The sequence below is a fragment of the Saimiri boliviensis genome, chromosome 15 (assembly GCF_048565385.1).
Source record: "Saimiri boliviensis isolate mSaiBol1 chromosome 15, mSaiBol1.pri, whole genome shotgun sequence".
NCBI lineage: Eukaryota > Metazoa > Chordata > Mammalia > Primates > Cebidae > Saimiri > Saimiri boliviensis.
This window is the reverse complement of record NC_133463.1, coordinates 31,932,598-31,993,545: the sequence shown is the minus strand read 5'-3', so window position 1 is coordinate 31,993,545 and position 60,948 is coordinate 31,932,598. Positions and strand designations below refer to the sequence as shown.

General features: G+C 43.9%; 1 protein-coding gene and 2 pseudogenes across 4 annotated transcripts; 1 reads left to right on the top strand and 2 right to left on the bottom strand.

Annotated features, from left to right (window-relative positions):
* Window positions 1-1,254: 1,254 nt before the first annotated feature.
* Window positions 1,255-19,426, bottom strand: TP53INP1 (tumor protein p53 inducible nuclear protein 1). Of its 4 annotated transcripts, none has more exons than XM_039464394.2 (4): window positions 19,340-19,426; window positions 11,991-12,252; window positions 11,040-11,403; window positions 1,255-1,604 (listed from the first exon to the last, which is right to left on the bottom strand). In XM_039464394.2, the coding sequence occupies exons 2-4, from the start codon at window positions 12,100-12,102 to the stop codon at window positions 1,355-1,357; spliced, it is 726 nt and encodes a 241-aa protein (XP_039320328.1). In that variant the 5' UTR covers window positions 12,103-12,252; window positions 19,340-19,426; the 3' UTR covers window positions 1,255-1,354. The 4 variants fall into 4 exon arrangements, with proteins under 4 accessions (XP_039320328.1, XP_074242946.1, XP_074242945.1 ...); XM_074386845.1 differs by lacking the exon at window positions 19,340-19,426 and adding an exon at window positions 18,523-18,695; XM_074386846.1 differs by lacking the exon at window positions 19,340-19,426 and adding an exon at window positions 2,880-2,917 and having other exon boundaries at window positions 1,513-1,604; window positions 11,991-18,708.
* A 4,608-nt stretch (window positions 19,427-24,034) lies between these two features.
* LOC101051451 (TP53-regulated inhibitor of apoptosis 1 pseudogene) lies at window positions 24,035-43,975 on the top strand (annotated as a pseudogene).
* A 16,658-nt stretch (window positions 43,976-60,633) lies between these two features.
* The window catches only part of LOC101051139 (biorientation of chromosomes in cell division protein 1 pseudogene), a 4,283-nt pseudogene continuing 3,968 nt past the window's right edge, over window positions 60,634-60,948 (bottom strand).

The window sequence follows — 60,948 nt, the reverse complement described above, 5'->3', positions numbered from 1 at the left end:
TTAGCACCAACACTGTGAAGAACAGCTGTGGCAAAGAAAGTGCCACGGCCCCACCCCATCACCAGATTCAGTAGAAAGGCCCTTGGAATTTCCTACAAGGTTCAGTTCTGAACAGCCCCACTTCCAATCAGTATAAAATTCTCACAGTGACTCTGTGAGGGAGGTAAATGTCACTGCTCCCCCTGTTGGTGGAAGAAACAGAGGCCAGAGTGGTTAAAGATTTTGCCTGAAGTTAAAACAAAAAAAGAAAAGTCATTTGGACTGCAGGGAAGAATACCCACAATACAAGGCAATTTAAAAAAAAAGAAAAAAGTTGAGCCAACCTGTCACTTTTCACTCAGATGCCATGAAAGACATCATCACCAGAAATTCCCTCACATCCTTGTTTGCCACTTGGTAGGACAGGCTTCATGACAGAGGATTTTTCACTCTGTATGGAAATATAAAGCCTATTTCTTTTCCTGCAGGCAGAGAAAAATATGAAGTCACTCAAGTGCCTGGACAAGTACTTCCAAATTTATAGCTGATGTGAGGTGAGGAGTGGGCAGAATTGGCAGGAAGGAATTGGAACAACTTAAATACTAGACTAATGGGTTAGTTAAAGACATGAATTTTTCCAAATATAATTTCACAGGTCGAATTTAATCCCTCTGCATGAGGCAAGTCTACAACACCTGTAATGTCTGTACCACGTCATGCAGTCACATTGGAATTACTGAATGCGCTCTTCACTAAAGCTTAATGTACCTCAATTCCAAATGAACTGCATGACTAATCTGGGGAAAAACCATACACACAGAAATGTATCAAGTTTTCTTTCAAAAGAAAGTCCAGCCATAATTCCATTATGTCCATGGCAAATATCACCTGTTAATGCTCATGTTAGTGTGTAAAAATGTATTCATCATATACAGAGAAATTATCAAGTACTGGTCAATAAAGTGTACAGCTGACCCTGAGAATAAATTTTTGCTTGCTCAAAAGATTAAGTAATACAAAATAAAATGAAAATGAAGATGCCTATTCTTGTACTTGGGAAGAAACGTCTTTAAAATGCTGACTAATGTACACTCTAATAGATTTAAAGACACCCCCAAACACCAAACACTGTAATTATATTGATATGTTTCCAGAAGTAATCTGAAAAAGTGTACAAAAAAGTAAATGTTAAAGGCAAGGCATTATGTGATAAACAGCATATAAATCTGGTTTTCAAGATAGTGTCTAAATACACTGATAAAACTATGTGATTGGTTATCAATTGGTTTTAAAGAGACATTTTCATTGTACATATTCACACATCCATACACATATGCACAAAACAAGAGAAACCAACCAGCAAAACTTGAAATTCTTAGTAATTGTACTGACGCGGGCAGGGCTGGTGAACAACCCAGCCATTGTGCTTGACTTGCCGAGAGTGGCAATCCCTGGTAAGATTTTGGCGACGAAGGCTATTTCTGTTAAGAGACTGTCTTTCACTGTGTTCTTTTATCCACTGGGAAGGACGAAAGCTCTTGGGTTGTTCCAGAAAAGCTGTATGAGCAGCAAGAGCTGCAACATAACAATGAATGTGCTGCCCCATTTCATTTTGAGCTTCCACTCTGAAACAGAAAAAAAGTGGGGAATGTATTAAATAACAGAGTATGTTATTAATGAAACTGGAAAAGTTACTTAGCAATTCAATTTGCCGCACTAATTTGTTTATGGCTGAATGAGGGCTTGTGTCTCATAGCTGACAGACAAGTTTATTATTCTGTAACAACCCCGACTGATAGTAGTGGGAAGCAGAGCCAACTGTTACTAGAAAGATGCCATGTAAGCCCAGATGGCTCACCAAGTAGATTGTATTCTAAAAACACACTTTATGCTTTGAATTTCATTTACAGAGCACACACATTTATATAAGCTTGTCTGGGAGGAGAGCTAACATGTATTGAATATCCGCATTTGCCAATTCTTTTGCAAATACATATTTTAATTCTCACCATAATCTTAAAAGGAAAATAATTTAATTCCCAAATTTTACTGATCAGAAAGCAGTGTGCTCACACCACCTTCACAAGACAGTTCCTATTAGCAAAATGTTCTAGTAAACATGCTTTAAATCTCTTAAGTTTTTATTTACCTCACAACGGGGCACATTTTGAGATGGTATTTACATGGCAATATCATAAGACTCTTGAATAACACAATCTTAAAATATGGCTACACACAGTATGATTATATTTTCCACATAAAAAAGCTAATCAACTAGGATTACTCTAAACTATGTCAATACATGACATGAAGAGCTTTACAATTTTTAAGTATTATTCTACACAGGAAGGGCAGTTATATATTCTGCCTAAAATCACTTGAGGAAAACACTATTATCTTTTACTACATATATATGTACATATGTATTTTTTTAAAGTAGAATTTTAAGAGGCCACATTAAGAAACTAATAGAAACAAAAGTTAATATAAAGAAAGTTATTTTTAGGCTGGGCACTATGGCTCACTCCTATAATCCCAACACTTTGGGAGGCCAAGGCAGGCGGATCACCTGAGGTCAAGAGTTCAAGGCCAGCCCGGCCAACATGGTGAAACTCCATCTCTACTAAAAATACAAAAAATTAGCCAGGTATGGTGGCGCAGGCCTGTAATCCCAGCTACCTGGGAGGCTGAGACAGGAGAATCACTTGAATCCAGGAGGTGGAGGCTGCAGTGAGCTGAGATCATGCCACCAGCACTCCAGCCTGGGTGACAGAGTGAGACTCCATCTCAAAAAAAAAAAAGGAAAAGAAAAGAAAAGTCATTTTTAAAAGGTCAGCATTTGGTTCCTTCGCCTCCCTATGCATACATACATCACACAGTCTCAAAGTGAATATACTTACTCTGCGCCCGTGAGTCTTATAAGCAGCTTTTCCTGGCCCTACAAATGTTAAATGGCGAACTATTAAATCACTAGTAAGATTTAAAATGCTATTGTAACTTTACTATTAGGACGTGGTCAATTTTTATTAAAACTGGTTTACTATGTGCCATTAAAGGCATGTACATGTACTTAAGATTATGACAACATGTAAAACCTTCAAAAACAATTATTTATAAAGACTAAAATGCAATGAAACATATACCCTGAGGCCCACTGTAATTACAAAGCACCTTAATTTTCTGTGCTTTATGGTAATATCCCCAAGGATAGACACAGTGGAAGCAACTTGACTTCTGAAAGACATATGATTTATTTCCTGCTTAAAAAAACAGATATTTACTACAAAACTAGCCTAATTTTGGTAACGCCTAATTTCAATCTTGATTTAGCAAGACTTCCTCATAAGAATTTCAAATCTGAAAATAAGGATATTAAAAAAATTATAGTTACTATTATAAAACTGTAATAATTTACAGGATTTTCCTATGTGCAGAAAGGATTCATATAAAATTTAGTGCATTCTGGCCAGGCACAGTGGCTCATGCCTGTAATCAGAGCACCTCAGGAGACCAAGACGGGTGGATCACTTGAGGTCAGAAGTTTTGAGACCAGCCTGGCCAACCCCATCTCTACTAAAAATACAAAAAATTAGCTGGGCATGGTGGTGTGCACCTGCAATCCCCATTACTCAGCAGGCTGAAGCAGAAGAATTGCTTGAACTTGGGAGGCAGAGGTTGCAGTGAGCTGAGATCATGCCACTGCAATCCAGCCTGGGTAACAGAGTGAGACTCTGACTTAAAATAAGTAAATAAATAAATATTTAGTGCATTATTTTAATCCTTTATATATGGAAAAGTACATATTTAACTATCCTATATGTTATGTCTATCATACATAAATGCAAAAATGAACAAGCTATAAAAACAACATTCTCACTGTACCAAAACTAGAAACATGTAACAGCCTTGAAAAAGAAAGAAGGAAGAAGGAAAAAAGAAGAAAGAAGAAGAAGAAATCTACTGAAAAAAAATGGGAGAGATCACTGCCTAAATTAGTAGTTTATAAAATAGTATATATGGGCCAGGTGCAGTGGCTCATGCCTGTAATCCCAGCACTTTGGGAGGCCAAGGCAGGTGGATCACCTAAGGTCACAGGAGTTCGAGACCAGCCTTGTCAACATGGTAAAACCCTGTCTCTACTAAAAACAAAACAATTAGTCAGGTGTGGTGGTGCGCACCTGCAGCCTCAGCTACTCGGGAGGGTGAGGCAAGAGAATTGCTTGAATCTGGGAGTCAGAGGTTGCAGTGAGCTGAGATCGCGGCACTGCACTCCAGCCTGATGACAGAGCAACACTCTGCCTCAAAAAATAAAAGTATATATGGCATGATGCCATTTAGGTTAAAAGTATATATATGTACAGGCACAGAAAAAAATATCTGGAAGGATATACTCTAGGATGTTAAAAGTATTCATCTCTGGGTCATTAAAAGGTAATTTCTTGAATTTTTGCATATTTTCTAACTTTTTACATTGCACATATACTGTTTCTGTAAATTCTTTTGCAAAGCTGCTGACCCCCCTACACACACACACTTTAAACACTGAAAAGTAAACATACAAATGCCAGTAAGTTTAAAGTTGACTATTAATATAAATTCTTTTTTTTTTTTTTTTTTTGAGATGGAGCCTCGCTCTGTCACCCAGGCTGGAGTGCAATAGCACAATCTCAGTTCATGGCAACCTAAGCCTCCAGGGTTCAAGTGATTCTCCTGCTTCAGCCTCCTCAACCTCCCAAGTAGTTGGGACTACAGGCACCCACTATCATGCCCAGTTTTTTTATTTTTAACAGAGACGGGGTTTTGCCATGTTGGTCAGGCTGGTCTTGAACTACTGACCTCAGGTGATCCGCCTGCCTTGGCCTCCCAAAGTGTTGAGATTACAGGTGTGAGCCATCATGCCCGGCCTAATTATATAAATTCTTGAGTGGAATTCCTCAGAGATCAGAAATCATAATCAGGAGGGAAGAATTTTTAAGAAATGAATCTGGACCAGGCATGGTAGCTCACTCCTGTAATCCTTTGGGAGGCTGAGGTGGGCAGATCACCTGAGGTTGGGAGTTCGAAACCAGTCTGGCCCACATGGCAAAACTCCCTCTCTACTAAAAATACAAAAATTAGCTGGACATGGTGGTGGGCACCTGTAGTCCCAGCTACTCAGAAGGCTGAGGCAGGAGAATCATTTGAACAGAGGAGGTAGAGGTTGCAGTGAGCTGAGATCACGCCATTGCACTCTAGCCTGGGTGACAGAGCAAGACTCCATTTCAAAAAAAAAAAAAAAAAAGAAAAAGAAATGAATCTCAAGCAACTCTGAAGCAGTTAAATAAATACCAACTCCAAGAAGTTATATTTTAAATTTTTGTTGGAATGCCTGAAACACCTCTTAATAAACTTGGAGCATGGAATAAAGTGCCAGTTAAAGTAACATACCCCAGCCAAGATTTTACCTAGGCTATAGCCTGGCATGATATAACATATAAGAAAATTGTTTTCCATTTTGGTACAAAGCAAAATGAAATCTGTTTAGCCTCATAAAAGATCATCTACAATATTGAGACTTGAGAGTACAGCAAGCTCTGGTAAAGTTAACATATTAACGTTCTGCCTAAGGTTTGTTTATATCTGGAAAACAGGAAATAGCAGACAGACAGATAGACAGATATAATAGGTACAATACTCTTCTTAGTAGAGTCAGAACCTGGGCATGACAGCACTAACAATAGGGATATTCTGAACTGGCCCAAAGATCCACATCCACCTGGACCCTTGGCCTAAGAGAGGGAACGCCAACGCTCCCAAAATACTTTAACAGGAAATACTTCACTAAAGTACAGGATAGAACAGTGGGACTTTCAGCTAATTAACAGGGTGATGGGCTTTACTTTAGTGGGTGGAAGCAATCTCAGATAGTTCCTAGATATATTCTCTGGACAAAGACCACATAATGTCTTCAAGTTTGGGAAAACTTAAAAAACCAGAAGGCAGAGATTACAAGAAAGGTGACCAACAATTGCTTGGCACAACAGACAGATTATTAATCAAGATAATGACTGACAAATTGGCAAGGATCTATTTCTCAGTCTCTGCTGGGAACCAAGGGCCTCTCCTACACAAGTGGGTAAAACGCGGATGGTGAAGATAAACTCCTGGGTCTCCTTGGTATGGGAGGCTCCATGTGCTATGGTATCAACATCCACTGGTAAAGCCCTGATTCAAGTTACAATTAGATTAAGAGAACATAAAAATGTAAGGGCTAATAGGATTATGAAAGGTAGGATGTTTAAGTCGGCTTTAAGTAGAGAAGTTATATACCCTTCACCTAATTGTTTTGTGAGAATAAATATGTCTGGCTGGAGACATACTTCCCCTACCTCATACTGTAAAACAAAAGGCATGTAAATCTGCCCTTCAAGACAATATATATTTTTTTTCTTTCCTTTTTTTTTTTTGAGACGGAGTTTTGCTCTTGTTACCCAGGCTGGAGTGCAATGGCACAATCTCGGCTCACCGCAACCTCCACCTCCTGGATTCAGGTAATTCTCCTGCCTCAGCCTCCCGAGTAGCTGGGATTACAGGCACGCGCCACCATGCCCAGCTAATTTTTTGTATTTTTATTAGAGACGGGGTTTCACCATGTTGACCAGGTTGGTCTCGATCTCTTGACCTCGTGATCCACCCACCTCAGCCTCCCAAAGTGCTGGGATTACAGGCTTGAGCCACCGTGCCCGGCTCAAGACAATATTAATTGGCCATGCTAAATGGGAACCATCACATGGCCCAGGCCCACACAGTATACAATAGAAGCTGGAGTGCTGGCAGGGATAAATGATCTGTCTGATAGTCCTATGTGGAATAGAAACTAGTGCTTATGGCAAAAGACTGTGAGCACCTCTCAGTAACAACTACTGAGACTTTGGAGTAAGGAATTTCCACATGAGAGGCATTTACTCCCTTGCTATGGGACACTAATTGAAGCTACCCCTATGATTGAAGGACATAACATGATCTTGAAACCTGAAATACCCATGCTATCTCTGGGGATGTCAGAGAAACACTAATTGGGAGGGCGGTGCCCAGAAGAGTTACATAATAAATGGAAATAGCTTCTACAGGATCCTGTTATGTAGAGAATGTAAGGAGGACACAACCACGAGCAGGGAGCCTCTTTCCACCTTGGACTGACTCTGGAACTCTGTGAGGAGCTGGATTCCACTGTGCCAATAGCTCTCAACTGAATGACAAAGAGCTTCTTGGTTGTGGATGGCAATTCCAAGATGAAGAGATAGCATCCTGTTTCGAAGGATGCCACTTTGAGCAAAGAAGGTAAAAACAAATCAGCTCTGTGGGCTGAACTGCACGCTGTTTTCCTAGTGGTGATGGAAGCCCCTCTGTTTGGGTTTTTACTGACTTGGGCAGTGGCGAATGGCCTGTCCACATGGCCAGGCAGAATCACAATAAAAACCTGAACTTTTAAAGGGTTGGCTTCCATAGGGAGCACAAACCTATGGAAATTTGAGGGGTACATTAGGATATGCTAATGGCTATCACAAGAACTCCCTTCCAGGTTTGGAAGGTGACTGGGAATGGAAGCAGATATATCCCCATGTACTCCCTAGAGGTGCCCTCCTGGGTTCATGAAATGTGTGGTACGGGCAATGCAGAGACAGGCTGCATCTAGACGTTCCTCTTCTACCCTCTCAGGCGCAAATGCCAGTGGGAACCGTTCTGCCAATCAGCAAAAGAGACAGACTACTAATGGCAGATTCCCTGGTGGGAAGACTGGTGCTGGTAGCCCTGGGAGCTACAAATGGGTCTTAAGAGGAACAGACAGTCTCTGGAGTGGGTTTTGCTTACCCAATGGAAGATGCAAATTCTCAGAGTACTATAAAAAGCCCAGAACAGAAGATACTGCATGGATGTGGATAGTTGACTGTCATTTCTTCAGACCAAAGAACACACTATACAGCCCATAATCCCCAACACCACTTTGGGACGCAGAGGTGGGTGGATCACTAGAGGTCATGAGTTCGAGACCAGCCTAGACAATATGGTGAAACCCCCTCTCTACTAAAAGTACAAAAATTAGCCAGGTGTGGTGGCAGGAGCCTGTAATCCCAGCTACTCGGGAGGCTGAGAAAGGAGAATCACTTGAACCCAGGGGGCAGAGGCTGCAATGAGCCAAGATCCTGCCACTGAATTCCAGCCTGGTTGACAGAGTAAGACTCCATCTCAAAACAAAAACAAAAGCAAAAACAAAACGGGGAGATGAAAGTATGAAAGGGTGGCTTACACTCAATATGAGTGCGACTAGAGTGTCCCCACAAGATTTTCCTATTTTTCTGGTGATCTGAGGAAGAAAGAATAGCGAGAATACTGGTATAATTTATGCAGTTCTAGCCAAGAGATCAGTATGCTGGTATAATGACTTTAACTTTTTCTTTCTTTCCCATATCACCTCATTTTCTTCCCCTACCGTATGCAGGGCTGCAACTGCAAGTACTGGAAGTAGGCATGGTTCCTGAGCAAGAAGTTGTAAGTATGTTTTTAAACCTCATGTCAAAATTCCTAAGGGCTTTATGGGGGTTGCCTATACCCCATCTTGTAAAACTGGAGTCAACAACAAATGCAGCTATATTGTCTGGGGGTAAAAACAGCCCACTAATTTTGTACCTACGTTATCTTACCCTATCTGAATGGGAGTGGACTGAGGGAGAAGTACTTGCTAGACTAGTATTGCTGCCTGCAATCTGGACCAGCACAGTGGCTAAACCTAACATCCCTTCCAGAGATCGAAAAATTTGGGAATAAACAAAGAGAAAGAGGATAAAGGAATGAATAAATTGGTTATGAACTGGGAACAATTCATTATATTAACACCTTGAAACAGGCTCAGATAAAAAGATGACACTGTCTCTCACCGGGCGTGGTGGCTCACATCTGTAATCACAGCACTTTGGGAGGCCAAGGCAGGCAGATCACAAGGTCAGTAATTCAAGACCAGCCTAACCAAAATGGTGAAACCCCATCTCTACTAAAAAAGACGAAAATTAGCTGGGCCTGACGGCGTGTGCCTGTAATCCCAGCTACTTCGAAGGCTGAAGCAGGAGAATTGCTTGAACCTGGGAGGTGGAGGTTGCAGTGAGCTGAGAGTGCGCCAGTTCACTCCAGCCTGGCGATAGAGCGAGACTCCGTCTCAGACAAAAAGATGACACTGTCTTTAAGCTCAGGTATACTAGATGCCTGAAAGGACAAAAAAAAAAAAAAAAAAAAATGGCTACATGTTTGCCAAGACCATTTCTGCTTTTGGAAACCAACAAAGATCAATGAAACTGCAAACCTGAGTGGCCTCACCCTGGGAGACATGCTCATAGAATACGATGATGGACTGAATGAATTACTGACTGTATGGAATTCTGGTGTTGTGCTAGTATTTTTTGAGTTTCATATCCTTTTGCTGAAAGGAATCCAAGTTTGAAGACTGAGGCTGGACTGTGATACTGTGAAATATATATTTGGTCTTATGTGTCCTGGGATACCAATCCTAAAATCCTTGGAATCTCCAACATGCGAAGTGTTTGCTAATGAGTTGACTGGTGGTTGGCAGCACCTAGGCAGCTTCAGGATGGGATTTGGTCACTAGAAAGACCAAGGCAGGGTTACAGTTGCGGCTTTTAGCTCCACCCCTCAAACTCTAGAGAGGGAAGAGGGTCTAAAGGTTAAGCCAATCACCAATGGCCAATGATTTAATCAATTATGCCTATGTACTGATGCCTCCATAAGACCCCAAAAGTACTGGGTTCACGGAGCCTCTGGAGAGCTGAATATGTGAAGGTTTGGGGACCTCCACATGGGTGGGGGTGCACAGAGGGCGTGGAAGCCCCATGCCCTTCCCACATGCCTTGCCCTATGCATCCCGTCATCTGTATCCTTTATAATAAACTGGTAAACATGTTCCCCCAAGTTCTATAAGATGCTCTAGCAAATTAATCAAATCCAAGGAGGGGGTCGTGGGAACCCCAGTTTACAGTTGGTTGGTCAGAAGCACAAGTAAACCCTGGGGCTTGAGACTGGCATCAGAAATGGGAAGCAGTCTTATGGGACTAAGCCTTCAACCTGTGGGATCTGATGCTATCTCCAGGTAGATATTGTCAGAATTGAATTGAATCAGAAGACACTAGAGGGTGTCTACTGCTGGAGGACTGCTTGCTTGGTGTGTGGGAAAAACCCATACATCTGTTGTCAGAAGCACTGGGTGACTGTGCAGTGTGAGTATTGCAGGAAGAAACTGAGTTTGTTATTCTTAAATTCTAAAAGTTTTCAAAGTTACATCATTTGATTTTTTGTACAGATGGGGTTACATCATTTGATGTGACCTAGCTAGAAATACTTACAAGAAAATAAATGTTAAGACCTGATATTCTATTTGAATTTGATACTCTAAATAATCCAGTCTACAGAGTCAGAGTTACATTCTAAGACACTTAGCAGAAATGCCAGTCTTATTTCTAATCAGGAGCAGAATTTTGTAAACGAGAATGCTATTATATAACTGGGGCCATGCTACACCTAACTTTCTTAAAAAAATCTAAAAGGAATAAGTTGTTTTTTAAATTTTTATTTATTTATTTTGAGACAGTCTCACTCTGTCACCCAGGCTGGAGCGCAATGGCACAATCTTGGCTCATTGCAACCTCTGTCTCCTGGGTTCAAGCCATCCTCCCACCTCAGCCTCCTGAGAAGCTGGGACTACAGGCAGGTACCACCACATCCCGCTAATTTTTTGTACAGATAGGGTTTCACCATGTGGCCCAGGCTGGTCTTGAACTCCTGAGCTCAAGTGATCTGCCTGCACTGGCCTCCCAAAGTGCTGGGATTACAGGTGTAAGACACCACGCTTGGTCAACAAGTTATTTTATGGCTCACCTTGTGCATTATGCACATGCTTTCATAAATCTCTAGCAAAATTACTTTTGCATCTTCTAATAACTTAGCTTTGAATTATAGCAGAAATAAAACTCATGCTCAGTGGACTACCTACAGAGAGTAAAATACTTCTAACATACCTCGGACTACTTGGGTTATGTAATTCATCAGTCCCACAGGTGGCCTCACTGAGACTGGGGCAGGAGTTATGCACAGCATAGACAGACATGCTGGGATGTTCAATGAGAAGGTTTTCCATAGGACTCGTTTCCACCTTGATAGTGGTTAATCCACCTGCAGTAAAACATGGGGGTGGGGTGATAAACCAGCTCTCCTCCATTGGACATGACTCAAACTGGAGGAAGCAGGAATCACTTGTATCAGCCAAGCACTCAAGAGACGCCGGTAAACAGGAAAAGACTGAAGGGTGCTCAGAAGGTGACTCTTCATTGATGTCCTCCTCTTCTTCTTCTTCCTCTTCTGCTGAGAAACCAGTGCAAGTGTCTAGATCATAGTCCATATTGCAGTCCATGTGTGTTGTTGAAGAGTCCAACAGGAGGATGATTATCACATTGGGCAGTCATAATAAAGTCATCCAACAGATTCACAGCACAGAAAAAGAAGAGATGATACTATTAGCTGATGCTCATATACCTTCTTTTAGTTCAGAAACAAACCCCTTTATATGCATTTATATGATTATAAAATTACTTCTGAGCACAGAAATTGTGTGTATCACTACATGAGATGGATTATGTTAGCTTTCCAGGAGTGATTTTAAGATTGTTTCTATTCTGCTGAATAAATAAGTAACCAGCCATATGGGTTACCACTTGTCTAATATAAGGGTTTTCTATTGAAGTGCACTTGATCTAATAAATCTGTAAGAGTTGCAAAACTAAAAAGTCTGATTTCAGTCAATTTCACTGACATCTAGCACAGGTGGTTTCCTGCAATTTTTTAAAGACAAACTCCTGTTTACTTTTAAGGCTTAAAAACCCTCAGTTATTGGTTTTCATATGAAAAAGCAGAGATGCAAGTTTCCACTTTTACTGTGAAGATGAACCACCAAGTATCCAAGGATATATTACCTATGAAGTCAACAAGAATCCATTCATCATCTTCTTTCTCACTGAATTCTGGTTCTTGGTTGGAGGAAGAACTCACTTCACCCACAAACATTTTATTCAGCCTCTGGAACATTGTTAAGGCAAGACTGAGAGCGTGGCTGGATGTCTTTTACAGCTGGGATTTCAAAACCTTGTCTTCAGTTGGCCTGACAGTACCAACAGGAGATTAAAGTGCACAGGATGCTTATTCAACTTAGATGAAAATCAAGAAAAGTCATTATCCCTAAAATGAAACAGAAAGTTATTTCAAATCAGCATACACATATGTACATAAGTACATACACATATACACATACCCTTAGAAGAAAGCATATGCCTTAGCCTACATTCTACAGCTATTCCCTTTCTGCAGGAGTCAAACACAAGACATGCAACATAATGTTTTGTAAACACCCTTACTTACTCAAATTCAACCTATAAATATCTTAAAATACGAAATAAAAGGAAAGGAGTTGGTTCTTTTTCATATCTATGCTTTTATAATAAGGGATGAATTTGAGTAATACCCTTCAAACTTTTCTGCAAGCAGATGAGCAAATTCTAGATATTAACAGTCTTGCTATGTGATATTCAACTGCCCAGAAGTCCTAGCAACAGTGCCTGGTGACCACCATTATGCCAGGCCCTTACCCTCCTCTGACTCATTTTCTCTTCCACTCTGTACTTCTTGTCTATAACTGAAGCATACCTAATACACTTAAAATCTGTAAGCCCAGCAAAAATACTTTGAACTTCTAAACTATTCCTACAGCTGGCATGGAGAAATTTACACTACAGAAAACTGAGCTTGGCTGCACCTAGCACGGGAAACACCCTTCTGTGTAGCAGCTCAGCAGGTGGGTGCTGGGGTCAGCCACTTTCATTCAAAACCTGGCTGGCTGGTCGGTCACTCGCTGTGTGAGTTAGAAAGTTATATGACTACAGTTGACAACAGCTCCTACCTTAGGGAATACTGGTGTACTGAGATACATATGCCCATCAGGTAGTGAGGCAGAAATGGATAAATAAATCTAGAACTCCTGCCTGCTTCCCTCTACCACTCTTATCCTAGATTAAGCCAACTGTTGTCTCTCTGGGACTTTGCCAAAACTACCTCCTAGACAGTCTCCCTGATCCTACTCTTGTTAAAGGCAATGGACTTAGCAAAACACTTGGAATAAAGTCCTCAGTCCAGGTCAACTGTTACTCTACATGTATTTACTGAGTACCTGTTATGCATCAGGTGCAGTGCTGGGCAGAAGGCTATGAACAAGGCCCTCCCACAATTTAACAACCTAGTGTGTGATGAATGCCATGGAAGAAGTACTTGGTGTTCTCTAGGCTACCTGAGTGGACTCCTGCCATAAATGCCTTTACTCTTAAGTGACTGAGATCAGGAATGGAGGAAGGAGGCAAAGGAACACTATGGAAGTCTGCACATGAGTGAGAATGCGGCACCTTCCGTACTGCTCAAGTTCCAGAGGGAGGGTCACAAGAGCAGGCTGGGGAAGCTGACCAGGAACCAGGTCCTGCAGGGAGGGTCTAGTAAGCCAGGGAAAGGGGGAGGGAAGAGTCAAAGACCTAGGTTTCTGGCTTGGCCAAAAGAGGGGATGGTGGGACCATTTAGGGAAATAGGAATGAATATTGCAGGAAGTATAGGGTAGGTATTTTGAACATGGTAAATTTGGAAAATATGCAAGACAGTGCAATTGGAGATGTCTAGCACGCAGCAGGATATAGAGCTTTGAAGCTCAGGAGTGTGGTCTCAGCTGGGGGCACAGATTTGGGAGCTGTCAACACAAAGACGATGATAAAAAGCATAGGGATGGATGAGGTGGCTGTGGAAGCTCATGTCTGTAATCCTAGCATTTTGGGAGGCCAAGGCCAGAGGACTGCTTGAGCCTAGGAGTTGGAGACCAGCCTGGGCAACAAAGTGAGAAACTGTTTCTACAAAAAATTTTAAAAATTACTCAAGTGCAGTGGTAAGTACCTATAGTCCTAGCTACTTGGGAGGCTAAGGTGGGAGGATCCCCCGAGCCCAGAGTTGGAGGCTGTAGTAAGCTATGACTGTGCCGCTGTACTCCAATGTGAGTGACACAGCGAGACCTTGCCTCAAAAAAATTTTATATATATGGATGAGATCACCCAGGGCTGAAGAAATGCACCTCACTAATCACCACCTCTTTTTATGACAAGCATCAGCCTTAAATTTACAACTTCAGGCTCCTGACAGTTCACTTTCAAAATAATCTTTAGCTGTAAAAGTCATTGGGATCTGTAGCTAATGAGATTACGGGTTCAGTTCCTTATGTATAAACTGGACTGCTACAATTGTTTGGCACACTACTACACAAATAAAACATTTCAAATGAATGACATTAGAACACTTTGTGGTCACAATTCATCTTCTTCAGCCATTAATTATTTAAAATGGGTAAACAGGAAGTATCACTTGCATAACCAGTCTTCCTGAAACCTTCTGGAAAGCAACATGGCCAAATCATGAAGGCTAGAGCTGCAGAAAAATTCAAAGTCAGCTTTATGCTCTATGTAAGAGAAATGAGAAGAAAAGTGGGTTCTGTAGTTTGTTGGACCTGCTGTGGTGTGATAGCTATATCCCAAGATGAGTTATCATAAGGTCTAATGTAATAAAGATTTTTTTGAGGATACATGCTAGGAGGGAAAAGTAAATCTTCAAAATCCTTCCTTCATTTATTTTAAATTGTGAATGCAGACATTGGCCCCACATACAATTCTGTTTGCTGAACCAGTGGAGAGAATAAGCCCGATTCTCCAGAGCATGGTGCTGGACTCTAGCCCTGAATCAGCTATAGCCACTGGGAGGGGAGAACCCAGGGGAACCTTTGCTTGTCCTGAGCAAATGCCTTGTCTCCCAGGTCAGAAAACTGGCAGCTATAAGGCCGAAAACGCATGGCAAATCTGCTGAGATCACGTGGGAAGAACACAGAATGGAGTTCCTGGGGAGGGCGGAAGGGGCTTGGCCATCTGTAGCAGCAGTTCTAACTGTGGCTCTACCACAGATGGCTGGAGCTAAGCTGGCCCTTCTGAGCTTCCTTCTCACTGTTGGAAAAATGGGGAGACTGTGCTGAATCACCTCATCACTCTCTTACCTCCCAAACTTCTGGCACAAAAAAGTGAGGCTGGTTTAACTAGAAAAGCCAAGTTCCTTTGGCCCTGCTTTCCGCAAGTGTCACAAAGGGCAAGGAGCTATTGGAGAGACCCTCCCTCCATTGCGAAAACTGGCCGCTCAGGTAGCCACCAGGCACATTATGCAAATAAACACTTGATATGTGACTAGTATGATAGAGAAACTGCAGTTTTCATTTTACTATTTAATCCATTTACTAAGTTTAATCCAGTTTAACTTAAAAGTTGATAATATAGTTTTTTTTTTTTTTTTTTTTTAACTTTCAAGTATGTTTGGAATAGTTAGGGTATGTTAATCCACTTATTCACCTTTACATTTTATGATATCTAAATACAGATCAAGTACATCATATGAAAACTTTGTATCTGAATTGCGATGTGCTGAATGTGTAAAAAAACACACTAGAGTTTCAAGGACTTAGTAGCCCCCAAAATGCAAAAGTGTTTATGCTGATTGCATGTTGAAAAAATAATTTTAGTATAATAAATACATTAATAAAAATAACCTTTTTCCTTTTTAAATATGACTACTAGAAAATTCAAACATAACGTGGCTCACATTATCTATTTCTGTTGAACAGGGCTATTCTAGAAAAATCTCCCTAAAATCTTAATGGCCTACCCTCCTACTGATGACCCAGAGACTGTCCTTGCCCAGTCACTGCTACTGTTGACCCTGGCTCCTGCCCAGGGATGGAGGCTCTTGATGGGGCTGGTTCTATGTGGAGCTAAATGAAAAAGCAGACCTTTAGACTCCTCTCCTTCCCAGATCACTAATATTCACAACACTAGGGCAATGACATAATGAAAATTAAAATGCCAGAGAAAGCATGTGTCCTAAGAGGACAAATTTACAAATACAGTTCTGGAATTCAGCAAAGAGGTAAAGCAAAGGTTAGGTGGAGTAGCACTGTTGTTCTTTGAGGCACCTGCAAGCTTTCAGCTTTAATCAGCCTCAGCCCAGCAGTTTCCCCAAAAGAGAAAAGAAATCCCCAATAGAGAAAAGAAACAGTGTCTCAGCCCTAGCATTCCAAGAAGGCAGCTTTGTCCCTGTTCTGCTTGGCCCAAAAGACCTTCATCCCTTCCTTTAAAAAATAATGTCTTTTTAAATATAAAATGAACAAAATCACATTATACAAAGTTTAGAAAATAAGAGAAATAAGTATCATTCCATTGCCTTGTTCCCATCACTTAATATATTGGTGTGTCTTTTTCTGGTTTTTTATTCTAAACATAGTGTTTCTTTTTATCATAGTTGTAGTCTTGTGAATGTACTGTTTTGTATCTCATACCTCACATTTAACATTTTATCATCAATGTTTTTCTTATTATTACATGAGCAGAGATGCTTTGTAGGCAGAGAAAGGTGGCTGACTGAGTCTAATGCACATGGGGAAGAGCATTCTAGTTTGACTACTGAGAAAAGGAATTGTTAATTTGGAAGATCTTGTTAGCATTACTTATTTTCTCACTTTTAAGATAGGTAGCCCACCAAGACACAGTTATGTTATGGTACCTAAATAAAGCCTGACTCTGAGGCTGGGCACAGTGGCTCATGTCTATAATCCCAGCGCTTTGGGAGGCCAAGGCAGGAGGATCACTTTAAGCCAAGAGTTCAAAACCAGCCTGTGCAACAAAGAAAGACCCCATCTCTACAAAACATAAATTAGCTGGGTGTGGTGGTGTGTGCATGTAGTTCCAGCTACCTGGTAGGCTGAGGTAGGAAGATCACTTGAGCCCATGAGTTTGAAGTTGCAGTGAGCTGTGATTCCACCACTACACTCTAGCCCGGTTGACAGAGTAAGACTCAGTCTCCCACCTCCCCCCAACACCCCCAAAAAGAGACAGACCCTGGAATTAGCCTGCTCCGTTAGAAATCTTGGCTCTGCTACTTGCAACCTATGTAAATTCAGGATATTTACTAACATCTTGGGGTCTCTCTGTTTTCTCATCCTTAACAGGGGAATGACAGTTATAATACTTCTCAGCACATGTGTAAGGATTAAGTGTATACTACTTAGAATAGCAAACCTGAGTAAATACTAACTATAAGCTCATTCAAAGCAAGTTGTGAGGCTGTGAACAAGTCATTTAGCATCACAGCATTTGAGTTTATCCATAAAACGTCTACTTAATAATTAGAGCTACCATTTACAGAATGCTTGTTGTATGTAACAGGGCCTTATTTGTCCCATTTTACTGATGAGGAAACCAAGGCTCAGAAATTAAGTAACTTGTTCAAAAGTGTCAGAGTTGGTTGGGGTGGAGTCAGCATCAGGACAAAAATCCATCTGATTCCAATTCCTTGTTCTCCCTACACACGGTCTTTTAGGCTCCCAGCCTCAACCCGGTGTCTCCGAACTTCAGAAAACAGCCCTTTTCAGTTAGTTCAGGCCGCCAGTAGGCGGCTCCAAAAAACATTTTTAAAAAAGAAGCCTGCAACTTCGATGATCTAACTTCTAAATTTGTGTACAGTTGTGGCTCATTCACAGTTTCAGGAAATCTGGTGGCTAAATGTACCGTCACTGAAAAGCAGCCTCAGAATTATCCTTCTCTTTTTATCCCACCCTCTTCCATTACTTAAAAAAAAAAAAAAATGTAGATTCTAGTAATTTAAAACGGATTTTGAACTGCAGAAAAAACCAAGCCGAGAAAGCTGTCTTTGCTTGTTCCACTTATATGAAGACTGTTCCAACTAGTATGCAAGGGAGGCTATTCCCCCAGGGACCCACCCCTGCCTGCCCTGAAGGCTGAAAGAGTGGACAAAGACAAGAGTAAGTGGTAATTCACAGCCTGATAATCTTGAATTTTGTAATCAGGGCCATTCCCAAGAGACATAGCAGGAAGCAATGGCAGAAAAGAACAAAAGATAGGATGAGAAAACTAGACCTTGGTCACAGAAATTAGTAAGGTCCTGGTTCCAGGCAGGAGCCTTTTAAAATTATGCTGCCAGTTCATTATTATATTGATTGCGACTTAAAGACTTCCCAGTGCTTTCCACATCTGCAAATGAAAATGTATTTCAATCACCACGCTGGTGATTTCGGTATCTTCAGGGAACTCATTAGGACCTCTGTTCAAGGACCTCAAGGGTCACAGTCTCCCTCCTTTTCCCAAAACTACTGTGCATTGAGAAAAGGTTCTTTTAGCCAGGGGATGCCCCAGTCCTTGGGAGTCACAGATGTAAAGAAGCTCTTCCTTAATCCACTCCGAATTGGAATTAACTACTGAAAAGATATGATCAGGAAATACAAGCAAAACAAAGACTCTCCCGGTAAAATTCGGCTGCCATTAAAATACAAACATCGTTTCCTTTTAATAGGCTGTGTGGCCTTGAGCAACTTACTTAATCTTTCTGTGCCACGGGTTTCCTACGTGTAAGATAACCGGGCCTATTTCATAGGGTTATGAGAATCAGCTGGGGCAATAAAGCCAAAGTCCCCAGCATAGTACATGGCACATCAACTCAGCACTCAGCAAGCGTGAGCGATCCAAAGGATCCCAACGTTAACGGGCAAAGAAAGCGCTCTTTCCACAGGTGCAGCCAGGTAGCCGAGAGTAAGATCAGGCTGGGTCAAGGGGCAGGCCGTGCACAGGCGGGGGCCGGCGGCCGGGCCACCGAGCGGGTTCCCCGTGGCCGCGGGGCCTCCGGAGCCGGAGGGCGGGCTCGGGGGACGGGGTCGCAGGGCCGCAAGCCCACGTGCCGCTGTCTCGGGAGAGGCGTCCCGGCTGTGGCCGCCGGAGCCCCGATGCCGAGTCCGGAGCCGGCGGCCCATCCCACGGCGGAGCGCAGGGGGAGGAGGAGGAGTGGAGGGGAGGGAGGAGGAGGAGTTAGAGGAGGTCCCGCCGCGGCCACGGAAAGGAGGCAGAGACCAAACACTCAACCGCCGCCCAGCGCCGGGGCCCGGCCGGGCCCTTGTCAGGGTCGCCGCCGCCGCCGCCGCCAGCCTCGGTCCGCGTCCTGGGCCCCGGGGGCCGCCGCCGCCGCCGACCGACGGGGTGGGCAGCCGCGCCCGGCGGCGGCGAGGGGCTCGGAGAAGGCGCAGCCGGCGCCCCGAGGGCAGCGCTCCCGGCAGACCCCGTCGGGCTCTGGAGCGGGCAGCGCCGCCGCGCCAGTCGGCAGCGAGGCGGCCCCAGACGCCCGCCCGCCCCCCGGCACTTACAGGGCCCGGGCCGCGCGGGGCTGCGTGGGGAAGGCGGCGGCCGCCGGCTCGGCGGGGAAGGACGCGGGCGGCGCGGGGCTGCTGAGGTAGGTGCGGCGGGGCCGGGCTGCGCGGCGTCTCCCTCAGGTCCCCGGACGGCGGGCGCGGGGCCGGCTCCAGCCCTCGGGTCGCTGCGCCCAGGCCGGCCAGTCCGGGTCCTTTTGTTGTTGTGCAGCGCTCGCAACAGCTGATCGGCCGCTCCGCCCGCCGTCGGGCCCCGCCGCCCCGCCCCGAGCCGTGCCGCGCCAGGCCGGGCCCCACCAATCGGCGGCGCGGGGGCCGCGCGGCCGCCCTGCGAGAGGTTGTCGCCAACGCACGTGACCTGGCGCCCGGCCCGCGACGAGCTCCGCTCCGAAACAAGCCCGGGCAACAAAACCCCGGAGCCCGGCGCGGAGGCCGGGGCGAGCGGAAGGGTGGGAGAGAGGGGCCGGGCCGGGCCGGGGTCGGGGCCGGCTTCCCGGCGGCGGGCGGAGCGGGGCGCGGAGGAGGTTCTGCCCCGCGACGGAAGGACAGAGGGGAGCTCGCCCTCAGCGACCCCTCCGGCCGAGTGAGCGGTCCTTCTGGGGCACGAAGGACGCGGAACGTGTTTTCCTGTGAGAGCGACGTTAAGGACCCTGGGAGGGCTGGGCTAACGCCTGCGAGAGTCCCACCTGGCCAGCTTGTGGGCAGACGTGTAGCCGGTGTGCCAGGGGCTTGGGGGCGCGCCGCTGCGGAGCCCAGTTACAGGAGCGGAGACCACTGAGTCACAGAGCCGGGCACCACCTGCGATAGAAACCGTGTCTGCCAGCCGGCCGGGCCTGCCGTAGGTTCTGGATGCCGCCTGCCTGTGGGCGAGGCAGAAGGGACGGCGAGACCAGGCCTGAAGGCCCAGAAGGCAGCCGGCGTGGGGGCCTCTGCGCCAGCGGACTGCACGAGCGCCCCGTGGGAGCGGCCGCCTCCCCAGGCAGGCGCTGCAGCCCAGCTCTCATAGTAACCCAGGGAACTTCGCGCTCTGTTCTGTTTGCATACCTGCAAAGAAAGTGTGGGCATTCATGCCTGGCCTGCCAACTCGCCAGGTTATTTATAGTGACAAGAGAGTGAGACAGTGGGCTTGAAAGTGTTTTCCAAACGAAGGCTCTGTCCACATATAGGTGGATTAACTGTCTGGCAAAGGCAGGTGAGTCGCGTCGATGCCTGTGAGCTCTCATGTGGATCCTGTTTGGACTGCGATGCAGTTCTCTGAGCCGGGGTGAACTGTATAGCAAGCCTCGAGGGCAGCCTGTCATACATTACAGTACCTGAAAGACACTCACATTCTGACCCTCACAGGAATCCTGTAGTCGGTCCATTTCCAACAATACTGGTTTTAAAGGATGTAAATTGCAGTGCACGGAATTCTCAGACACCAAGGAGTAATGATCAAAATATGGTGGTCAGTGGACCTTATCTTGGGAGAAAGAACTAAAATTGTGATCTAGATAGTCTCAGAGAATTGAACACGCTTTGGATTTTAGGTTTTTGCAAATCGGGCTCATTCTAATATTTTCTCCCAAATGCTATGGTAGGAGCCCCGTGATCTCTTGTTTCTCTGTAGGAATCCATCTAAGACGCCGTCTCCACATTGAGAACCGCAGTGTGATGACAATTAGAAGGAGCTAATTTTTAAAAACTAAAAAAGGCCTACCTTTTTCTAGTTTGATAAGGTTTAGCACCGTTAAAGCAACATGTGAAATCATATGATCTTGTTATGATAGAAAAAAACCAATATGAAGTAGATCATTTTTCCAAAGATGACTACAACAGTATCCCCTTCATCATGAAGGTCTATTTTTTCTTCCCTTTGAATCTGGGCTGGCCCTGTGATTGCTTTGACCAACAGAATGTGGCAGAAAGAATGTTCTGGGACTTCCAAGCCTCGGCAGTAAGCAAACCCGATAGCTTCTGCTTTGTACTTTGGAAAATGCCAGCCACCCATAAGGAGAGACTACCCTGCTGTGAGGAAGACCAAGCTACCCACAAGGAGAGGCCATGTGAAAGGACAGAGATGCCAGGCCAGCTCTAGCTCTTCTGCTCATGCCAGCTGAGCTACCAGACACATGAGTGAAAAAGCCCTTAGGAAGTTCCAGCTCCAGCAGACACCATATGGAACAGTTAAACCATCCTCACAGAGTCCTGCCAAAATGACAGCACTGTGAACAAATAAATGATTGTTTTAAGGCGCTAAATGTTGGGGTTTAAAGCAGCAATAGATAACCAAAACACAGAGCTAACAGAAATGCCTGTCACAGATCAGTGTCTAAACTCCACCGAGTAGAGTGCTTGTGATGAAAACATCTTACCTCAGGAGTCACTTGCTTTCTGTTTACTCTGTTGTTCATTTATAATCTTCCCACCTGGTGCATGTTTATCCCAGTGGCAAGGAAGGAGGGACTGGGGGCAGCATAGGCAAGTCTGTCCCTAGGAGGGAGGCGTACTTTACCACTGACATTATTTGGAATAATAAAAAGCAAACTGACTTTTAGTCAATTTTATTTTAAAATTCTTTGCAGACACACAAATTTACTGTGTACTGCCTGCACCTGGGGTGGATCACTCCCATTGCCTCCCTCCCTGGGATGCTACTGGTTTACATAAATGCTTACAGTGAAACTCAGGAGTAATGTCATCGCCACAGCGTAGAGCTGTCTGAACACAACCAAACTGTCAAATCACACAAATGCAAGCCAGCTTTTCATCTGTTCACTGACAAAGGCCCAGCCAGGTTCCCTGCCTGGGCAGATCCAGTGAATCCAACCATCCTTTAATTCACAGAATAATTCTTAGCGTGTTGCTATAGTACCCATTTCCAGGCTGACCCCTTGCTGTGGGGGTGACCCTTTCCCCATCTGTCAGAGTCCTCCTGTCTGTTTTCCGTGGAGCTCAATACACTCCCTTATCTACCCTAACAAAAGGGATTCAACCTCAAGTTTTGTTTTGAAGGCTCACAATATAGGACCACATTCACACCAACAACCAGATACAATGCAACTAATGCCTCTGCCTCCTGCTTACAAAAGCAGACTCTGGCCATCACCCTGCTGGTTACATCGAGGCTGCTAAAGAATGTTGTTTCCTACCAACCCATAGGATGGCTACTCAGGGCAGCCTCAGAACACAAAACAACAAGTTCAGTCTATAATAAGGAGGATCCCAAAGTGAAGTCCACTTAGGTCGTTTTCTATTTACCCATCAACAGGATTGGCTGGGCTTCTACCATGGACACGACATGTTGCCAAGTGTTTGGGAAAGACAAGAATTTTTTAAAATTGCGTTTTAGATAAACAAACAGTATTCCAGTGACATCCATTGTGTTAAGAGAAGGAAAGAAAGGGTCTGTCTGGGTCTCCAGAAAGCCTGGAACAGAAAGAAGCAAGAAATTCTGCGATCTCTGCTTTCTGAAATAAAAACAAAACAGACATCTAACTGGGCTGCCAGTTACCATCTAAGGAAGGAGTCAAGAATTATAGCTTTTCAAGACCCTGCAACCTTTGTGACTTTTTTTATGTCTGTCTGTTTGTGTAACCCTATTTCCACATGGTGATTAAAATAAAATCCTTAAAATAAAAAGGATCTGTGTGTTGGCTGAGGCAGCAGAAAGGAGAAAGTAGGCGGGCCCACATCATTCAGTCACCAGTGCTAGGGAGGAGTCCCCAAGAGCTGGGGTAGCCTCTTCTGGATTGTGGCTGACTGATGATTGCTCCAGGTTTAGAGTATTTTCTCCAGTTTCTGGAAAGTCCTAACTTTCAAGGCTTCTTAGTTTCTGGGTGAATGTACAGATAAGAACCCAATTATTTAGATTAAAACTTAGAGCAGAGTCTGGGCACAGTAGCTCATACCTGTAATCCCAGCACTTTGGGAGGCCAAGGCAGGAAGATAACCTGAGATCAGTAGTTCAAGACCAGCCTGACCAACATGGAGAAACCCTGTCTCTACTAAAAATACAAAATTAGCCAAGTGTGGTAGTGCATGCCTGTAATCCCAGCTACTCAGGAGGCTGAGGAACGAGAATCATTTGAACCCGGAAGGCGGAGGTTGCGGTGAGCTGAGATCGTGCCACTGCACTCCAGCCTGAGCAACAAGAGCGAAACTCTGTCTCAAAAAAACAAACAAACAAAAACAAAAAAAACTTAGAGCAGAAAGCAAGGTCATCCTTTAATGGATATGGCCTAGAGATGTGATACAGAAGGGCCCTTCATACACCACTCCAGCTCCAGGGGCCCTGAAGCTTGAAGAGGCGCATTGTGTGGGGCAGACGTGACTGTCTTGGGCGGTTAGCTGAAGTGTGTGAGCAAAGGTCTTTTATAACTCCTGCTGCCAAAGCGACTTTTTCACTCACACTCCTACTTCTGGGCACTGCCCAACAATCCACATGTGCCAGAGACAACCCAAGGTGGGTCTGTAACCATGAATTGCTTTGTTATGATGACAGCTTGAGTACAAGTTCCTTTCTGCCCTTTTCAAAAGGATGCAGACAATATGGTTACAACTTACATAAGCCACACACTGCCTAAGTAATCTACCTATTTAAGGAAAACTTATTTCTTGGATTCTTTTTTTTTTTTTTCCACGAATGAACTACCTTAAATATCCATTTTATTTTGCAAGATGAATTTGTGCTTTTTTTTTTTTTTTTTTTTTTTTTTTTTTAGATGCAGTCTCCTAGGCTGGAGTGCAGTGGCGTCATCTGAGCCCATTGCAACTTCCACCTCTGGAGTTCAAGCTATTCTCCTGCCTCAGCCTCCTGAGTAGGAGGATTACAGGCACCTGCCACCATGCCCGGCTAATTTTTTGTATTTTTAGTGGGGACTGGTTTTCATCATGTTGGCCGGGCTGGTCTCAAACTCCTGACCTCAGTGATCCACCTGCCTCGGCCTCCCAAAATGCTGGGATTATAGGCGTGAGCCACTGCACCCAGCTCAATTTGTGCTTTTAAATGTCCAGGTTTTTCATAGCTTTGGCAAAGCCAGGCCTATAGATTTTGATCACCTGAGGCAAGGTTTTTGATTTCTATTCTTTTGGGACCTCTTTTCTTGCTTTACTCCTCTTTGATGGGAGTAGGCATTTATTTCTCTTTGCAGCTCAGACAGAGGGAAGACATGAGTAGTTAGTCTTATAAAGATTGAACATCCTCCACTCATTCATTCAGATTAGATTGTGTCCTATGTGCCTCTTCTATTCACAGCCTGCATGCGTTTATTCAACAATTATTTAATGAGCACTTACTCTGTGCCAGGCACCAGAGATACAGCAGTGAAAAAAATAGGTGAAGTCTTAGCCCTCAAGAACCTTCCATCTAGTAAGTAAATATATAATTTAGTGGGTGCTGTGAAGAAAGATAAGCTGGGTAAAAAGTTACAGAGAAGTTGGTGGGGAATTAGTATGGTCAGGAGGGCCTCTCTAAGGAGATGGCATTTGAGCATTGAGAACAACGGGGAATAGGGCAAGAGTAGTCCAGGAGCAGAAAGAACAAGCGCAAAGGCCCGAGGTAGAAGAGTCTTTGCTGTGCTTAGGAGCAGCACTGTGCTCAGGCTACACAGTGTAACTGAGAATTTGGCATGACGTGGTATCTCATGGTTACCTGACTGGACCCATAGGCCTACAAGCGGAAGAGCCGTAGAACTTTGAATTCCTTTGCTGTCTTCTGGGTTTTTGCAACACTTCCAGGAAGGCCCACAGATCTCTGAGAAGTCACTTTTTGTGTTTATCATCATTATAATGTGGAACTAAGTTGTAGAGCCCTGAGAACAGGTTTCACAGAATGGGCCTCAGGTAGTCAATGCTGTTGCATGCTGGAGATAAATACACTCTGTGCAGTCCAGTAAGGAAGGAAGGAACAGATAATTATGGAGTTCCTGCTCTGGATTGGGGACAGTTACTTACCTTCTAAGTGACTCAGTTTCCTCCCCTGTAAAAGAGGGACAATAATACCAGCCTAGAGAGACAATAAAGGCAGAAAGGTGTCTGGCACACATAGGTCTTCGATAAGCATGTTTTCTTACCAGCACGTGGACCCTTCTTGTCTTAGTTCATTTTGTGTTGCTGTAATAGAATACCTGAGATGGGGTAATTTATAAAGAACAGAGATTTATTTCTTGCAGTTTTGGAGTCTGGCAAATCCAAAGTCAGCAGACCCACAGAAGGGCAAGAAAGCACACGCACACAGATGAGAGGAAGAGGGTCAAACTCATCCTTTTATCAGGAATCCACTCCTGTGATAGCTAACCCACTCCTGGGATAACAGCATTAATCCATTTATGAGGCAGAGCACTCATGACCTAATCACCTCTTAAAGGCCTATCTCTCAACGCTGTTGCCTTGGGTATTTAGTTTCTAACTCATGAACTTTGGGGAACATGTTCAAATGATAGTGCTTCTCATTTGAAAGACTTTCTCTCTGATCACCACGTGGAAATAGGATGTTATTTATCTGTTTCCCTTTTTTGAACCCCAAATGGATGAAAAGGAAATAGGATTTTAAAAGAAAATAAGAGGAAAAATGCTTAAAAGCTTGAATTGCTTCTGAGAACTTGAGCCCCCTCAAACCATAAAATTAACAGGAAAATATCTTCATCTGCTTTAATAAGTCTATAAGCAGGAACCACAGAGGTGTTCTTGACCCATGCTTGAGTTTGTGCCCATCTAACCTGCATTTTGTGTTATGTGAATGTTTAAAACTATAGTTTGGAAAAGAAGTCCTGCCCTAGCACACACTGATACACCTAAGTTGCTTTACCTGCTCAACACAAGTGCAATAGAAACCAATCAATCCTGTAAATTAAACTCTTGGAAGCCATATAATCCATAACTCAGAATAGAATTTAAAGTGAGAAGCAACTGAATTAGTTAAATCTAATGGTTAAGGGCCCTAATTCTAGAATCAGACCTTAGTGAAAGCCGAATGACTCTGGGCTTGACCTCTCCTAGCCTCTGTTTCCTGATGCATAAAATGGGGATGATTAGGATGCCTCCTTCAGTGGTTCCGAGCTTAATGAGATCATGCATGTAAGCATTTAATATAATGCTTGGCACTATAGTAAGAGCTTATTAAAAGGTCATAAGAGTAACCTGAGCATGCTGGGTTCTCCAACATTCGCACAAGTGCTATATGAGCTGGGGGGTCAAGGAAGGCCTCTCCAGAAGGTGAGTTCTGAGCCAAGCCCTGCATGATGAAAGGGGCAAGCAAGCTCTGTGAAGCTCTAATCAGTGACTAGTAGAGGCAGAAGGAACAGTGAGTGTGAAGGTCCCAGCACGCCACAGGGGTGCTTAGAGGACCAGCAGTGTGGCTGGAGTGCAGTGAGGGAAAGGGACTGGAGGAGACCAGATCAGAGAGGTGGCCAGGGTCTGGGCCAGGAGGGAACATGCAAACCAGAATGCAAAGTCTAGATTTCATTCAAAATGTGATGGGAAATGAGGGGGTACAATAATTTCAAAAGAATCCCCTGGCTACTGTGTAGAAAACAGCTAGTAGTGGGTAAGATGAAAGGCAGGGAAATAAGATGCAGTGATTCAGAGGAGGGAGGGTGGGTTAGGAGCAGGATGGCAAAAGTGGAGGGAGAGATAAATGAATGACTGAGATGAGGACAATAAGGCTGCTTGGTGGACTGATGTGAAGTGTGAGAGAAAGAGAATCAAGGATGGTGTTTGGGGTTCTGATTTCACAGGGTGAACGATGATGCTATTAAAGGGAATGAGGGCCAGGCATGATGGCTCGTGCCTGTAATTCCAGCACTTTGGGAAGCCAGGGTGGGCAGATCATTTGAGGTCAGGAGTTCACGACCAGCCTGGCCAACATGGTGAAATCCTAACTCTACTAAAAAATACAAAAATTACCCAGGTGTGGTGGTGGGCACCTGTAATCCCAGCCACTTGGGAGGCTGAGGCAGGAGAATCACTTGAACCTGGGAGGCAGGGGTTGCAGTGAGCTAAGATCGTGCCACTGCACTCTAGCCTGGGTGAAAGAGCAAGACTCCATCTCGATCACTATGAACAGTGTGGTGGAGGCATGTACTGAAATGAAGCACGAGTACAACCAGTGCTTCAATCGCTGGTTCGCCGAGAAGTTTCTCAAGGGGGACAGCTCCAGGGACCCGTGCACTGATCTCTTCAAGCGCTACCAGCAGTGTGTTCAGAAAGCAATAAAGGAGAAAGAGATTACTATCAAAGGACTGGAATTCATGGGCCATGGCAAAGAAAAGCCTGAAAATTCTTCTTGACCTTGATAGTCACCATGAAGGAGTCCTCAACTCCAGAAATTGAGAACTCTGGATTTTTGTCAACTGAATCTGTGAAGACAGCCATCAGATTTGTTGAGGAACAGAGGCGAGAGGAGTTTTATTTCCTCCTTCGATGTTTTCCTCTCAATTGTAAAAGATGATGAACTCTTTGAGATTATTTGTCACCTGCTTGGGCATCTTGCAGGAACTCAGTGTGCTAAAATTGAACAATTTTTTGAAATTATGGTTGCAATACTTGGTCTGGAATCAACTTTACATAAATATACCTTGTATGCACATAATGATGAATTAGTTAGAATGAGCAGAGGAGCCTGACCTCTTGATTTCTGCTGCAAAGGACATTATATACACTGTACTGGGGTCATTGTTCATGAAAGCAATTGGTTAGGGCCTCTTTTTTCTCTCAGGGAACTAACGCTCTGAAAAGGGATCTGGGCACAAGAGTTTCAGGAAATGCTTTTGAGCACACTTTTATTTTTATATGGTGACCAGTGGTTAAGATTGCTGGTGGCCTGGATTAGCAAAGAGGAAGACAACTTTTAACACAGTTCCCTGTCTTCATGAGAGGTGTCAGGTTAAGATATGTAAGCTACAAGAGTGTTGCAGTGAACACCATTTCAGAGCTCTCGGTCCTCTCTTAATTCTTAGTTCAGGAATTAAGATACTTGGAATAGCTGTGGAGGAAGAACCTAAATTGCAAAGATCTGCTGTTGCCAGCTATCCACCCAAGTCAGTGAATTGTCAACTGCATATCCTAAAAATGTCAAAATGCTGCATCTGGTTAAATGGGGGGGAAGCTGAAGGTACTTGCTTTATTTGCCTTGTTTACTCATCCTTCCCTATAATGTCTGTAATCATGAAGATGGAATAAATTGTAACATTTTCTATCAAAAAAAAAAAAAAAAGACTCCATCTCAAAAACTAAAACTAAAAATTAAAAAATTAAAAATGGGGAGAAACAAAGGAAGGATGAGGGGACACATTGAGCTTGAAATGCTTTTTATATCCAGGTAGAAATGTCCAGGGCAATTGAATATTTGGGTCTGGAGCTCAAAGAGGAGACGGGAGTGGTGATATAAATGTGCAACCTATCAGCTTTAATATTTATATCCACAGAACTGGATGGAAGGAGCTAGGGAGAGATTATGGACAGAGGAGAGGGCTGAAAGCTGGGCCCAGGGCTCTGACATTTAGAAGAAAGAAGATAAGGGATGTCCAGCCAAGAAGAGTGAGCAGGGGCAGCCAATGGGGTGACTGAAAAATAAGAGAGTGTGGTGGCCTGGGATCCCAGTACTGAAAATGTCTTCAGAAACTGCAGAGAAGCCAGATACAATGAGGACAGCAAGGTGGCCTCTGGATCCAGCAAGATGGTCTACAGCAGATGTATTGATAGCAATAACTTCACTTACACATACCCTGGAAATAACCTGTAGTCCAAGAAGATGTGTGTTCGGAGTTACGAGCTGAGGAATGTGGGAGTGACCAACCAGAAATTCACTTATATAAAAAAAAAATTAAAAAAAAAAAAAAGAAATTCACTTATTATTCAGGAAGACATCCAAACCTCTGGCCTACCTTTTGGAATGAGGGTTGTACAGGGGAAGGAGGCCCTTTGGGGTTATACGAAGGTTGCCAGGTGGAGGTTGCTAAATGAAAATGCTATATAAACTGCATGTTTTTTACAAATGGGGAAGGTGCTCCTGTCCAGCCCACTGCCACTGGATTGTCCTTGGATGTAAATCCACCCAACAAACCCTATGTCTCATTTGCTGTCTCCAGGTCTCTTCCTCGGCCTCTCTGACATGGTGCCAGCCCTACTGGAGTCAACAGGGGTCCAGAACCACAGATCGTGGTCAATGGTGGTCAGTAGTGACTTTGACATGGGCAGTTCCTGAGGAGTGATTGTTGGCCATGGAGTCCTGATTGGAGTAGGTTAAAAAGAGGAAGGGAAATCACAAGAAAGGGAGACTAGAGGTGAGGAAGCGGACATAGGAGGTCTCAATGTATTTATTTCTGGAGCTGCCATAACTAAGTACTGCAGATTGGGTGGCTTAAAGAACAGAAAAGTATTTTCTTGATAGTTCTGGAGGCTGGAAATCCAAGATCACAGTGTCGGCAGGCTGGTTTCTGCTAAGGCCTCTCTCCTTGGCTTGTGGATGGTTGTCTTCTTCCTGTGTGCTCACATGCTCTGCCTGTGTTGTCTGCATCCTAATCTCTTCTTCTCGTAAGGACACCAGTCATACTGGATTAGGGATCACCCTAATGACCTCTTGATTACCTCTTTCAAAGCCCTATCTCCATATATAGTCACATTCTTTTTTTTTTTTTTTTTTTTGAGATGGAGTCTTGCTCTGTCACCCAGGCTAGAGTGCAGTGGCACAATCTCGGTTCCACCTCCTGGGTTCAAGCACTTCTCCTACCTCAGTCTCCCAAGTAGCTGGGATTACAGGTACACACCACCACATCCAGCTAATTTTTGTATTTTTAGTAGAGACAGGTTTTACCATGTTGGTCAGGCTGGTCTCAAGCTCCTGACCTTAGGTGATCTGACAGCCTCGGCCTCCCAAAGTGCTGGGATTACAGGTGTGAACCACTGCACCTGGTCATATACAGTCACATTTGGAAGTGCTAGGGATTAGGGCTTCGACATTTGAATTTGTGAGACACACAGTTCAGCCCATAACACTAAGCAATTCTTTTCTTAGAAATTTTGTTATAAAGAAAAGCAAAGGATTGAAGTGGAACTAGAGGGGAATGGGAAGACAGGGAGGTTTTGTCTTTTCTTTGGGTTTTTACTATGGGAGGAATAGCAACTACTGGTATTGCTGGTGAGAATGGTATGGCAGAGAAGCTGAAACTGGCTACAGGAGAGAGGGTGATCATGGTAGCAAAGCCCGAGTACCTGAGAAGGGATGAGATCGAGGTATCCAATGACTTACTCAGGTCACATAACCTGTGAGTGATGGGGCTGGCACTTGACCTCAGGAATCCTCACTCTGAGACTCTCCATTGCAACCAAGCTGCATATCAATTCCTGTCTTCGAGAGCAGCAATAACCCTAACAATTTCCCAGGACGTAAAGGAGGAAATGCATTCACATATCAAATTACAGCTGTCCTGGCTACCTACATACTAGGTACTCAAGGCTTGAAGAGGAGGAAGGAGGACAGTGGGTTCTTGGAAGGGGAAGAGGACAAACAGAGAAGACTCCATTTGCCTGATTCACAACTAAAACACCCTCAGGAAGTCCAGTTCCAAAGGTGGTTGAATATTTTGAATCCCTGACTCAGCATTGGCCTATTTTGTTGTTGTTGTTGTTGTTGTTTGTTTGTTTGTTTGTTTTTTGGAGACAGTCTTGCTCTGTCTCCTAGGCTGGAGTGCAGTGGCACATTCATGGCTCACTGCAGCCTTAACCTCTTGGGCTCAAGTGATCCTCCCACTTCAGCCTCCTGAGTCTTTGGGACTACGGTTACCTACCACCACACCAGGCTATTAATTTTATTATTTTTATTTTTTGTAGAGATGAGATCTCACTATGTTGCTCAGGCTGGTCTCGAATTCCTGGGCTCAAGTGATCCTCTTGCCTTGACCTCCCAAAATGCTGAGATTATAGTCATGAGCCACCATGCCTAGCCTGACCTATTTGTATGAACTGACCTTGGCTTTGGGTCCCTACCAGTTTCAGATGTTTATATCTCATTAGCTTTTCATATGCAGATTATATTCTCTGTTCTCAGCACCAGGGAGCACGTGGTTTTGTGATTTTGCTTCTACAAACTCTCTTATCACAGCACTTGCATGTCAGTGTCCAGATGTTAAACAGATCAATCAATGAGTAAACCTTGGCTTCACATTTTGTGCAGACAAACTTAACCGACACATATACAAACAAAGTCTCTTAGCTACTGCACAACCTCTGTGTCACCAGATCTTTGCCTAAAAACACTTCCTCCTTCTTCTTTTTTTTTGGTAGCAGCTTTATAGAGATAAAATTCACATGCTGTATAATTCATGCATTGAAGATGTGCAAATCATTGGTTTTTAGTGTTTTCATACAGCTGTCAACATTTCCTTCTTGATACTGTGGTTTTCACCTGAATAGACAGGTAAAACTCTCAAGCTCAGTACGACTCTGCTATTTTCATCATGGCAATTTCCAAACCTGTAAAGGTTATCTGAAGGCAAATGTAGATATGACTGGGACTTCCCTGGTGCCTCATTAGCAGCTGATGACTTGTCTAAGTTCATCCGGTAGAAACTGCTTCATGTCTATTATATGGGTAGCTGTTGTGGAACGAATGAACAAGGAATTGAGTGAGCAGTTTTAATACAGTAAGGGATGGACGCCTTGGTTGGTGCACAGACAGTGGCATCTCAGTATTTTTATTCCAGATGGCAGAACACTAAATCCCTTTCATTTATTTCACATCTTCTTACCAACCTTTCTGCTAAATGCTCCAATTCATTATCCTCCAAAGTGTTTGTTTTGAAACCACGTATGTCTATGCCCTCCTTCCGCTCATGGAAACCACCTGTAGCCGCAACCACTGGAGCTGCTGCAAACATTTGTTTTTGATAACAATGTATTCTGAACGCCTGTGGTTTCCATTTCTATTTTTGTCCCTGACTGTTGTAGCTTTTCAAACAAACCCTTCATACCTTTTACGGGTAGCTTTGCTTTTCCCAGGCATTTGCACTCTGTCCAACACGTCAGCTACATAAACTGTCACAAGGCTATTGCAAGATTCTATCATTATTACCCAAGAAAATGTCTTTTGAGAGACCAAAACTCTAAAAGGCCAGCACATAGACATTTTTGGCCTTATATTAATTATATGCAATCATCTCTGAACACAAAAACAGTGTCAAGAGACTATCACTCTTTTGGAATTTTGACTAACAATACAGAGAAACAAAAGAAACTACTCAGTCCCAGTTAGAAAAAATTTTCTCTTATTCATCAGTGTTCTCCATGGACACATAAAATTCACCACTACACTCTGTCACATTTCATTTTTGTTTTTGAACTCTAGGCCTACCTCGTACAAAACTTCTCCTCCTTCCTTAGTACCACCCAACCTTTCATTCATTCAATAAGAACTTTTACCATATTAAAATCAATACAAGTATCTAATGACTTACAGTTTTCAACATGTTTTTATCTACATCGTTTAAACTGGTCCTTACAATTCAGAGAATGAAGTCAGAGCCACCATTATTCCTTCCATTTTATAGATGAGAAACTAAGGTCTCCTGGCTAGCTAGTAACAAAACTTGTACCAAGAAATTGATGATCTGAATTCCAGTCCAGGATTTTTTCCTATCATAATACTGACCTTCATATTTGGCTATGATTCTCCAGTGTCAGCTGCATCAGAATCCCCTGGAGGGCTTGTTATATCACAGGTTGCCAGGTCCCGTCTCCAGCACTTCTGATTCAGTAGGTCTGGGGTGAGGTCCAAGAATTTTCTTATTCACATCTCCACTTTCTCCCTTGCCTTCCCCTTCTCAGCTTCCCTTGCAGCTAGAGGTGGCCATGTGACATAGTTATGGCCAATGAGATGTCAGCAGAAGTCTTCTAGGACAACTGTGCTTTCCTGATGAAAAGGGACAGAGTTGGCTCTTCACCCTTTCTATTTATTCCTGCCCAGAACAGATATACAATGCTCAAAGGCACAGCAGCCACCTTATGTCCAGCACATTAAAATGGACAGGATAGAAAGGCAGGAAGAGGCTGGGTCTCTGATGGTCCTAGGTTCCTTACCTCCAGAGTAATTTTTTTTTTTTTCAGACAGAGTCTTGCTCTGTAGCCTAGGCTGGAATGCAGTGGCAAAGTCTTGGCTCACTGCAATCTCTGCCTCCTGGGTTCAAGCAATTCTTGTACCTCAGCCTCCCAAGTAGTTGGGATTACTGGCATGTGCCACCATGCCTGACTAACTTTGGTATTTTTAGTACAGATGGGGTTTTGCCATGTTGACCAGGCTGGTCTTGAACTGGCATCAAGTGATTCATCTGCCTTGACCTCCCAAAGTGCTGGGATCACAGGCATGAGCCACTGTGCTTGGCCCCGACTTTTTTTTTTTTTTTTTTTGAGACAGTATCTCACTCTGTTGCCCAGGCTTAAGTGCAGTGGTGCAATCATAGCTCACTGCAGCCTCCAAATCCTAGACTCAAGTGATCCTCCCACCTTGGCATCCCAAAGTGCTGATATTACAGCATTGGCCACAGCACCTGGCCTCCAAACTCCTTTTTTGGAGATGGAGTCTCACTGTGTTGCTCAGGCTAGAGTAGAGTGGCATGATCTTGGCTTATTGCAACTCTGCTTCCAAGGTTCAAGTGATTCTCCTGCCTCAGCCTCCTGAGTAGCTGGGATTTCAGGCACCCACCACCATACCCATCTAATTTTTGTATTTTTAGTAGAGACAGGGTTTCACCAAGTTGGCTAGGCTGGTCTCGAACTCCTGATCTCAAGTGATCACCTGCCTTGGCCTCTGAAAGTGCTGGGATTACAGGTATGAGCCACTGCGCCTGGCCCAAACTCCTTTTCATGTGAGAAAAAAAGAATCTCTATTAAATCATTGCAGTCAGGCTCTCAGTTACTTGCAGCCAAAAGCATGTCTTACTGATACAGAGAAAAAGGCTAGAAAAAGAACAGTACATGACAGTGTGGAGACTGCATGAAAAGTGGTATTTAACAAGCATTTTTGAGAACTTATTCTGTAGCTGACATTGTGCTAAGTGAATGAAGCAGGGGTCCTGCCCCTGAGGTGCTCATAGTCAAGGTGGAAAGACTGCCATGTAAACATATAAAGTATACACTGTGAGGGCACAGATGTATAAACAAAATGCTATGGAAACCCAGAAAAGGAACCCTACCTAAGGAGGTCAGGGAATGATCCCAGGAGATAACACTTGAAGAAGGACTTGAAGGATGAATACAGTTACATCAGGAAGCAAAGAGAAAAAATCTTTCTGTGCTTGTGTCCCTTCTTTCTTCTACCCTTGGGGGCCAGAGGTTGGCTCATCTGGAGGCGGGTTGGAACAAGGGCCGTAGCCACAGTCCAACTAGGTAATAGAGGATTCCAAAACCCAAGCTGCCTGCAGAGCCAACTTCAGGAAACTCAAAGTCCAAAGAACCAGGTGGGAAATGATGAAGGTTGGCAAATAACCCTGACAGCAGGTCTAGGGAGCCAGAAGTCTGGGGCTGAAAGACATGAGCCAGAGAGCAGAGGGCATTTAGGCAGAACAGGGCAGTAGCTGGGGGACAGGTGGAAGCCTACTTCTCAAGCAGGTCAGAATCTCAATGCACAAGCTCAGCAGGTCAATAAATACCCCATTTCATTATCTTATCACTCAACTTCATTTTCACAGTCAGCCCTCATCCTGTTAGGGCCGTGGGAAAGTCATGTTAGTCCTTCCTGGGGATTCCCCCTGCACGCAAGGCTGTGCTGAAATTCTGTTGCCTCAGTTAGCCTGCAGGGCCCTTCAGTCCCTGGTGTTACTATTTGTGTGACATAGGAACCCTGGCTGTAGGAACCTATATCTGTCTGTTTTGCATTGCTATGAAGAAATACCTGGACAGGGCACAGTGGCTCATGCCTGCAATCCCAGCACTTTGGGAGGTTGAGGTGGGAGGACCCCTTGAGCCTAGGAGTTTGAGACCAGCCTGGGCAACACAGGGAGACCTCATCTCTACAAAAAAAATTAAAAGTTAGCTGGGCATGGTGGCACATTCCTGTAGTGCCAGCTACCTGGGAATTTAGGAGGTTGAGGCAGGAGGATCCTTTGAGACCAAGAGGTTGAGGCTGCAGTGAGCCATGATGATGCCACTGCACTCCAGCCTGGGCAATAGAGAGAGACTCTGCCTCAAAAAAAAAAAAAAAAAAAAAAAAAAGGAGAATACTCGAGACTGGGTAATTTATAAATAAAAAAAGGTTTATTTGGCTTTCAGTTCTGCAGTTTGTATGGAAGCATGGCACCAACATCTGCTTCTGGTGAGGGCTCAGGATGCTTTTGCCCATGGCTGAAGACAAATGGGGAGCAGGCATGTTACATGGTAAGAGAGGGAGCAAGACAGCGAGAAGGAAGGGCTAGCCTCCTTTAACCAACCGAATTTCATGTGCACTAATAGAGTGAGAACTCGCTCATCGCCAAGGGGATGGCACAAAGCCATTCATGAATGATCTGCCCTGCGACACAATATCTCCCACTAAGCCCCACCTCCAGCAGTGGTGGGGGAGTCATGTTTTAACATGAGATTTGGAGGAGACAAATTTCCAAGCTATATCACGTTCCATCTCCCTGATGTACCATGGGAATTTCCACTCAGTGCCTGATACATCCAGAAAGCCTGGGACAGTTCCCTGTCACTCATGGGCACCATAAATATCTCCTTCCTCTTCTCAGGCCCAGCATCTCTTCCTGCTGTGGGGGATATCCCTCCCTCTAGGTCTGCTTCAATCAGAGACCCTTGCCTCAAGCTCTGTTCACCTCAGTGAGCTTAGGGCTTGGGAAATACAAGCCAGGAAGGGAAGAGTCTGCAGTCAACTCCGTGATCACCCAGCCCAGCCTGCCCTGAGACTAAGAGCAGATTCTTTTAGAATGGGGAGAGGAAATGGGAGAACCACAGGGAGAAAAACAAAGTAAACTTTTAAACAATTACTGGGCTACATTCATATTGAAGGCGATGGCATAATTAAAGGACCAGGTGCAGTACACGCATATTCCAATAGGTGCAAAGACAAACAGGAAAGGGCTTGATCTGTCTAGAGAATGGTGAGTCCCTGGGGAATGAGGAGGAAGAGGCTGGGGTGGGCGGTGGGGAACAGAGCCTTGATGGGACATCCTTGGATGACTGTTTGTGGAATTTGGATTTTATTCTAAAGGCCACAGAAGTCAGGAAAGGTCAGTAAGCTATGACATGATCTTGTTTTTATTTTAAAGGGAACAACCTTGGTAGAAGGGTGGGAGATTAAGTTGTAAAGAGCCTATGGCAATAGGAATAAGCCAGACAAGGGCTAATAAGAGTTTAAGCCAGGAGTTGCAAAGGAGATAGGAAAGCAAGGTCACAGCTCTAGGACAAACCACAGAATTGGTTGACTTGCCATGAGGGAATGATGGCAAATGACAGAGAGAAGTTGAAGAAGATTCCAAGATCTCTAGTGTGGAAGACTTGGTAGTTAGTAAAGTCACTTACCTGAAGGTGAGAACTCAGAAGACCAGGAATATGAACAGGGATGGGGACAGGTGATGGGGGAGGAGAACTAAATGGATTTACCACTGGTTATACGCCAGCACTGTTTTACAGATTTTTTTTGTCATAAAACCCCTATGAAGTCATATTTTTATGCTCATTTCAGAAATAAGAAAACGAAGGCTCAGAGATCATTTCTGCTCACCATAGTTACTCAGAAAGTGAGTGAGGATCAGAAACTATAGCCAGCTGGTTTCATAATCCATAAACCATGCTTTGCTCCCTAGTATGCATCTAAATACCATCTAGTTTGGGACATACAGGAGTCACTCAAGTCTCTGAGTCTCGAGCTTGGGAGAAACTGAGGAGGTACAGGCATCAGTTTGGAAGTCCTTATAAAGGAGATCATTCTTGAATTATGGGAGCAGATGAGATCACCTGAGGAGAGCATGTGGGGAAGAAGACAGAGACAGACCCTGGGGACTTCACATATAAGGCTTATATCAGTAAGGTTTATGTTAAACAATTATGCATGTAACAGCTCATGCCTATAATCCCAGCACTTTGGGAGGCTGAGGCAGGAGGATTACTTGAGCTCAGAAGTTAGAGACCAGCTGGAGCTACATGATGAATATCATCTCTATACAAAGTCAAAAAATTAGCCATGTGTGGTAGGTAGCACATGCCTGTGGTCCCAACTATTTGGGAGGCTGACGTTGGAGAATCACTTGAGCCTAGAAGGTTGAGGCTACAAGTGAGCTGTGACTGTGCTGCTGCACTCTAGCCTGGGTGACAGAGTGAGATCCTGTCTCTAAAGAAATAAATAAATAACAGAAAAGGCAATGAATTAGATTAGGATTGGTTTCTTCTTATCACGAAGTCCAGCAGTGAGGCTTTCAGGGTCAGACTCTTGGCTTCATTAGACACTCAGGCTCTCTTTTTCTTCTACCATACTTAGTGTGTGTGGTCCATCCTCAAATTTGCTTTAGTTTCACAAAATGGTTACTATAGCTCCCACCATCCTATTTCAGGCAGCAGGAAAGAGGAAGAGGCCAAAGGAAAAAGGTGTCTGCCAGCTAAGTGGGGCTGCTTTTAAGGAAGTCTTTCCAGGAGACTCACTACATAACTTCTGCTTACATTGGCCAGAACTTAGAACTATTTTCAAGGGAGGCTGGAAATGCAGTTCTTAGCTAGGCCCCTTACTGCACCAACTATATCAGGTTCCTTTGGTAAGGAATGAAAGGAATGGAAACTGGGTAGACCATTGTAATATCTGCCATAAGGGGGTAGGCAGAGGAAAGAAAAAAAAGAACGTGGAGAGAGAGAAAAAGGGGTGAGAATGATGCCATAAAAAGTGTAATCATTAGGATGCTTTTAGTTACAAGTTATTGAAAACTGAGCCCAAACTACCTTAAATTTTGATCAAGTAGCCAAAAAAAATTTATAAGTAGGGCAGATGTGTTTGTTGGGACTCTGGCTTCGCAACTTTGCTTTTTTCTTGGATATGCCCCTCTGTGTTGGCCTTGTATCTAGGCTGACCTTACAAATTATTATGAAGTGGCTGAAGCAGTTCCAGGACTCATACCACGATACACACCACATTGTCCACAGCAAGACACACCATCTTCCTAGAAGTCCTGAAATTAATTTATTCATTCCAAAATATTTCTGAGTACCTACTGTGTGCCAGTTTTTTTTCTAGGTGCCAGAGATAATGACAAACAGAGATCCTTTAGTCATCTATTGTTGCATTATCCTGAAACTCAGAGCTTAAAACAACAATTATTTATTATTTTACAGTTTCTGTGAGTCAGGAAACTGGCCAGGGCTTATTGGGTGCCTCTGGCTTCGGATCTCTCAGAAGGCTGCAATCAAAATGTTGGCTGGGGCCGAGCATGGTGGCTCACGTCTGTAATCCCAGCACTTTGAGAGGCTGAGATAGGTGGATCACTTGAGGTCAGGAGTTTGAGACCAGCCTGGCCAATATGGTGAAACCCTGTCTCTACTAAAAATATAGAAATCAGCTTGGCATGGTCACATGTGCCTGTAGTCCCAGCTACTTGGGAGGCTGAGGCAGGAGAATTGCTTGAACCTGGGTGGCAGAGGTTGCAGTGAGCCAAGACTGCATCATTGTACTCCAGCCTGGGCAAAAGAGTAAAACTCTGTCTTAAAAAAAAAAAAAAAAAAAAAGAAGTCAGCTGGGGCTATAGTAATCTTAAGGCCACCCAGGGGAGGATTCAACCCCAGCTCACTCACATGGTAGCTGGCAGGCCCCCAGGTACTTGCTGGCTGCTGGCCAGAGTTGTCAGCTCATTGCAACATGGACATCTCTATTGGGCTGGGAGTTGGGGGTGGGAAGGAACAGACAGAAGTCAGTCTTTTTGTAAAACATTCTCAGAAATGACATCCCGTTCCTTTTGCCATATTTATCTTGAATTACTTCCAATAAGTCCAGGCCATGCTGAAGGGGAGGGGATTACATAAGGGCATGAATACCAGGAAGTTCAGATCATGGGGAACCACTCTGAGGCTGCTCACCACAATATTCTAGTCAGTGGAGACAGGCAATAAACAAACATACATCATATGTTGGGTGATAAGTCCTAGGAAGAAAATCAACACAGAGTAAGGAAAGGCCTTTATTATGAAATGCCATTTGAGTAAAACCTGGCACACAGGGGACAGCAAGCCATGTGGGCATCTGCAGAACAGCATTCCAGCCAGAGGGAAGAGCAGGTGCAAGCTTCCTGAGGCAGGAGCATGCTTGGTGTCTTTCAGGAATCACATAACCAAGGTGGCTGGAGCTGAGTGAGCAAGGGAGGAGACCAAGTCAGAGAGGTGGGGTGGGATCACGAAGAGATTTAGAGAAGATGGTAGAGACTTTCCTGTAGAGGGTTCTGCACAGGAGTGTGATGTTGTGATCTGCTTTGCTTTAAAAAATCTATGGTGTGGGCAACGGATGGACGCAGATGGTACAAAGGCCAAGAGTAGAAGCAGATAAACCAGTTGGGATTCTACTGCAGTGGCCCAGGGGAGAGATAGCAAAATCTTGGATTGAGTCATATTGATGCAAGTGGGGAGAAGTGACTGGGTTCTAGATATATTTGATAAGATTTGCTGATAAACTGACTTAGGGTGGGACAGAGGGAGGAGTCAAAGATGACTCCAAGCCTTTCAGAATGAGAATCTCTAAGGTCAGGATGCCCTTTGCTCAGGTGGGCAGGATGAGCCTGAGAGAGTAAATAAAGATTTTGAATTTAGTTTAATGACCATGTTAAGTCTGGGACACCTGTTAGATAGCCAAGTGGAGATGTTGTGGAAGAAGATGGAGTCTTTAGTTCAGAGGAGAGATGGAGGCTGGCAATAGAAACGGGCGAGGCATCAGCATCAAGTTGCCATTTAAAGACAGAGGACTAGATGAGATGAATCACCTAGGGAATAAGTATTAATGGGGAATGAGCCCTGGAGCACTTGGAACCTTTGGACATAAGAGGACGAGGAAGATCTGGCAAAGGGAACTGAGAAAGAGAAACCAATGACAAAGGAGAGATGATTCTGGGGAGAAAACCAGTAGGGTTTACCTTGGAGAGCAAGACGAGAGGTGCTCTTGCCCTTTCAGGTGCCTCCAAAGGTCAAGTGGTGCCACCGGATTTGAAAAGTAGCAGAAGGTCATGGATTACTTTAGAGAGAGCAGCTTGCCAAGTAATAAGGTCAGCAGCTGGACAATACTGGATTTGGAAGGGAAATTAGCTGGGCATTGTGGTGCATGTCTGTAATACCAGCTACTTGAGAGGCTGAGGCAGGAAGATCACTTGAGCCTGGGAATTCAAGGCTGCAGAGAGCTAAAATCATGCCACTGCACTCCAGCCTGGGTGATACAGCAAGATCCTGTCTCTAAAAAAAATAAAATGAAATAATCACAAGGGAAAACACTGTTAAGAAAAATTAGAAAATATCGATATCAATAACCAAATATTATAATTAAAACCTAGAACACAGAAAGAGGTAAATTATTTTCAGTAAATATAATGAGGCTTATGATATTTACAATGGAAAAAAAAACCATGCAAATTGATAAGAAAAATACTAAGACTCTACCAGGAAATCAACAAAGGAAATGAACAGACAGTTTGAAAAGGAGGAAATACAACTAGTAACCAAAGATAAAGAAAACTGTTTGGCACCATTAGCAAGGCAAGAAATACAGATTAAAACCATAAGATGATGTGTTTTCAACTACAAAATTAGCAAAAAGCTATTAATATTATTTAACTCAGAAATTCCAGGTCAGGGAATCCTAAGAAACTAAGCCAAAATGCAAATGAAAAAGCTAGTCACAATTCTATTTATAATAGTTAATAACTGAAAATAGCAAGGTATGGTGGCTCTCAACTGTAATCACAGCGGCTCAGCAGGCTGAGGCAGGAAGATCTTTTGAATCCAGGAGTTTGAGATTATAGTGAGCTATGATCTTGCCTTGCATTCCAGCCTGGGTGACATGTTCCCATCTTGAAAAAATTGAAAAATAACATAAAGTAATCAAAATGCTGAACACCAGCAGAATGGCTTAGAAAAGTATGGCACATTCATACAATAGAATATTAAGCAACCACATATACATATAAAAAATGCTTGGGAAGAATTTATGGTAACATAGGAAAATGCCTATATTAATTTTTTTAAAAAGCAGGATTATAAATTGTATATACCTTATCTTCTCACCTATGGGAAAATATTTCTTCTTTTTTGTTTTGAAACGGAAGCTTGCTCTATTGCAAGGCTGGAGTACACTGGCATGATCTTCGTTCCCTGCAACCTCCGACTTCCTGGTTCAAGCTATTCTCCTGCCTCAGCCTCCCACGTAGCTGGGATTACAGGCACCCACCACTGCACCCAGCTAATTTTTGTATTTTTAGTAGAGACAGGGTTTCACCCTATTTACCAGGATGATCTCCATCTCTTGACCTCGTGATCTACCCACCTCCGCCTCTCAAAGCACTGGGATTACAGGCATGAGCGACCGTGCCTGGCCAGGAAAATATTTCTAGATAAAGGGAAACTCACCAAAATGTTCCCTCAGCATGACACAGGAAGACTGGCTACCATTCCTTCACGCAGCACACCTTTGTCTCGAACTTCTGGCCTCAAGCCATCCTCCCATCATGGCCTCTCAAAGTGCTAGGTTTACAGGCATGAGTCAGCACAACTTTGCTGAATTCTGTGCTGGCTTCTCTGTGCCAAGTCCTGAAAGCACAAAAATATTCAGAAAGTCCTTCCCTTGAGGAGCTTGCATCTACGATCTGAAAACTGTTCTGTGGGAGTAAATAATCAAGTCTCAAAAGCTATAAACATAATTGGAATCCAAGAATATCACGGCAAAAACGAACACAGATGCAAGGTAAATGCTGACCGCACAGCTGAGCCTTCAGTGATGCTGCCCACAGGCAGTAAGGAATTTTGGAGTGAACTTAGCTGAGTTCTTAGAGACCCCAGTGCTAGAGTAAAGATGGCCTTGACTCTAAAGGAATCAAAGTCAAGGTGAAGCTAACAGAATTGGTAGAATGAAGCTGATACTCCCAAACAATATTTGTCGCTTAACTTCCTGCGATAAGTGGTTTGGCGTAACAGTGCCTCTCTGCCTAGCCTCTGCTCAGACCCACCAGAGTGACTCCAGATAGATCATTGAGCTTCTTAAATCTTAGGTTACTTCTTGAGCCCCATTATTTGTCAAAGACTAGCTTGGAGATTCTAGTCTTGCTGCAGTGTCAGGATCGGGCCAGTGGGATTGCCTCTATTTTCAGGTTTCTCACAGGTAGAGATGATAGAATGACACCTTTTATTTCTAGACTCTTTTATGTATATTTCACATATTTTAAAAATTCTGCGCCAGGCGTGGTGGCTTACACCTTACTCCCAGCACTCTGGGAAGCTGAGGCAGTTGGCTCACCTGAGGTCAGGAGTTCGAGACCAGCCTGGCCAACGTGGTGAAACGCTGTCTCTACTAAAAATGGAAAAATTAGCAGGGTGTCATGGCGGGTGCCTGTAATCCCAGCTACTTGGGAGGCTGAGGTAGGTCGGTCACTTGAACCCAGGAGGCAGAGGTTGCAGTGAGCTGAGATTGTGCTATTGCACTCTAGCTTGGGCAGGCAACAAGAGTGAAAAAAACCCTCCATCTCAAAAAAAAAAAAAAAAAAAAAAATTCTGACTCACCTGCACATTGAAGAATGATGTAGTTGGTAGCTGGAAATCAACCAGCTGTATTTAAAATTTTTCTGGCAGTGCTGCCTCCATCTTGCTTGCTTTACCTATCAAACTGTAGTTATCTGACAAATGCTAAATCAGAAAAACAAGGATTCTTATAGTGTCAGAGAGAGAGCTCTCCTAGAAATCTACTTTCTGAAAAGTCTAAGCAGGTTGTTCTTTAAGTGTTTTAGTCAATGGTGTAGCAAGGCAGATTTAGAGAGCAAAGAATAGATACAATGTGATTTTTTTCTTTTTTTTTTTTTTTTGAGATGGAGTGTCTGTCCATCTTGCAGGCTGGAGTAGAGTGGCTGGATCTCGGCTCACTGCCACTTCTGCCTCCTGGGTTCAAGCAATTCTCCTGCCTCAGCCTGCCACGTAGCTGGGATTACAGGCATGTACCAGCACACACGGCTAATTTTTGTATTTTTAGTAGAGACAGAGGTTTTGCATGTTAGCCAGGCTAGTCTCAAACTCCTGACCTCAGGTAATTCACCCACCCCGGCCTCCCAAAGTGCTGAGATTACAGGCATGAGCCACCATGCCTGGCCACGATGTGATCTTTAAAGTATATCAAAGAGGTCACCCTAAAGGAAAATGAGTTTTTGATAAAAAAATTAAGTATAATTTAAAAATTCAGTTCTCCTGTAATCCCAGCACTTTCGGAGGACAAGGTGGAAGAACTGTGTAAGCTCAGGAGTTTGGGACCAGCCTGGGCAACGTAGCAAGACACTGTCTCTACTAAAACTTAAAAAAATAAAGAAAAAGAGGATCATTTGGGCATAGTGGTGCATGTCTGTAGTGCCAGCTACTCAGGAGACTGAGGTGGGAGGATTGCTTAAGCACAGCAGTCGAGGCTGAAGTGAGCCATGATTATGCCACTGCATGCAGCCTGGCCAACAGAGCAAGATGCTATCTCATAAATAAACAAATAAGTTCTTAGTTAGGTATGGTGTCTCACACCTATAATCTCAGCACTTTGGGAGGCCAAGGTGGGAGGACTGCTTGAGCCCAGGAGTTTGAGGCTGCAGTGAGCTATGATAGCTTCACTGCACTCCAGCTTGGGTGACAGAAAAAGACTCTGTCACTAACTAACTAAGTAAATAAATGCTCATTTCTTAAGAGAAATCCTCAATAATTACCATGTGATTAGGACTGAAACGTCTGAAGGCAAACTGTCTGGGTTCAAGTCCTGGCTCTGCCACTTCCTAACTGTGTGACTTTAAGCAAGTTACTTAATTTCTCTGCGTCTCAGTATTTTTCCTCATCTGTAAAATGGAGATGTTAGGACCTTCTTTATAAGGTTGGTATGAGAACTAAATGAGTTAGTGCTGAACAGTTCCTGGACTGTAATACCTGCTATATATACGCTTGTTAAATAAAATAAGACTAAAGACTTTTTTTCTTGCTATCACTTGTTAATAAAACAGTCATCACTAGTAAAAGAGATATGTTAAATGTTAATAATTCTGTGACAGTATAGTGAAGTATTCCCTTATGTTTCTTTTTTTCTTTTTTTTGAGACAGAGCCTCACTCACTCTGTTGCCCTGGCTGGAATGCAGTGGTGTGATCTTGGCACACTGCAATCTCCACCTTTCGGGTTCAAGCGATTCTCCTGACTTAGCCTCCCGAGTAGCTAGGATTACAGGCAGCTGCCACCACATCTGACTAATTTTTCCATTTTTAGTAGAGACGAGGTTTCATCTTGTTGGCCAGGGTGGTCTTGAATTCCTGACCTCAAGTGATCCTCCTGCCTTGGCCTCCCAAAGTGCTGGGATTACAGGTATCAGCTACCACACCTGGCCTATTTCTTCTTTCTAGAGTGCCCTTCCTTCCTCTTTTCAAGCAGGTGGCTGTGCCTTCTTCTGCACGTGGCCTGTGGGATGCTTGTGAGGCAGGAAGCCCATGGGAGAAGGTACTGAAGCCAGTGCCTCCTCTTGTCTTTTATGAAAGCCTGAACCTGTTGAACTGATAGGGAATGCTGGGTGTCTCAGGAGAGGTGGAGGTGGGTAAGGCTTGTGGGTGCATAAAGAGGGGATAGAGAAGGAAAGCTTCCCTGAGAGGGCAGGGAGCACTAGTCCTAAGAGGCTAGGAGCTAGGGGAGCTGGGCAGAGTCCAGAGTGTCTGGCATGGCCTCACGGGGAGGGCCATGCAGTGTGCTGAGGCAAGAAGCACCATCTTCCAATGCCTCGTGTAGCCCAGAAGGCAAGTGCTCTGGACTTCAGGGACCCTGGGGGTCTTAGACAACAAAAATGTCAGCCTTGACCATGAGAGGTCAGAGGTCAGAGCACCACTAACCAATAGATATATGAGCCACATTTGTATTTACTAGCTACTAGAATCTAGTAGCCACATTAAAAAATGGTCAAAAGGCCAGGCACGGTGGCTCATGCCTGTAATCCCAGCACTTTGGGAGGCTAAGGTGGGTGGATCATCTGAGGTCAGGAGTTCGAGACCAGCCTGACCAGCATGATGAAACCCTGTCTCTACTAAAAATACAAAATTAGCTGGGTGTGTTGGCACACACCTATAATCCCAGCTACTCAAGAGGCTGAGGCAGGAGAATAGCTTGCAGTGAGCCAAGATTGTGCCACTGCACTCCAGCCTGGGAAATAAGAGTGAAACTCCATATCAAAAAACAAAAAATGGTCAAAGGACACAGGTAAAATTCATTTTAATAACATTTTATATCTAAAATATTAAGATTTCAACATATAACCAATATAAAGACATTACTGTAATATTTTACTTTTCTAAATACTAAGTGCATGAAATCTAGTGTGTATTTTATACTCACAGCACATCCCGGTTCAAATTGGCCACATTTCCCAGGCTCAGTAGCCCTGTGTAGCCTGTGACTACCACACTGCACAGCCCAGGGTTAGCGGCTCTGCTGTTGTTTTCCTGGTTCCACATAAACTTCCTGGATTCTAAACTGACACTGACAAGAAAGGGGACCTCAAGTTTTTCACACAACAAATACTTTTGAATGCTACCACATGCTACGGTTCCCAAAACATATGCGGAGGCACCCTAGAACACTGCAGTGAGCTCACAGGGGCTTCGAGGGAAATTTTACATTTTCAAGGGAAACATCTGTGAGACATCACATGAACTGATGGCTCAAAGTGGCTCCCAGTTTCAACATGAGATTGCACTGTTAACACTTCTCTTTAGATGCCATCCAGTTTTGCAAAGGTGGGCTTTCAGCAGCTGCTATGATAAAAAAACAAAAAACAGAACACAAGTATTGTAGAAAAATTAGTTTGGAACAGGAAGCAAGATGATAATATCCAAAAAATTCCAATGTTTGAGAAGTTTGCAGTGCCCAGTAGTTTCACATCTGATTGGTAAGTAAGCGTGGTCAAGAATAAGATAATTTTTTTTCAATGTGTGTGCATTATTTTTTAGATAGCTAAGTTGTTAGGAGGTAAGTATTTATTAAGTTGCTCAGACCTAACTATTTAATAAAACAGAACTATTAGGCATTTCTTTTGGCCCAGGAACACTGAAAAATCCACTGAGACACCAAGAGTGCTGAGAATGTTTGGGAATTGCCCTACAGGTTGCTTATCTAAGTATTTGGAACACATCAGAAAATAAAACAAACATCCTGCCTTTGTGGATGGGATTTGGTAGGGAGACAGTAACCAACAAAGATGACAGGTAATGCTTGAGTCAAGATTTCAGCCCAGTGGGGTGGGGTTTGGGAATCGAAATTAGGTTGTTTTTAAAGGAAATACAGAAAGTGGTATTTCTTACATACCAGATGTTATAGACCTTGATTTGTCACATATATACCCATGCTAGACTGTGTGTCATCAGTTTAATGGAAGATTAGTTCTAAGTGTTGTTATAAACTGAATGTTCTATGTTGAAACCTAATCCCCAAGGTGATAGTATTAGGAGGTGAGGACTTCTGGGAGGCGATCAGGTCATGAGAGTAGAGCCCTCATATGTGGAACTCGTGCTCTTATAAAAGAGACTCCAGAGAGCTCCCTCATGCCTTCTTCCTTGTGAGGACACAGTGAGAAGATGGCCAACTATGAATCAGAAAGTAACCTTTGGCCAGACATGGTGGCTCACACCTGTAAACCCAGTGCTTTGGGAGTCTGAGGTGGGAGGATTGCTGAGGCCAGGAGTTTAAGACCAGCCTGGGCAATGTAGCAAGACCCCTGTCTCTAAAAAAAAAAAAAAAAAGGCCCTCCCCAGACATGGGATCTTTGATCTTGGACTTCCCACTCTCCAGAACTGTGAGAAATAAATTTCTGTTTCTTATAAACCACCCAGTCTATGGTATTTTCATTATAGCAGCCTGAACCAACTAAGATAAGGGTGTTCATGGAAGTGAGGAAAACAAATATTGCCCTTATGGGAACTCCAGAAAGCCATTCAGCCAGTCCTCAAGGTTAGGGCAGGAACATCATACCACCCTGGAAGGTGATCATTAGTTAGGAACTGGAAGGTCATTCAGGACACTGACCATCTCTTGTGGCCACACCATCTCCTCATCCCTTTGCAGCAGGATTGGGTTGATATCTACCTAGAGCCAAATCTTTTTTTTTTTTTTTTAAATTATCTTTATTATAAGGGAAAAACAAAACAAAACAAAAAAACAGTAAAACAGACCTGGTCGGTGGTAGAGGTGGAAGACACAGAAAAATATAATGACCAAACAAGCTGCCCAGACATGACTTCCTGCCACGGAGAGCTGGCCTTTACCTCCCCTGCTTTCCTGATTCAAAGAAACTTGCCCCCAGCAAGACTGGGCCCAGGAGCTCCATTTTCCAATCTTTTTTCTTCCTGGGCATTTAGGAAAGGTTGTATGGTCCTACAGCTTTTGAGATATTGAAGACAGTATGGAGAAGAAGGGAAGGATATTATAGCCTTTTGTCTCAATGCCTTCCCCAGCTCCTGCCCTCAGGATTTGTTGATGCTGAAAACCGGAACCCCATGGAATTGGGGAAGCTTAGGCAGCAGTATTCTGAGCAATGAGGCTGTGTTGATGAGGAAGAAAGCAGCATCACACCTGGCATGGAAGCTGTCAGGAGGCAGCATGCCATAGGAGAGATGCTAAGGAACTTACGGGCAGAGGTAGCTGAAGCCTGTGGTCCATCTGCTCCCAGTGTGTCAGTAGCCGAGCCTTTCCCTTGAGGGATCTCAAAGGACGTCCCTTTCCCTCTATGCAGGAAGACATACATAGACTGCCAGCTTCAGAAGCCTGTCCAGCTAGAGGCGTGGTACTCACTTCCACACCTGTAGATGTTTGTCCCAAGTGTCAACCTGAGATTCAAACCCAAGGCATTCTAGGTCCAAAACAAGCAAGCAGCAGCCCAGGAAGTAAAACCGAGATCTGCAAGGTTCCGAAATGCCAGCTCCTTGCTTCTTATTTCCTCAGCCTACCAACGGAACTGCTTGGAAGAGGCTGCACTAAGTCATGTGTTTGCTATTCCCCCTATCTCATTCCAATGATGAGTTGCCCCTGGAATAAAGCAAGTCTTCCTCTGCTTGCTGTAGCTGTTAGGGCCAGGTAGAGACAGTGGGCAGGTGTGGGTGGGATGGAGGATCCCCTTTGATTCACTTAGCAGGTGGCTTTCTTGAGCTTGTTTTTCCCTTTAAAACTGTCCTATTTTAATCAGATTTTGTATTTCTATAAGTCTAAGGTGGAGGTTGGGGAGAAAAGAGAAGATGAAAGTACGGTGAGATGTCTACTGAACTGCTCCTGCAAAGGCCCCTCTCCATGTACGCTCATCGAAAGTTGCAGGTGAATCTCCCATGCTGAGTCAGAATCCTGCAAAGCCTCAGGCAGAGGGAGGCTATAGCAATTAGAAAAAGCACATTCGAAGAACCCCCATGACCTGCGGCTGCTGGCCTCCTGGAAACTTCCTTCGTTGCTCCTGTTTGGAAGACTGCTATTATTATGCTCTTTTAACTACAATCACAGGGTCTAGGATTGGGTTAGAGAAAGACAGGGTGAAAGGGCAGGTGTGAGGAAGGAGGCTGAATGAGTGCTGGGAAGAGAGGCATCGGAAGGGACTGCCTTCAAGGTCATGTCTAGTCTGATATTTAGAGCATTATTTATTTTTCTTCCAAAAATTACATGTATTTTATTTTCAGCATTTTTTGTTAATTCTTTTTTTTTTTTTTTGAGATGGAGTTTTGCTGTTGTTACCCAGGCTGGAGTGCAATGGCACAATCTCGGCTCACCGCAACCTCCGCCTTCTGGGTTCAGGCAATTCTCTTGCCTCAGCCTCCCGAGTAGCTGGGACTACAGGCAAGCACCACCATGCCCAGCTAATTTTTGTATTTTTAGTAGAGACGGGGTTTCACCTTGTTGATCAGGATGGTCTCGATCACTTGACCTTGTGATCCACCCGCCTAGGCCTCCCAAAGTTCTGGGATTATAGGTGTGAGCCACTGCGCCTGTGCCTGTTAATTCTTTCTAATGATAATGTGCTGTTATTTTACAGCCACCTGTTCTCATTTAGTGGATATGATTCCCTACTTTAGTTTTCTGAGCACATGAAATCAGCTTTGGCTGTACATTGCAAAATATCTGAGAAGCTTAAAAATACTGATGTTTGGGCCAGTTGCAGTGGCTCAACGCCTGTAATCCCAGCAGTTTGGGAGGCTGAGGCGAGTGGATCATCTGAGGTCACAAGTTCAAGACCAGCCTGACCAATATGGTGAAAATACAAAAATTAGCTGGGTATAGGCTAGGAGCAGTGGCTCACAGCTGTAATCCCAGCACTTTGGGAGGCCAAAGTAGGTGGATCGCAAGGTCAGAAGATTGAGAATATCCCAGCCAACATGGTGAAATCCTGTCTCTACTAAAAATACAAAAATTAGCTGGGTGTGGTGGCACACCCCTATAGTCCCAGCTACTTGGATGGCTAAGTTAGGAGAATCGCCTGAACCCAGGAGGTAGAGGTTGCAACGAGCTGAGATCGTGTCACTGCCCTCCACCCTGGCAACAGAGCAAGACTCCATCTCAAAAAAAAAAAAAAAAAAAAAGGCCGGGCGCGGTGGCTCAAGCCTGTAATCCCAGTACTTTGGGAGGCCGAGGCGGGTGGATCACGAGGTCAAGAGATCGAGACCATCCTGGTCAACATGGTGAAAGCCCGTCTTTACTAAAAATACAAAAAATTAGTTGGGCATGGTGGCGCGTGCCTGTAATCCCAGCTCGGGAGGCTGAGGCAGGAGAATTGCTTGAACCCAGGAGGCGGAGGTTGCGGTGAGCCGACATCGCACCATTGCACTCCAGCCTGGGTAACAAGAGCGAAACTCCGTCTCAAAAAAAAAAAAAGTTAGCTGGGTGCAGTGGCGGGTGCCCATAGTCCCAGCTACTTGGGAGGCTGAGATAGGAGAATTGCTTGAACATGGGAGGTGGAGGTTGCAGTGAGCCAAGATCATGCCACTGCACTCCAACCTGGGTGACAGAGTGAGACTCCATCTAAAAAAAAAAGAAACCCTGAAACCTGATGTTTGAAGAATGATGGTCACCAGAGACTGGGGAGGAGGAAAAGGGAAGTTGCTGTTTAATGGGTATAGAGTTTCAGATTTGCAAGGTGAAGAAGTTCTGGAGATCTGTTTCACAACAATGTGAATATACTTAATATTACTGAACCGTATAATTAAAAATGGCTCAGAAACCAGGTATAGTGGCTCAGGCCTATAATCTCAGCACTTTGGGAGGCCCGGTCAGGTGGATCGCTTGAGTCCAGGAGTTTGAGACCAGCCTAGGAAACATGGCAAAACCCCGTCTCTACAACAAATACAAAAATTAGCCAAGCGTGGTGGTGCACACCTGTGGTCCCATCTAGGTTAGGGGGCCAGCTAAGCCTGGGAGGTTAAGGCTGAAGTGAGCCATGATTGCACCACTGCACTCTAGCCTGGGTGACAGAGTGAGACCCTGTTTCAAACAAACAAACAAAAAAAAAACCTAACCAAAAAATAAAAGGTTAAGGTGGTAAATTTTATGTTATGCTTTTCTACTACAATAAAAAGTATATAAAAATATTGACATGGTCTGGGTGCATTGGCTCATGCCTGTAATCCCAGCGCTTTGGGGGGCCAAGATGGAAGGGTCACTTGAGGCCAGAAGTACAAGACCAACCTGGAAAAGAAAAAGAGACCCTGTCTCTACAAAAAGAAATTTTTTTAATTAGCTAGGTGTGGTGGTGCACAATGGTAGCCTTAGTACTCAGTAGTACTCAGGTGACCTGATATGGGAGGATCGCTTGAGCCTGGGACATTGAGGCTGCTGTGAGCCATGATCACATCACTGTACTCTAGCCTGGGCAACAGACAGGACACTGTCTCTAAAAAAACAAACAAAAATTGACCTGGCTAGAATGAAGCAGGCATAAGAAGGGCATAAGTACCTTGCTGGGTTCGTTCTCTCTCTCTCTCTCTCTCTCTCCCCTCTCTCTCTCGCTCTCTTTCTCTTTCTCTCTCTCTCTCTCCTCTCCTCTCCTTGGACATCAGACTCCAGGTTCTTCAGCCCTTAGTCTCTGGAACTTACATTAGTGGCATTGTGGGGGCTCTCAGGCCTTTGACTTCAGACTTAACTGATGGGCAGTTAAGTCTAGGGAATGTTTGGTCTGTGGAGTAGTGGGCAATGAATGCTGAGAAGCTCTGTGACATTATGATATAATAAAGCATGTATATTTGGTTTTCCTCCCCAGTCCCTGGCACAGAGCTCCTAAAACCCTTGTGATTTCCTGAGTGACAGGGATGCAAGGTACATCTTTTGTTGTAATATTTGGTCTTAAACTCTGATTCCTGACAAAGAGCTCCTAAATCCCTTGGAATTTCCTGGGTACTAGAAGGGTCCCTTGTTCTATTAATTATTAAGCAACTCTTGGTGGGCTCCCAGATAGCTTTGGGATGGGAAAGACCAAGCCAAGATTAGAAGCTTGGAACATTCAGTCCCATCCCCTATTCTCCAGAAAGGGGAGCAGAGCTGGAGATTGAGTTAATAATCCATCATGCCAATGTGATGAAGCCTTCATAAGACTACAAGACTCAGAGAGCTTCTAGGTTGTTGAACACATCTGTGTGCTAGAAGGGTGGTGCACTCCAATTCTTGCCCTTAGGACACTTTTGGACTCACCCTGTGTACCCCTTCATCTAGCTGTTCATCTGTATTCTCTATCATATCCTTTATAATAAGCTGGTGAACAGGCCAGGCATGGTGGCTCATGCCTATAATCCCAACACTTTGGGAGGCCAAGGTGGGAGGATCACTTGAACTCAGGAGTTTAAGACTAGCTCTGGCAACACAATGAGACCCCATCTCCATGAAAAATAAAAATTTAGCCAGGCTCGGAGGTGCATGCCTATAGTCCAGGTACTTGGGAGGGTGAGGTGGGAGGATTGCTTGAGCCTGGGAAGTCGAGGCTGCAGTGAGCTGTAGCCATGCCACTTCGCTCTAACCTGGGAGACAAAGCAAGACCCTGTCTCAAAAAAAGAAAAAAAGAAAAAAAAAAAAGCTGGCAAACACAGACAAATACAAGTGTTTTCCTGAGTTCTGTGAGCCATCACAGAAAATGGGAACCTTTAATATGTCGCCAATTTAGAAAGAAGTGTGGGTAGCCTAGGGACTCACTACCTGCAACTGGCATCTGAAATTTGGGGGCAGTTTTGTGGGACTGAGCTCTTAATCTGTAGCATATGGAGTAACTCCAGGTAGTTAGCGTCATAATTCAATTGTGGTACACCTAGTTGGTGTCCAAAGAGTTAGAGGATTGTTTGTGGGGGAATAAACCCTGACACATTTTGTATCAAAAGAGTTGAATGTAGTAGAGCCAAATAGTGTTTGTTTCCTATTTAGGCTCCCAGGTGATTTGAGCGTGCAGCTAAGACTGAGAGCCGTCCTGAGGATCCAAAGTCACTACTTTTCAGGTCCTCATCATTCTGGTAATTTTCTCAGATGCAAATCCCCCTTTTTGTTGGGATTTTCTGTTTTTGATGGTGTGGGCCTTTTTCAGAGGCTGACCAAGCTTACCTTTTGCCACCTGGGCTATACCTCTGCCTATACCCTGGGCTTCCAGTCCCACCTGGAGGTGAGGAGCTGGGGCCCCTTGGCTTACTTGTGGTTTCCCATCTCCTCACTTCCTTGAGGAATGCGGCCCAGTCTTTAGAGGGAGGGTCCTTCCTTGTGTTCAAAAGTGGCTAAATTGGCAGGGCATGGTGGCTCCTGCCTATGATCCCAGCACTTTGGGAGGCCGAGGTGGGTGTATCATGAGGTCAGGAGTTTGTGACCAGCCTAACCAACATGCTGAAGTCCTGTCTCTACTAAAAATACCACAATTAGCTGGGCATGGTGGCATGTGCCTGTAATCTTAGCTACTCAGGAGGCTGAGGCAGAGAATCGCTTGAACCTGGGAGGCAGAGGTTTCAGTGAGCCAAGATAGCACCACTGCACTTCTGCACTTCAGCGTGGGCAATAGAGCAAGACTTTGTCTCAAAAAAAAAAAAGTGGCTATATTGTCTTTTACATCCTGTCTCTCTTTTCCTTCCTTCCTTCTCTCTGTCTCTCTTTCTTTTTGTATCTTTAAAAAAATCTCTTCTTGGGGTCTTATTAAGGAGATTTCAGCATGAGTTTAGTCCACATTCCTGAAATCTGGGGATTTTACTTTTTAAACTATATATTTATGTGTTATTTGAATTATTTTTGCCACAAATACATTGCTTTTATAATAATCTTTTTAAATATTTGTATAAAAATAAATTATATTAATAAAGCCTATGTAATAACCTGAAAAATATTTATGACATAACGCTAAGGAAAAAGGCAAACATATGTGCAGGAAGATCACAACAATGTAAAAAAAAAGACCATGACAAAAAATGGGCTGGGAACCATGGCTCACGCCTGTAATCCCACCACTTTGGGAGGCTGAGGCAGGTGTATCGCTTGAGGCCAGTAGGTCGAGACCAGCTTGGCCAACATGGACAAACTTCATCTCTACTAAAATTACAAAAATTAGCTTGGTGTAGTGACACGCATCTGTAATCTTAGCTGCTAGGGAGGCTGAAGTAGAAGAATCACTTAAACCCGAGAGGCAGAGGTTACAGTGAGTGGAGATCCCACCACTGCACTGCAGCCTGGTTGATAGAGTGAGACTATCTCAAATAATAATAAAAAAAAGAAATAGTGGTTATGCTTACATGATGAGGTAAGTGCTTACGTGTCGGAAAGTCTTTTGTTCTTTATGTATTTTTATTATATAAATATATTTTTTAAAGAGCACATTCTCATTCTATAATGGGTGGGAAATTGGACCACTCATTTTAAATGAGTTTAGTCAACTGCAGAGGTTACATAACATAAGAAACAGTTTGTGGGAGACACCCAGGCTCAAAGGAGCTACTGGGGTGTATCCTGAAAGGTGTGATGGGAATGTGGTTATTGTTAGAACACAAAAAACACTGTAAACTGTTTTTTTCTTTTGAAAGAGTCTTGCTCTGTCATCCAGGCTGGAGTGTACTGGTGCGACTTGGCTCACTGCAACCTCCGCTTCCTGAGTCCAGGCGATTCTCCAGCCTCAGCTTCCTGAGTAGCTGGTATTAGAGGTGCCTGTCACCACACCTGGCTAATTTTTGTATTTTTAGTAGAGGGGGGTTTCACCACGATGGCCAGGCTGGTCTTGGATTCCTGACCTCAGGTGACCTGCCTGCCTTGACCTCCCAAAGCGTTGGGATTACAACAATGAGCCACCATGCTCAGCCTGTCAACTGTACTTTAATGAGGAAGGCATAAAACCTTAGTTTGGTAGACATTCGTTTACCTCCATTCTCCCTTTTCTCTAGCAAGACTACCCTGTATTTGTTGAGGTGGCCACCTTTCAATAGCCCATGAAGTGTCTAGAGCTCCACCCTTTGCTCAAGAGGAACAGCACATGAGCCAGGCCTATGCCAATCAGCATTTTACATTCCTCATGATTGGTTCAAAAGTGAGCAAGTCATTGAAGTCAGTTAGATTAGTGCCACCACAAAGAGGCGCTTTCCCCCACCCTGATATTGCCATGGTTTTAATATGGTTTATCCTCACAAAACTCATGTTGAGGCTCTGTCTCCAATGTGGCAATATTGGGAGGCTGTGCCTTTAAGAGGTGATTAGGTTGTTAAGAGGGATTAACGCCTTAATCTTGCAGTGAGTTCTTGTTCTCTCAGTTCTGAATCAGTTCCCATGAAAGTGGGTTGTTAAAAAGCAAGGCTGCCTTTTGCTTGCCCTTCCACTTTTTTGTCACATTATGATGCAACAGGAGGCCCTTACCAGATGCAGCTGCCTGATCTTGAACATCCCAGTCTCCAAAACTGTGAGCCTAATAAACTTCTTTACTTTATAAATTACCCAGTCTCAGGCATATTGTTATAGCAACAGAAAATGGACTAAGACATATGTTGTACTTGAACCTTAATGTACTGGAACTTGAAACTTGATGGCTTCAACAGCTATAGCCATCTTATTCCCATGTGAAGCCTGAAAATTAAGCAACACGTGGAAGGAAACACATCATTTTAGCCCCAATTTGGCCATGAGCTGCCCTTAAATTTTTTTAGTTACATGAGTCAATACATTTCCTAAAACAGGTAAAATTGGGTTTTTAGACACTGATAACCAAAACAGTACAAACTATGCGTATGGAGATTTAACAGGAGAACTGGAGAGAGATAATTTGTTGCCTTTTGACAAGTGCTTCCTGAGACAGCTGATATTCTGATTCCTGACCTCAACCACTATTTGATTGGCAGATGTACACTTATGCTCTCCATAATTACATTTTGGTCAATGATGAGCACTTAAGTCCAGGAGGTCAAGGCTGCAGTGAGCTGTGATTGCATCACTGCACTCCAATCTAAATGACAGAGACCCTGTCTGAAAAAAAAAAAATTATACATCTTTTCTATGCTTAGACGTGTTTAGATACACAAATACTATTGTGTCACAATTGCGTACTCAGTACAGTAACATGCTGTGCAGGTTTGTAGCCTAGAAGCAATAGGCTATACCATATAGGTTAGGTGTGTAGTAGGCTGAGCCATCTAGGTTTGTGTAGGTATACTCTACGATATTTGAACAATGACAAAATCACTTGATGCATTTCTCAAAACATGTCCTCATCTTTAAGTGATGCATGACTGTGTATCTCCCCTGAAGAACCAGCCATTCATTTGGTTAGCCTAGTTTGATGAAACTGTCTCATCATGAAACCCAACTCCTATATTCTGGGTTTACCAAGCTGTCTTCTAATCTGTGGTTTAGCCCTTTGACTGCACTGATTATCAGGCAGGCATCCTCCCATTATGCATGAACACATGGGCATTACATTTGTTCAGTCAGCCTTTCACGAGTTTGTTTAAGCAATTAATTGCTAAAGCATGTATGTAATAGAAACCTTGAGATTCTGGCTTCAAAGCTGAGAACAGTCCCAGCTTCATGGTGACCCATCATAACATGGAAGAGCCAACCAAGCTAAGACTCTGTATCTCTCTTTAACTTCAACAAGGTCATTCACCTAAAAGGAGGATTAATAAGGATAGAGCGTATGTGTTCATTATGTGGTCCTGACAATACTGGTCAGCCCTGGAACATAGTAGTCCTGGGTTTGTACAGCTACGGTTTTTGGTATAGTCTTGGGAAGACTACCATCTCCCTAAGCCTCTATTTTGATTCTTCTACTATAAAGTGGTAAAAATAACACTTTTTGCATGTGGTCATTGCAAAAACTAAATGGAATGATATACATGAAGTCTAGGCAAAATAAAATGATAACTTCTCAGAGGCAAATTTTCTTTTTTTTTTTTTTTTTGAGACGGAGTTTCACTCTTGTTACCCGAGCTGGACTGCAATGGCGCGATCTCGGCTCACCGCAACCTCCGCCTCATGGGCTCAGGCAATTCTCCTGCCTCAGCCTCCTGAGTAGCTGGGATTACAGGCACGCGCCACCACGCCCAGCTAGTTTTTTGTATTTTTAGTAGAGACGGGGTTTCACCATGTTGACCAGGATGGTCTCGATCTCTTGACCTTGTGATCCACCCGTCTCGGCCTCCCAAAGTGCTGGAATTACAGGCTTGAGCCACCGCGCCTGGCTCAGAGGCAAATTTTCTATGAAGTTAATGTTTCCTGGGCCCTAAAATGTATTCATATAGTCCTGTGGGTTTAAAATAGTAAACTGAAGATATCTTTGCTATTATTATTTTTTTTATTGCACTTCAGGTTCTGAGGTACATGTGCAGATCACGCAGAATTTGTTGCATAGGTACATACATGACAGTGTGTTTTGCTGTCTCCATCCCCCCATCACCTGTATCTGGCATTTCTCCCCATGTTATCCCTCCCCAACCTCCCTACCCACTGCTGTCCTTCCCTTATTTCCCCCCAGCAGACCCCAGTGTGTGATGATTATTTTTCTTTACTACTTTTTTTTTGTTTGAGACAGGGTCTCACTCTGTCACCTGGACTGGAGTGCACTGGCACGATTTTGGCTCACCGCAATCCCTGCCTCCCAGGCTCAAGTGATTCTCTCACTTCAGTCTCCTGAATAGCTGAGATCACAGGTGTGCGGTACCACCATCTGGCTAATTTTTGTATCTTTAGTAGAGATGGGTTTTTACTATGTTGGCCAGGCTGGTCTCAACTCCTGACCTCAAGTGATCCACCTGCCTCGGCCTCCCAAAGTACTAGAATTACAGGCATGATCCACCACGTCCAGCTGATTTTTCTTAAATCAAGTCCTCCAAATCTTGTACTGGTATTATTTCATTATCAGGATCTCATTTAAATCTCACAACAATACTATGAGATAGCTATGGCCGATACCATTTTACAAATAAGAAAACTGAGGCAGGCCGGGCGCGGTGGCTCACGCCTGTAATCCCAGCACTTTGGGAGGCTGAGGCGGGTGGATCATGAGGTCAAGAGATCGAGACCATCCTGGTCAACATGGTGAAACCCCGTCTCTACTAAAAATACAAAAAATTAGCTGGGCATGGTGGTGCGTGCCTGTAATCCCAGCTACTCAGGAGGCTGAGGCAGGAGAATTGCCTGAACCCAGGACACGGAGGTTGTGGTGAGCTGAGATTGTGCCATTGCACTCCAGCCTGGGTAACAAGAGCAAAACTCTGTCTCAAAAAAAAAAAAAAGAAAAAAAAAAAAAAGAAAACTGAGGCTTATAGATATTAAGTAACTTTTCTAAGATCATACTATGGGTGGTAGAGCCAGGATTCAAACCACGGCATTCTGCATCCAGAGAGTGTCCAGGGCCCATGTCTTAATCTCTCACTTGGTTTCCTAAGTGTGCCTGTACTGAAGAATCACCAAGGGGTACTTATTAAAGTACAGATTCCAGGGCTGACCTCAGAGCTAGCAAATCAGGGTCTCTAGAGGAGGGACCTACTTTCTGTGGTGGTTTCCACTCTTGAGCCTCTTGTTCCAGTGAGCTGTATTTGCCTGTCTGTCTCCAATCTTGGGGGCAGCAGTTTGCCCTGTGTCCTCACCTTTCTTACAGATGCATGAAGAGTTGTTGATTTTTCAGCCTGTCCAGCTTTGTAGTTGCTATTAGGATAGAATGGCAACTTCCAAGCTCCTTACATGTAGAAGCGGAAACCAGAGGTCCTATCCCAAATAGTTTTATTATTTATTTATTTATTTATTTTTTTTTTGAGACGGAGTTTCGCTCTTGTTAACCCAGGCTGGAGTGCAATGGCACGATCTCGGCTCACCGCAACCTCCGCCTCCTGGGTTCAGGCAATTCTCCTGCCTCAGCCTCCTGAGTAGCTGGGATTACAGGCACGCGCCACCATGCCCAGCTAATTTTTTGTATTTTTAGTAGAGACGGGGTTTCACCATGTTGACCAGGCTGGTCTCGATCTCTTGACCTCGTGATCCACCCACCTCGGCCTCCCAAAGTGCTGGGATTACAGGCTTGAGCCACCGCGCCTGGCCCCCAAATAGTTTTAAATTGTATTAAGCATGCACAAAAGTACAGCAATGTACTGAATCCCTATGTATCTATCACCTAGGTTCAACTATTGTTATAATTTTGCTAATTTTGAGAAGCATTTTAAAAATTCATAGAGACCAGTGTTTACCTGTTAAAAAAACAGAGTTAAAATAGTCATTCAAATAATTTGGGAGATAGTTAAAATAGTTTAGTAGTCAAATAGTTAAAATTATAGTCAAATAGTTAAAATAATCTAACTATTTTTAAGTAAATTTAAATAAATGACCTAAATAATTCGGGCAAGAGCCATATATATATATATGAGGCAGGGTAGGAAGGAGAGAGAGAGTACAAATAGCATAAAACAAAAAACAGATAACGTTAATTATTTTGGTAGCTCTTTTGTGTAATATCACTTTACTCAAATACCCCCCAATACTCTATTATGTGAAGAGAAACCTGTTTTTTATTTATTACATTTCCTTCTGAAACTCAGAGGGCAGAACAGTCCAATTCAATTCACCAAACTTGTGGAGCCTGTGGGGAGTCCCCTTGTGCTGCAGGAGACAGGAAAGGAGTTGCAAAGTTTAAGCACAGTTATTTGGAAGACTTTATTGGGAAAGTGGTGTTTGAGTGGCATCTATTAAGAGTAGACTTTATGTCTAAAAAAAGATGTGGAAGGGGTAGAATTTCATGTTGAGAGAACTTCATGTACATAGATGGGAGAGAAGAAGGTGCAGAGTGAGTTTGGGAGTATGGTTAGATAATAGTGACAGAAAGGTAATTTAATCTTAAAGGTGATGTCATGGTGCAGAGGTTAAAGGCATAGGTTCTGTTGGCAGACAGACCTGTCTGGTTACCTCCTGCCTCAGGTGGCAGTGCTGATTGCCAGCCCAAGAACCATTCCCAATGTGTTTTCCTTAGTGGTAGGGCTGCCTTCCTCTCTAAAAGCTGGAAGTAGCAGATACTCATTTACCAGCCTCCTTTGCAGCTAGGGGATAGCCATGTAATCCAAGTCTGGCTAAAGGGACCTTAAGGGAAATCCGAGAGGGAGTTCTAGAAATAGTTTTCTCTCTAATAAAAAAATAAAAAAATAAAAAAAAAAAAAAAGGCTCTAAAGCAAAACCTTTTTTATGCCTCTGAATATAACTGTGTAACAGTATGAGCACTGGAGCTATGGCAGCCATCTTGTAGCCATGAGGACAAGCTGATGCTGAAAGCCATGGTGCTGAGGCTGACAGAGGAGATAATATAGTGTTTAGTGCTTGATGACATCAATATGCCACTCTACATATGCCAGTCTTTGGAATGTCAGATTGTGTTAAATGATACATTTTTCTGATTATTTAGGCTGTTTTGATTTGCATAACACCTGGATTAATATCAGCCCAGAAAGTAGAAAAGAAAAACAATAATTATCCTACCTAAAGTATTTCTACTTTATAGCATTTAATTTTTTTAAATATTTAGAACATACAAGAATATATATATGTATACACACACACACACACGTGTGTGTATATATATATATATATGTGTGTGTGTATATATATATATATATATATATATATATATATATTCCCCTTGAGATGGAGTCTCACTCTGTCGCCCAGGCTGGAGTGCAGTAGCACCATCTCAGCTCACTACAACCTCTGCCTCCTGGGTTCAAGTGATTCTCCTGCCTCAGCCTCCCGAGTAGCTGAGATTACAGGCATGTGCCACCATGCCCAGCTAATTTTTTTGTATTTTTAGTAGAGATAGGGTTTAACTGTATTAGACAGGATGGTCTTGATCTTCTTACCTTGTGATCTGCCTGCCTCAGCCTCCCAACGTGCTGGGATTACAGGCATGAACCACTGCACCTGGCACAATTCTCTATTTTTAAAAAAATCTCATGTTTGGGGCTGGGTGAGGTGGCTCACACTTGTAAT

Bases quoted from the DNA above. Each gene is read 5' to 3' on its own strand.
- TP53INP1 (XM_039464394.2), bottom strand. From the start codon at position 12,102: ATGTTCCAGAGGCTGAATAAAATGTTTGTGGGTGAAGTGAGTTCTTCC. The intron at 11,404-11,990 runs GTAATATATCCT...ACTATGATCTAG, and splicing joins GATTCTTGTTGACTTCATAG to ACACTTGCACTGGTTTCTCA. The intron at 1,605-11,039 runs GTATGTTAGAAG...TTTCTGTTTCAG, and splicing joins CATAACCCAAGTAGTCCGAG to AGTGGAAGCTCAAAATGAAA.